General features: G+C 46.4%; 1 long non-coding RNA gene across 2 annotated transcripts; it reads left to right on the top strand.

Annotated features, from left to right (window-relative positions):
• Positions 1-54,388: 54,388 nt before the first annotated feature.
• On the top strand, positions 54,389-58,678 carry LOC121834167. Of its 2 annotated transcripts, none has more exons than XR_006077115.1 (3): positions 54,389-54,536; positions 55,206-55,477; positions 58,638-58,678. It is a non-coding gene; the product is annotated as an uncharacterized LOC121834167 (long non-coding RNA). The 2 variants fall into 2 exon arrangements; XR_006077114.1 differs by lacking the exon at positions 58,638-58,678 and adding an exon at positions 56,290-56,331.
• Positions 58,679-72,089: the final 13,411 nt, after the last annotated feature.

The following is a 72,089-nucleotide window of genomic DNA, read 5'->3' as shown; positions in this document are numbered from 1 at the left end:
CCACGGCAGCTTTGTTCCGTCCCCACTCCCTCTCGAGAGGACGGCTCGCCCCGAGGCTAATCCCATTCTCTAGACGCCCTTTCCACCCAACGCTGGCCCTTTCCCACCCCGTCTCCAGCTTCGGGAGAGAAGGTTCTTCCCTGCAGAACGTCCCGTTTGTACAGCGGCCTTTAAGCGCGAGACACATGCGCGAAAATCCATCCGATACGACGTCCGATCCGGCAGTCCGACTGCCTGATCCGAAAAAGTTGGTCGCTTCAGACGTCGGATCGGCGATCCGACATGCGTCCAACGCGCCAGATAGTTTTGCACAGTGGACGGATTGTCGGATGCGTCCAGCCAATGACAGCACAGCTAGCGCGAACGTCATGATGACGTACTGGGTCTGTCGGGACGAACAAGAAAACGGAACGGGCGACGGGAAGCCTAGGTTTAGAAAATTTATTTTTATAAAAAGGTTTTTTTTTTATTTTATAAACAATTGCAATTAAAATAAACTAATTCTAATCACTAAAGAAGTTAATAACTTATTTTTTTTGTACTGTATTAACTGAAATAACCAATCAGCGCTGTCCTTTATTAATCCCTGAGCCATCACCATCCAATCCGAAGCCAACTGGCCAGCCTGTCGCGCATGCGCGCACGAGTCGAACCTCAATACAGGGTTCGTCGAATTTTCGACTAAAAGTTCGAAAAAGTCGAACCTGGTCGAACTCGAACCTCGGCCGGTTCGCGACACCCCTAGTTATGGGGGTTATGGCGTACGCCAAAATCAATACCGTAGTCATTTCGGCGTACGCCATAGTCAATACCGGTCTTTTTCGCATACCCCAAACACACTACCCTTACGCCAAATTCAATACCTTGAATAACGTCGGTTCAGCAGGGGTTGAGCTCTGCATTCCGCTAAAACTGGCGGAAGTAACTTTCTGCGGCAAAGTACTCTGATTGTTTGTTGTTTGTAAGAGCAGCGGAACGCGCGCGGCAGGCGTTGTTAATTTTGATTAGCGTTGATACGGCTGACGGCGCACAAAGCTGAAGGGCACAAGCAAGGAAGCTTGGAGTGATTCTGTGTCGATGTGATTTGACGTCGCTTCTTTTTGTTTCTTCAATCATGGTGCAAATGCAGGTGCCCGACTCCCGAACGATTCGAAGGCAAGAGTGGTAGCCCGCCTATCCGCTGGTCTTTCAATCGCATCCACTGTCGTCATTTTGGGCACAGCGGAAGAAAATAAGACGTTCACTATTTTAAATGGCGTGCGATCGGCCTGTCTAGGTTCTGGCGATACCGTTTCAGGCTGTAGATGAGAAAATTTAGCCACTACAGTACGACTGCTAGCCTGGGGTCTGTGCCTCACAACACATCGAAACGGGTAGGGGTGGGGATCCCTGGCAGCGGGACCTTTCGCAGTACGAGCTGCGGTGCGCTAACACACCCGACCTCCGATACCCCCTTGGGTCACAGCGCTTGCTGAAAGAAGTTTGGATCGTTTTAGGCAGATTTTGCAGTGCGTAGGTGAGACGCACAACAGCTACGTACTACGTCCTAGATGCCCAAACTGAGGCTCGCTACTTGTGCGCGGCTCTCGTGATCTGGGGAACAGTATGCTCGCCATGAAAATGTTGCAGTGAGAAGTACGGAAAAGTAATATTATAAAAGTAGAGTATTTAAAACTGGCTTGCATTGTCACTGAACATATGAAAATAAAACTGATTAGGAATGCCTATCAGATCGAGTGGGAATGTGATATGATCTGCTCAAGTTACCTGTGAAGTTGCGTCGGCACAGGAATTCAAACTTGTTGGCCCCACCCCCGCTCCTAAATTCTTCAAATGTTACTGGCAGTTTTTTTATTATTATTATTATTATTATTATTATTATTATTGTAACTTCAAAAGTCCCAGCAGGGGCATTACAAAAGGAGCGGGGGGGGGGGGAGTACATGAAAAATACAAAAGATCAACATATGAACAGACAGGTGGCTGACACCTACAGGGCTGGTGAGTAATATAAACAGTGAGAACAAGTGTGTGTGAAATAAAACTGGTACATAAATACACTAGCTAAAAGAGTAATCGAAGCATTGCGGAACAAGACGGGGTCACCTATTGCCGGGCAGAACCAGGGTAATCACCGACTCACACCAAGCATACCGGAGCTTCCAGTCGGGCTCGGTGTCCTGAAAAGCGCTGCAGGTGCTCAAAAACAAAAGACCCCCAAAGGAGCCCATAGAATTTAAATGGGTACCTGCCCACTTCGTGGTAGAGGGCAACAAACTTGCTCACCAGCAGGCCTGCGCGCTGACTTACCGGGCCACAGCCATCAAAGAGGTACAGGACCAACCCATGGTGACCTAAAAGGAAATGCTAGTCACACTCTACTGCAAGGAAAGGTGAAGACTGCCAGCCCCGCATCCTAAGTTAACGCTGGAGGAACAGGTAGCGTATAGGCAAATTCAGTCAGGGTCCTTCCCTCACCTCCTTTTACTCAGTTGCATATGTTCCCCCCTCAATACAGTGGGAACTGCCCAGTGTGCCAAGAGATAGGAACCCTCCGTCACTACATAGGTGAGTGTAGATTCAATCAAGACCACCCACTACCCCCACCATTCCCCCTGTAGAGCGATGGGAGAACTTGCTGTCCAGCCCCGCCCTGAAAAATCAGCTTCAATTGGTCAACAGGGGCCAGGCACACAAGGCAGCATATAGGATCTCGTGAAGGGGGAAGCCCTTCCATTTGGCAGAGACCATCGTGCTGAAATGGTCAGAATAAAAGTTTATTCTCTCTCCCTCTCCGATTGGTTGAAATAGTTTGTGATCCGAGATATGGTGACATGGATGGTTTAGTCGTGACGATGCTCTTCTAGGAGGAAGTAGGAGTGGGTTATGAAGCATTGGATTATAATAGAAAAGTTTATGAAATGGGGTTAAGCATGATATCTTATGGCGCGACTTATACAGCTGGAATTTCAGTGCAGAGACTCTAGTTCTTCGGTAATGATCATTAAGAATCAACCTGGCCGTGCGATTTTGAACTGAATCAAGATGGTTAATGAGATCAATTTGATGAGCATTCCGAATTGCTGCTGCATACTCCAACTTAGGTCCAACGTAAGTCTCATATGCCATTTTCTGGAGATGAGATGGTGGCACCTTCAGATTTCTTTTGATGTACCCGAGAGTGTGCGAAGCCTCTGCTGAGTCTGTTTCAATGTGGTTATTCCAGGTTAAGTCACTAGGCAGTGTTGCACCAAGATATTTATAGATGGAGGCAGGCAGAGATGATTAGTCCAGAGCCAATGGAATACGAAAAATATGGTGTTACATGTTTTCAAGTAAAGCGAAGTACTTTACATTTTGGTATGTTTAATGACATAAGTCATTTGAAACACCAGGCATGAATCAGGTCAAGGTCACTCGGAAGATTCAAATGGTCATCAGACAAAGTAATATTGCGATATAGGACACAATCGTAAGCAAAGAGACAAAGCCTACAATTGATAAGTCGTTAATAAAAATAAGAAACAGTAGTGGACCTAGTGATGCCCCCTGTGGTACCCCACATATAACGTTAGTAAAATCTGACATATGGTTAGCCAGAGTGCGAGAAAAGAGAAAGTCACGAATCCAAGAAAGGACCAAAGGGTCGATACTCAGGATAGAAAGTTTTGAAATTAGATGACGATGGGGAACTCTGTCGAATAACTTCGAGAAGTCGAGGAATACAGAATTGGTTTGGCCCTACGAGTCAAGGTTAGTGATTAACTTGTGTTTGAGTTCAAAGAGTTGCGTCTCGCATGCAAAACCCCTACAGAATGCATGTTGATGATTGTAAAAAAATATGATTGGCTTCTAAATATGATATGGGATGATAGTTTGAGGCCAGCACACGATCACCGCTTTTTAAAGACCGGAATGACCTTCCCCAGCTTCCAGTCCAATGGTATACGCCGTTCCACCTTCAGTCCGAGCACACTCGACGCCACGAGCTATCCCAGCCGATACAGCGTCGGGAGAAAATCGTGTGACCTTTCAGTTGGCCAGAGCGACGCAGGGAGCTCAAGGTCACATGACACTCTCTCAACGCTGGATTGGCTGGGATAGCTCCTAGCATCCGCTGTGCTCGGACTGAAGGTGAAACGGAGTATAGGCAATACTTCTGTAATGACTAAGAAAATATGAATGTGAGGAATTCACTACATATTACTTTGGTGTTGCTAAGAATTTTGGGGCTAATATTGTCTGGACCACAAGATGATGAGAGTTTTAAACCTATAAGTCAAAGTATTCTGGAAGCAGAAATGTTAGTGTCAATGGGGGCCATGGGCTCAAAACCAGAGCAAGGCAAACTATATAGGTATATGATCAACGCTTTCGTTTGATAGTATGAAAGAGAAATATTTGTTCAAAGCTGTAGCGCAATGTGGCTCACACACGGCATCTACATTTTCATTCTTTAGTCGGATAGAGTCAGTATTATCTCTGGGTGAAAATACCTTCCAGAACTTCTGGGGGTTACTTTGCAGAATTCTTTGGCAGGCCTAAAAAAAATAACTTTTTTTTCGTCAACCTTACGCTCTGTACAAGATTTGAGACATGAAAAATATTTGTCCCAGACTTTGTTATTATTTACTTTTTTAGCTCTTCTTATACATGCGCTTCTTTTTGTTATTTATAATGATTGTAAAGTTTTATATTGTACCAGGGGTTATGCCCGTCGCTCTGTACAATAACATTCGGAACAAATTGCTCAGTTAAAATATTAAGTTTGTTTTTAAATAGTAACCAGTTTTCTTCCAGCGATCTTGAACGAAGGTTTTCGACATACGACTGATAGAACGATGACACGTTCCGATTTATGGTGTCGTAGTAATCACCTTTGTTATAGCTCACGAATTGTTTGAACAGTTGGGCTCAGCGTCGGCACAGGGATAGATAACTCGATGATCAAGATGCCGTGGTCATTTAAGCCAGCAACACAGTTGACAGTTTTTATTATTTCTGGTGTGCTTGTAAGGGTATGGTCAAGAATATTGTCGCCACGGGTGGGTTGTTCAACAACTGGGGTGAGGTCAAAATTGAAACATGAAAAAGTCTCACGCAGCATTCGAGCTGCTCGTGGTAAGATGAACCTAGTCAATGTTTGGAAAATTTAAGTCGTCAGAGATAGCAAAGTCTCCTTTTGGGTAAAGACTCTAAATGTCAAGCAGTATGGTGTGCAAAGTGTCGCAGTGCTCAAAACCATTGTTCGGTGCCCGACAATACGATGGGCAGGAGATCAAACTATAAGGGGTACTTTATTTGAACTTGTCCCCACGGTTCGGTGTTTACTACCACAGCATAACAAAGAAATGTAACCTAGTCATCAGTCGTGGGCACGTTAACAGCAAAAAGTAACAGTGTTACAGTTACAGTTACCTAGGGGGGAAAAGTAACACTGTTACAGTGACAGTCACCGGCTTCAAAAAGTAAAATGTTACAGTTACTGCAAAAAGAGTAACGCCGTTACTTTCTCGTCACAGTACAAAAATTGGACTTAAGAAATCAGAAACCAAAACAATATTATTTTGTTTGTTACACTATACAGTAACAAGAAAGGTAAACTGAGAAATTAGAAAAATTTAAACCCAAAGGGTGTTTCTTTTTTTTTGCGTGATTCGCCATTTCAGCATTTTGATGTGCATAATTTATTTGCAATAATTGATAAGCCAATGCTTTTGATGAGCGACATCGAAGATGACGCTCCAAAGGCCGCTTTTTATACGACCAAAGCGCTGGTAAGAGCGAAGCACTCGTATCCAGACCGTGCATGACAAGCAGTCTTGGGCAGTAACTAGCTACTATAGTAATGCGTTACTGGTAACTAGAGTTACTTTTTGGTAACGAGTTACTCTTTACTGCTGGTAACTTGTAACTGCAAGACTGTTTCTTTTGTATTGGGTAACTGTAACTGTAACTCCACACATTAAACAAACAAAAAATTGTCTGGTTTAGCACACGACTGAGAATCGAGTCAGCACGAAACCGGGAGATAAAGGAAGCAGCACCCACGGTGGTAGGGGCGGCGAACAATGTCCGTTTCACCGACTTTGTCTCACTCTTCTCATGTGGGGACCATCTGTAGGTGTCGGTGCTCGTGCAATATGTCTCTGAGTGTTCCGTCTGGGCTGTGTCTGCACCCCCCTCTCCCTTCGCCTTTGTAGGATATGCGCTGTCATTTTTACACCCAGCGGGTCACCGTCTCCTCTTCCCTATTAGTTTTCAAGGAAGCCGTCCCCACATTGTGCAGAAAGCCGGCGCTTGTTTCACTTATTTGTTCTCTTCAGAGCCGCTCGAGTAAACACGAAGGCAGGTTCAAATGAAATTGCCTTTTTCGTTGATAACCTCAAGAAACACCTCAATGGTTGGACGCTTTGTTTTGGAACCACAGATGGCTTTTTGGACAGAGACCCCGCAGTGGTCGTCGTACATTCTCGTTGAGCACCAGAAGGCCTCACTTTGTCTCCTTTCCTGTATATTCTTTCGAAACTGTTTGACCCGCTACGTTCAGGCCTGCTTCCGAGTATATCCTGTGAGGTAATTATGCGATCATCCGTGTCCTGAGTTGTTTCGGGGTCAGAAATAAACAAGAATATTAACTGAAGCGGGCCGATGACAATTTTGAAAAACGGTTTACTCTAAGTTATAGTCATGCAACTAGTGGATTTTGAGTTTGAAGCGAAAAGTTTTGGCCAAATATTTTTAATTTGAATATTGAAAAGTTTTCCCACGCCTTTCACTTTATTATATGCTTAGACGAAAACCCAGCTAAAATTGTGAAGGTTGTTCTACTTGTTCATTTATAAGGTAAGTTTAACTATCAAATATTTATGAACTGTGACCTCAGAAGGTCTGATGTCATGGGATGACAAGTAAACGACGGATCTGATATAAAATGAATCCTATAGAGACAGCCAATCATACCTAATTGAGTGAATTTACAAATCTTGCCATATAAAATATTCTTTCTTTAATCTCGAATTAAAAAATGAAAGCCGTTTACAACTCCCTGTAACGCCGAATTAGAACGCAGCTCTTGAGGAGGAGGAGGGAAGTACTGAGGGGAAGGTATACCCCTCCTCACCTCCTTATCCTCCTCCTCCCCTCATTCTTGAATTTCGTCCGGGGAAGGGGGGGGGGGGTTATGTGACCTCAGGGGGGTCATGTGACCTCGGGGAGGTGAGGGGTCATGTGACCTCGGGGGGGGGGGGGGGGGGTCACATGCAGCCCTAGTGGTTAGTCCATGCTAAGGTGTGAGGAAATCTAACATGCTGAGCTTGTATCGATTTAGCCAAAAAACCAATTACTTTCATCTAATTGGAGACGTTTGGCTAACAGCTAGGAGGGAGAGAGAGAAATTTTATTTACAATGATGCTTCGTCCGCATTATCTGCATCTCATTAGCGGTCAAAAAGATGCTGGTAGTGAGGGCGGCAGCATGGTCCCTGCAACGTTGAGAATGTGTGACACTAATTGGGGCCATGGTGTCAGTTGTGCTTCCCGAGGTGGGGTGGTCCAGCTCTTCCAACTGACAGATGTGGAAGGCATGAGGAGGAAGGGGGTGAGGTATTATGGAGATGATTGTGCACGGGTACAGATCGGTTAGGGTAGGCATGCACTAGTTATTAGGCACATATTGCAAAAGCGCCTCAAAGCAATATTTAGCCGGCATTTAAGCCATTGCACGGTGCAGGCACATAGCCAGGATTTTGTTTCGAGGGGCGCCCGCCCATGACTAAATTCTGTATGAGGGGGAGGGGGGAGAGGTGGTCCCAGCAAAATGAAAGATTTCGGGGGGAGCCTGGGCACCATGGGTCTCTCTCCTGGCTACGCGCCACGGTGTATACATGAGTAAATCGTAGTGTTGCAGGGGGAGGGGTGGGGGGGAGGGGGTATTATTGTGTTACGAGACTTGAAAAGTTTAAATTTGGTAACTAATCACTCCTTTTTATTATTCTGTATACACTGTGAAAACATTTCCTTGCCATTTGCATACTGTTTGGTATACACATCTAATACATTTGGTTAGAATATTTCTTAGTATGGTAGATCCCCAGCTAAAATTCCCATTAGATCCAATTGGAATTTTAACTGGTTTTAACCGGAATCGATTGGTTTTAGTGGGTTCCAATCAGCACATTGGCCAATGGGTCTCATCAATTGGAATTTAATAACTCGGAGGCATCCGGTTTAGAGAAGCTCGTTTTAGCGAACGCCGTTTTATCGACCCTGGTTTATCGAATCGGGAGAACCCAGTTTAGAGAAGATGGCGATGAGCTTCCCTTTAGCGAGTTCGGCTGCCATTTGGCAGGGATAAATTGGTTTTCTGGAAACCCAACTGGTACCAATTTTAAATTCGAATTGGAATCTAATGGGAATTCTCAACTGGAATGTCAAATGCAAATTAACCTTCAGCACCAGTATCTTCTTTGCCAAGTATATTTTGTCCCTTCATCAGGGAAAGCAACTGGTGCGATAGTTTCGTTTAACCGTGTCTTTCATCTATTCTGGGTTCGGGGCAGCCGAAGCGAAAACAACCGCATCTCCACGTGGTGAATGATGTTGATTGAGGCGAAGCTCTGGTGGTGCTTGTCTGCGTAGACGCTGAGCCGCAGCATGCCGAGCCTTTCGTTCGTTATCATCCATGTCACGCTGCGGTCAAATGCTCAAATGCTTATAACCACGTCCCATACCACACATTCTCTTTCTGACATGCATGGATGAAAACGAACGAAAGGCTCGGCCTGCTGCGGCTCAGCGTCTACGCAGACAAGCACCACCAGAGCTTCGCCCCATCAACATCATTCACCACGTGGAGATGCGGTTGTTTTTTGCCCTACACGAGCACGGGAGCATGTGCTCGTGTAGGGCACATGCTCTACACGATTCCAGGCGGTAGCCTGGAATCCTTCCAGGCTACCGCCTGGAAGGATTCATCAGTAGTTTGTCACATCACCTCTGCTGCTGCAGTGGGCATGAAGACAATTAAGCTTAGCAATGCGGACACTGAGCCAATTTTGCATTGATCAAGCCTTCTTTTGCCAGGGGACTTCTGTCTCAGAACCTTGGAAAGTTGTCAACCCTCAGCACCAACATTGGTGTCACATTCAACAGCGGTATGCAGCTCGGAAGTTGACCTCCAGAGAAATCAAGCTTGCTCGAGAAAAGCAAGAAAGCGACTTTGACAGTGGCACATGTATGTTCTTTTTAAGAAGGACTACCTCGTGTTGTGAGAGACCCCACTCATCAGAGTCAAGGCAACACTACGATTTACTGGCCCTCGCCAAATTGTGAGCCGGCTCTCTCCCGTGAACTGCGAGTTTGAACTCGTGGACAGCACTGGCCGCGATGTAGTGCACGTGGAGAAACTGAAGCCGGTCGTCAAATTTGTGCAGCCTCTACCTGGGGACTGAACTTTTGTAATGTGTAGCATGCAAACTTGTTTATACGGTTTCTTCTCATTTATCAAGTCGTATGTATATCATTATTGAATCATGTGTTTATTGCTCAATGCGGTATTTGTTTAGTGTTTGTCGCGTGGGAGAGTGATATATCAGGTTGACACTTAAAAACCTTGGCATGTGACGAGCTGCAAAAGAGACATTGCTCTGAAGCGGCTCGTGCGAGCGCTCATGATCGAAACAAAAGTAGTTTTGGCATGGCAGCTGATGACGTTGACATGTCTTTCCTGAGCACGGTGCCCATTTATCTTGATGACCGATCCAGATCATCACAATAACATTACCCAGGTAAATTTCCACGATTGGTTTTCCTGCTAGGACTGTCTCCTTGTAGAGCTGGAAAGTTGCCGCGGCAGCCGAAATTTTCAAGAACATCCTTTTCACTCTGTGTAGTCCTTTGATGGTGTTTATGGTGAGCACATCTGCTGTATCCACCGTCACACACAGCTAGTGGAATGCCTTGTGGCTGGGGCCTCTGCTGTGGTCTGCATGGGGGTGGGTTGGGGCACAGCGATTTTTCTTACCTTCCCCTCTGGGTTATGATTATTCGTTGTTTCCATACGTGTATATGCATTATCTTGTACTTACGACTATTGTTTGTTTATGTTTACACCTACTCAGCAGCGGGCTAGCAGGTGAACATGCGTAAGGGTACTAACCTTTCTGTCTAGCCTTGCAAGCCGCTGAGTGGGCAAACTTTCTGGTGCAAATTAAATTATTATTATTATAATTAACAGATTTTGTGGCGAGCGTGCTTGGAGGCACTTGGAGGCAAGTGCCTCCAAGCACGCTCGCCACAAAATCTGTTACAGCCCGCATCCAATTTACCGCCAGTTGTTCAACCGCGTTCAGTGTTGCGTGTGCCTTGGCTTTGAAGCATCCGGAGTTCTGCCTCCACTGCGGTGCACATTGCAAACGGAACAGGGCTAGCCTTCAAAAAGCGCAGTGCTGCATCTTCTTTCAGATCCAGGTTCACCGAGGGTTCTTTGTGCCTGCTCATCCCTGGGTCAAGAACTACCTCATGTGTCAGCAACACGTCATCTAGGGTCTTGCCCTGGTCAAGGTGGAAAGCAACTGTGTCTACCTCAAACTCCATTGGTCTCCCTTCGACTTTGAGTAAGACCAGATAATTCTTGACCAGTACATTATTCAGTGAAGAAAGGGAGAAAACACAGGCAAGCTGGTGAATGACAAACATAGTAAACCCGAGACTTAGGAAAATAAAAAAAAATGAAATGAACATTGAAGTATCGGACACAGGTTGAAGTTTATTCAACAAACACCGCCTTATATACACGTCCATACCTCCTTCACAATTCACCTTTTGGCGAATACGTGCTGCCACCTAGACACGCGAATGGGTTTGAGAATAAATGGCTCGAAAACAACGCGCACGCAAGGCCTCTCTAACCTGTTTGACACGTAAAACGTGAGCCACATCCTGTTTGCCCATTGAGCTGCTGTGACCTAGACACGGTTCCCCCAAACTTGCCTTTGTTCCCATTGTGGGTTATCTTCTGCCCCGAAGTCGACACGAAGAAACCATCTTCCCTCTCTGCTCGGCCAGCAGGAAAAGAAAGAAGGTACTAGAACCATTTACTCTCAAACCGATGTTTCTACAAAAGGTTCATTGCTCGGCCAGAAGAAAAAGAAAGAAGGTACTAGAACCATTTACTCTCAAACCAATGTTTCTACAAAAGATCCTACTACTAGGGGTAACATAACTTCCAACCATATCCAGCACACAAAACAAGAAACAAAAAAGAACATGAAACCCAGACACAAAAGAACAGGCCAAAACAAAGGACCTCGAAACCTCGAACTGCAAAGGCTGCGCAAGCACAAGATGGTATAGCCTCGACTGCCTTCACAGCGCTTGCAGTGAATGAGTACTCGTGCAACCGCCATGGTGTGATCCAAAGCAATTAGCTCAAACTTGTAGAATCTGGCTAACAACAGTCCATGCTAAGGGGAGATGAAGTGTAGAAAACTGCAGCTTTAGGCACAATTAAAAAAAGAAAAAAGAACCTGCCAGTAACATTAGAAGAATATAGGAACAGGGATGGGGGCAAGGAATTTGAATTATGTGGGGGATGGAGAGTATAGCACCCCTGCCCACCTGTTCCGACGCAACTTCGCATATAACCCGAGCCTATTTAAAGATCTTTATCACATTCCCACCCGATCTGATCAGCATTCCTAATCAGTTTTATTTTCATATGTTCAGCGATAACGCAAGCCAGTTTCAAATACTCTACTTTTATATTATTACTTTTCCGTACTTCTCACTGCAACATTTTCATGGCGAGCATACTGTTCCCCAGATCACGAGAGCCGCAAACACGTAGCGAGCCTCAGTTTGGGCATCTAGGACGTAGTACGTAGTTGTGAGTCTCGTACGCACTGCAAAATCTGCGTAAAACGATCCAAACTTCTTTCAGCAAGCGCTGTGACCCAAGGGGGTATCGGAGGTCGAGTGTGTTAGCGCACCGCAGCTCGTACGGCGAAAGGTCCCGCTGCCAGGGATCCCCACCCCTACCCGTTTCGATCTGTTGTGAGGCACAGACCCCAGGCTAGCAGTCGTACTGTAGTGGCTAAATTTTCTCATCTACAGCCTGAAACGGTATCGCCAGAACCTAGACAGGCCGATCGCACGCTATTTAAAATAGTGAACGTCTTATTTTCTTCCGCTGTGCCCAAAATGACGACAGTGGATGCGATTGAAAGACCAGCGGATAGGCGGGCTACCACTCTTGCCTTCGAATCGTTCGGGAGTCGGGCACCTGCATTTGCACCATGATTGAAGAAACAAAAAGAAGCGACGTCAAATCACATCGACACAGAATCACTCCAAGCTTCCTTGCTTGTGCCCTTCAGCTTTGTGCGCCGTCAGCCGTATCAACGCTAATCAAAATTAACAACGCCTGCCGCGCGCGAGTTGGTCGTGGCTCATACAAACAACAAACAATCAGAGTACTTTGCCGCAGAAAGTTACTTCCGCCAGTTTTAGCGGAATGCGGAGCTCAACCCCTGCTGAACCGACGTTATTCAAGGTATTGAATTCGGCGTAAGGGCAGTGTGTTTGGGGTATGCGAAAAAGACTACGGTATTGACTATGGCGTACGCCGAAATGACTACGGTATTGATTTTGGCGTACGCCATAACCACTACCGTAGTCGAAGCGGAGGGGTAGTGAGATCGGCGTCCTACACCGGGCGAGTCCCGCAATCCGGAGACAGCCATGGACAGCCATCCCCCAGTGTACGTGGCGCTGCTGGCACTGCTCCGGAACTTCGCTGTTTCTAGCGGCTTCGTTTGCTCGTTTGATAAAATTAGTGATAAAAATGTCAATGCAACCGAAATGTTCTGCACGTTAAGACTAGAAGACGGAATTACAGGCGGCCCTCGCTGCCGCTGAAGCTCAATCAACTCAACGGCTCTTTATTAAACAACGTGCGCGGCCTGCTCGAAAAACGAAACCGAAAGAAGATGAGTCGGGAGGGCGAAAGCTTTCTCCCGTCTGCCTGGAGAAGGAGAAAAACGCTTCGTTCCTCTCTTTCTCGTGTCCGCTTGGGGTCGCGTCACTAGAAGGGAGGAAGACGCTCCGTTGCTACTTTTTTCCTCCATTTTTTCTTAGAGTGTATAGACCTATTGCACTGACAAGCTGCATAGGAAAGTGCATGGAGCGAATAATCTTAGCACGGTTGGAATGGTTTCTAGAATCAAATTCAATATACCCAGATACAATGACCGGCTTTAGACAGGGCCGAGGTCCATTGACAATGTTATGAATCTAACTAGCCACGTTGAGGATCACAAACTACGTGGCAAACTGACCACAACCGTTTTTCTTGATGTAAGGGGAGCCTTCGATAACGTGAGTCATTCAGCAGTTTTGCAAGGTCTTCGATCAATTGGCGTAAAAGGACGTCTCTATAACTGGATTGCTAATTACCTACATAACAGAACGATTTTCATGCACACGAACGAAGGAGATACAAGCCAACGTTTTATAAAGAAGGGAGTACCGCAAGGTGGGGTCTTGAGTCCCGTTTTATTTAACATTTCCCTCATTGGTATTACTGAGGTTGTATCAATATCTATCCACATTACTTTATACGCCGATGATATATGCCTATGGACATCCGCAATTTCCCTTAAGTGTATACCGACTCGTCTGCTTTGTGCGCTCACAAGCGTGTCTGAGTTTCTAACAAAGAGTGGGCTTGATCTGTCACCTGAAAAATCTGCCGCTCTTGCCTTTACGCGGATGAAGACAGACCGATACCCGTTAAAAATTAACGGTACTGCAATTCCCTATGTATCCTCCCACAAATTTCTTGGGATTTTTATCGATCGTGGGCTGACTTGGAACGCCCAGTTGGCTCATATTCACGTCAAATTGTCATCATTTGTTAACCTTGGACGGTTTTAAGAGGCACGACCTGGGAAGCTACAACAAGTGCACTTCTCTGCCTCTATAGCAGCTTGTTTGTTGGCATTCTTCGTTACTGCCTTCCCGTACTACATGGCCTCAGTCCGACTAACATAAAAAAGCTCCAGTCACTTCAAGCACAGGCACTTAGAGTATGTATCGGCGTTCCAAAATGCACATCCATCAAAAAAAAAAATAGCAGAATCCCACAGTTTTTCCATAATATCTCTTCGCACCCAGGAGACGCTCCGGAATCATATGCGACATCTGGCACGGCATAAGACCCACCATCTAGCGAACATCTCCGAAAGATGCTTCTACAACCGCATTGCCCAAGTGATCGTTGATCACAAGCACGTTCTCCCAACATCTTTTCAATGTCATAAGTTACTCGACATTCCCCCATGGACACTACCTCAAATCAAAATCTACGGTACTATTCCGGGAATCGACAAGAAATCTGTGCTCCCCGCTGTCGTCCTGCGGCAACTGTCCTTATCATACATACATTATGAGCACCGCTCTACGTGTCACATATACACCGACGCGTCCACAACATTTAACCAGTCCTCCATTGGTATTGTAATCCCCGCATTTTCACTTAAAATTGGTCGTAAACTTTCTCATAGGATGCCCTCGACAGCTGCTGAGCTAGTAGCTATTCGCGAGGCGTTAAGATACATTCAGGAAATTCCCCCTCGTTCCTCGACAATAGTCACTGACTCTAGATCATCCCTTCAATCCCTCCAGTTCCAAGGCGTGAAAAGCCCAAATAGGCAACTCTTATTGGACATCCTCAAATTGCACTGGGACGCAATACGCAACGGTCATTCAGTATGCCTCCAGTGTCAGATGTCGCATATGCCTTGGAGGCATTCAGTATGCCTCCAAGTCATTGCGGCGTCCCAGTAAAGAATCAGCCGACGCTGTAGCAGCAGATGCCCGTAACTCCGTCAATGAAGTACAAGCCCGATATACAAGATCAGATATAAAAGCAACAGTGAACATACTGGGGAAGAGCATAAACAAACGTCTGTGGGACGATCCCACCGATCAAGGAACACGGCTACGCACTATTGACCCGCGCCTAATGTTTGATGTACCTCGAGGTCTCACCCGACGGCGTCTAGCTGTGATACATCGAATACGCCTAAACGTTGCATACACAAATAAGTACTTGTTTATCACAGGACGACTTAATTCGCCAAACTGCGCGAACTGCAAAACTCCGGAAGATTTGATACACATTATGCTGGATTGTCCCGACTATGAAACTGAACGGACACAACTAAGAACATATATTAAGTTATCTCCTCAAGAAGACCTTACCCTCGACAAGATACTGGGACCGTGGAGAAACGAAGCCACCGCCACACTTGCGAGAAAGTCCCTTTTGCGATTCCTGAACACGACTGCCCTCATCAAGAAACTTTAATGTAAAATAAGTTTATGCTGCTTTTTTTTTTTTGCTTTTTGTGTGTATGTGTGCTTTTAGCTTTCTTCACATCTTTTTACCTCTCATCCCCACCCTTACCAGAGCCAGTCAGGAGATACCTCCCGGCTAATTTCTCTGGCTTCCTTTTACCCCATCAATGAAAAACCTACTGGCATGAATGAAAACTGCACCACCAGCACTACCTATGACCAAAATCAGTATCATCAGCACCACCCGAGCTTCGCCCCAAACCCCAATCAACATCATTCACCACGTGGAGATGCGCTAATTTCTTTTATTTCGTGTGTGTTTCTTCGCCCCGCTGAACTTTGTTTCTCGGGTGCGGTTTCGCTGAAAGTCTTCTTTTTTTTTAATGTTTCTTACTAACTGTTTGTTAGCATTGTTTACTTGTTGGGTTTACTTCGTCATGGCGTAGCGCCCGGACGGTGCTGTAGGGAGCGTTTTCGCACGCCTTTGGTTGTGTCCCGTTTAGGGAATGCCCAGAGGAGTTGTTCTTTGTTCTTGCCATGTGCGGCTGAGTTTTTGCGTCTTGATTTTTTTGTTTTACCTTTACGTGTCGTTGACTTCTTTGTCTGATTCTCCACCAGGCGTTGACCATAGGCGTGGACCTACCGCCTTGCCACCGCTGGAACCTAAATCTTTTATATTTTTTTAACGCAATTTTCGTTAAAATCGGAGTTGGGCAATTTTATTCTTATTTATTTATTCTTATTTCCTACCCCTCTCCGTTACAATCTCTCCGTGTGTTCCGGACCGTTTCTGTGTCTTCACTTTTGTGTATTACGCAGGTGAAAGGTCTGGTGATCGATCTCATAGAGTTATTACAATAAATGCTAAAGGCTCAGCTGGCGCTAGTGTGCTGTTGCATTTTAAAGCAGACAGCAAGCAGTCAGAAATTGGCTTCCGGTAATGCATTTCTATGGGAAAAAGCGAGTGCATTTTCTCTCTGCGCTCGATTATGAGAGCAAATATTACGAATAATTTGTACGAGCTAGGCACGTGCACATTGTAACATTTCTCAGTCACGCAGACGAAATAATCGGTCAGTTACAGCATTTGTATTTGAAATTCGTGGCATGAAAAACGGTGTTAAAACCGCTTCGTACGTGTATTTATGTGCACTGTCGGACACTCTTAGCGCGAACATTTGGAAAACAAAGGGAGACGGCAAGAACTACGCAGTAACACTGGATAAGTAACTCCTTGTGCACGCAGACGATGAAAATAAATTTAAAGCCACATAATATAGTCAGATTTGCAATAAATAAGTCCTGCTTTATTCTTTCTGCGAAGATGCTTGCTCTGGGTTCAAATCATCACCCGCACGCTCCAAATCTTTGCAAATAGGGGGAGCCAGAGAGCAGGTGCCCGATAAAAACTGCCCGACATAGGAAATAATAAAAAGACACACCTTTCGTAACTCACATGTTTTATTTTTTTTTTTTTTTTTTTGCGTTGGAATGTTTTTTTATCTTATCGTAATAGTGCACGACGGAGTCACTTTCATGCAATGACAGGACGGGCATATTAGCAATCTATAAGCACCACCGAAATGCTAGCAAACCTTGTACACACACTACATTCCTTTCCATCGTTAGTTTGCTTAGAATCGTCGCTCGTTTTCACATACCTTCCTTGAAACAGAGGTTTGGGCCTGAAATAGAGCGAAGTTTAACATCGTTCAGTGGTAAAGAAAAATGCGGTAACTAAAACAATTACACTTTCACAATACCAATAAAGGTACATACTATCCGGTACAGCCGAAATGACAAAAGTCATTCATGTTATTTTCGGCCGAAGAGAGAAAATTCACGCCCGTTTTCCCATAGGAATACACAGGGAGGCTGGAAATGTCGACTGCATGCTGTTTGCTTCAAGTCCGGTAGACACTAGCGCCAGCTGAGCCTCTAGCGTTTCTATGATCGATCTGTGCGGTGAACGAACCCTAGCGTTTGGCTTCGAAAAGAATTGTATACAATAGATCAATGATGTGGTGACTTTGTATGTCTTGGTAATAGGACAGCTAATAGCTAGTCATGATAGTTTACAGTGAAAGTTTTATAAATGACTTGTTCCAAAACCGACGCGCCCCATCGCGGCGAAATAGCACGCAGTGCACTCTGGGAACTAGTTGGCCACTCAGTTTTGGTTTCGAGTGAGCAGCAGTTTCATCTCATGCTATCACGCCGCGACCGAACGCGCTGATTGCGTTTTCGATTATCTGACTTTTTACGAATGTACAATACACTCATTCTCGAGCGATATAAAACGAAGACCAGGGGCACTTTCCTTGGTTCCCGAAACACCCGATAATGTGCGTGCGTATGCAAACGTAGTATAACGTGCTTAGTCACTTCACCCCACGAGTGCATCTCTGAGCTCAATGTCAGTAATCTCGTCTACTACCAGTGAACTACAACTGAAATTTGGTCACTTGAGCCCTACACGTATTTTGTTTGCCAAACTTCCGCTTCTTGTTACTTCATTGGGCGAAAAGCAAGCCGCATCTTCACAGTATTACCAAAGTTGAGCCCAGCGTTGGCGCATGAACTTTTAATAAATTCGACCTCACTACTGCACAAAAGTTACTATGATGTCTTCCTCGTGTCATCACATATCTCACACTCAAATTTGATGCTGATAGAAGATTGACTTTTCGCAAACACTGAGATCGGCTTGCTACGACGGAGGCCCTAACAAGCGTCCCCCACTCCTCGGTAAGCCTTTTTCGACGAGCTTTTCCTGACGCCCAAGATCTGTGCCTGAACGGTGTGTCTGAAATTATCTCGGCATACTCAGTCAGAAAGAAAGCAAACACATAACAAATATTATAGCCATTAGCAACCGTCAAATGCGCTTTGAATAATTTCGTTCGTTTGGCGCACCACATAGGGGTTCATGCCCGTCCGGCGCACTTCCGGCGAACGGTGCGAGCGACATCCTTTTCACAAGTGCTCGACTTTTGCTTTCTTAAAGGGCAACTCCGCTTCACTTTTGATATTTAGGAAACTATGTAGCCCTCTTCAGTATCATATAGGAAGACCCCATGTCAAACATTACGATCTAATTCCGTTTATATATTTAATAAACTGGCCAGCAAACCCTCAAGCGAGCCAAGTCGCCGAAATCTAATGAGGAAATTAGCGCAAATACAAGGAAGGAAGAACGTTGGGACAGGAAAGAGCGCTACTTACAACTGGCTTTAATTGTGAAAAAAGAAAAAGAAAAAGAAAACAAACCCGGAGAGGGGAACAAAGTACTGACAAAAAAGAAGTGATACAGAGAGCGAAAATAATTAAGGTGAAAATACAAATTAAAATAATAAAATAATAAAATAGAATAAAATAAAATAAAGGCAGATCTGCAGAATCGCATCGGCAAATGCGCAGGCAGCAGCACTAGCAGCACACACACGAGACACCGGCAAACCCTTTGCGAGCATGAAGAGGCGAACTGTTGCCGGTGACCATCCCGCAGATCTATTGGTCACACATGAGTCACTTGCAGTAGCCTCACACACACACACACGCGGGACACCGGCAAATTCTTCCAGCATGAAGTGGCGACACTGTTGCCGGTACCCAAGCAGCAGGACGCAATTATCAGGGGCACGTGTCGAGGTATCTCAGCTCTTTCTCTGAAAGGAAGACTGACGGGCACTAACACATTTGCTTTCTTCTTTCTTGATCTTGTACGCTTCATAGATTTCTCTAGCTCTTTTGTCATTGAGATGTTTTAACACCTTCGTCTGATTAAACAAAGGGGTACAATGACTGTCACGAACATGCACCGTAAGATGTCCAGATGGAGAGGCTTTCAGTGAGAGGTCATGCTCTCTCAATCTAACATTGATGCGGCGACCCGACTGCCCCACATAGGCCTTTCCACAGGAAAAAGGTACTTCATAAACGACATGACTCTTACAGTCCACGTACTTATGTTGGTGTCTTGTTTGGCATTGAACATTTTCTTCTTTTTTGTTGTTTATTCTTGGGCAAAGTTTTTTGAGCTTGTCCGGTGCTGAAAGTGCTACCTGTACATCATACTTGGAGGCTACTCTCTTGAGATTGTGTGCCAAGCAATGGATATAGGGAACAATAGCAGGACGCGGTGTCTTTTCTGATTTTCGTTGTCTTTTCTGTGACGTGAGCAGACGTTCTGCAACATCAAATAAGATTGAGTCAGGAAAACCTGAACACCTCAGTCGGTGAAGTTGAGCGTCAAAGCTCTCCCCCGCTGAATGCGGGGGAGAGCTTTGACGCTATTATATTTGCGCTAATTTCCTCATTATGTTTAGCCAACTAGCCCACCAGATGATTTTAATCGCCGAAATCTGCCGACTCTAGCGTGCGGCGCGAGGCGCAATCATCAGCGCAGTCAATAGGGAGTTTTCGTAGATCGTTTTCGCCGTCCCGCAAGGCCCTCCGCAACCCGCTACGATAGCGGGAACTCCACAGTCAAGGCTATCGGCGCGCAGGCGCAGTAGCAACTTCTTCGCTGCGTAACGCTTAGCGGAGGGGGCAACGCGGTCTACGAAAACTCCCTAATGCCACGGAGTTGGAGCGGCCAACGTTGAACCACTACGACAGAGGCATGTCTACGTCATTCCCACGTTTTGTTTGTTTTTAGTTCTCAGAGCGAAAATGAATGATGACGTCATGAGTTTCTCTTCCCGGTGTTGGCTTACCGGGCGTTCACGTGATCACCGTAACACGGATGCGCTAGTTTGCGCTGCCCTGCGCGCTTATCGGTCTGTTTCTCCGCTCCCCTTCTCCTCTTTCGTCTTCTGCGTTGCTTCTGCCCTTCCTCCTCTCCCCCGGGCCATCACCGTCCACGCCATGCAAAGCGACCTGCCCGCGTCAAAAGAAAAAAGAAGACCTGCCCGCGTCGCGTGTTCTGTTTCTCGCTCCCTCCCGAACGTCACAAGACCACGTGGTTCGACGTGACGTGGCCATGACCAGGGTTGCCAGGTGTTTGAACTCCAACCCGCCAAACGTCTACGAGATATAGCCCAAAAATAGCCAAATGTCGATCCAGAAAAATAGCCCAAAAATAGCAAAAAAAAATCTTATCATTTAAAACGTTTATTTTGAGCAGAAAAGACACATAATACATTTTTATCCATCAAATGCCCCAGAAATGGCGTCCCTTGCACGTTCGGCGAACTTCCTGAAACGCTTGTACAAGAGCATGACAACATACCTTCCACTGTATTGGGACGACGTCACGGACGACGTCAGAAAGACAACCTAAAGAATGCGCAGAACAGGTGCTGTCACTTGTTGAGATGGAGGAATAACAGCACATGCTTCCATTCGGAGGTAAACAATTGCACAAGGCGCGCAAAAAGAAGACGAATTTGTTTGCTGTCGCAAACTTATCAGGGTTAAGGGTCTGAAGCGCCAAATGTTCACGTAAATTACTGTAAAAACACATTCGAACCTATAAACCCAAGTGCTTTCAGACATTTTGGTTCCAGCACAGGTCAGAAATTGCCCAATGCACAGCTCAGAAATAGCCCAATGCACAGGTAAGAAATTGCCCAATACTAGCCAAATCGCCAACTACCATTTTTTCCCGCCAACTGCAAATGAAACTAGCCCAATTTGGCTATTTATAGCCCAACCTGGCAACACTGGCCATGACTCTGACGACCCGAGACCAATGTTGCCTGACGCAACTGAAGTTTCGGTTTCGGTATCTGCTGATGTTTTAATTAGGATTATACAAATAATATTCCACATTTCGCAAATCCGAAGACGTAGAGTTATTTAGTAGTGCCTTGTGAATGTGAATCACATGGAAGCCTAAAATTTTCGGAATTGAGCGGAGTTGCCCTTTAAAACGGCTTGTATGTGCGAATATGCGCATACGCGATGTTGAGTGGACTTCCTGCAGTGTTGAGCACTGCAGGAAGTTGAACTTCAACTTCCTGCAGTGCTGCGGGGTTCGAGTAATAACGGTGACAGTGTGCAGCTCTGGAGGTCATGGGTGGCTCGCCGTCGACTAGTGCACTGTCACACATGGGCAACGTGTGGAAATGTCAGCACGAATCGCTAGAAAACGTGCATGTCTGTGAAAGAAAGACACCTCGATATCCTACAGCGCTTTGTCTTGTGCTCTTTTTGTCTCTTTGTGTCCTCGTCTTAGTCGCGCTGTTTTTCAACATGAACTCTCACCAACTCGCCCAGTTATCTATCCTTATCCTACTGACTTTTTATCCTGTTTTCAAAGGTTAGCAAATGCTTCAAAGGCGATTTCAGGCACCGCGTTGTTGCGCATGCACTTTTAGGCAGACATTATCAAGTTTTGCTAACTTTTTCCTCTTCGCGCAAGTTCATACAGTTTTCAGTTAAGGCCCGTTCACACTCTTGCAACCGAGTGCGACCGAGAGAGACCAAACCGGTTTTTAAGCCTTTTGCGATTTCTTAGGACCAGCTCCGCTCAGTGCATCCGGTCCCAAGAAGTCTTTCTCGGTCGTACTCGGTTGCAAGAGTGTGAACGCGCCTTTAGGCTTTCGTTGCCTAGAGAGTAAACCACTCTCCCCCTCCCCCTCATACAGCATTTTGTCATGCCCCCCCCCCCCCCCCCCTCCGAAACAAAATCCTGGCTACGTGCCTGGCCTTTACTACTGGCACTTCTATGTTTTCGAAAACAAACGGACGTTCCAAACTTCGTAAATGATATGAAGTGAAACTGTCACCTGCGCGTGATTTCACTTTTATGCAATGTTCGCGTCTTCCTTAAGAAGGAGCGCTCCTCGATTTTCATCTCCGATAGGAACTTTTCAAGAATCCAGATGGCGCGCGCGTCGAAGGCGTGAAAAGGCGCTCTCCCTCCGAGGCGAATGAGTGCGTAACGTATCTGGGTCTAGCAGCGAAATGAGAGCTCATGTCCCTTAAGACTCCTCGGGAAAGAACGTAAACCACATTTTTGTTCGTTACAGTTGCATTTCCTTCAGTGTAGTCGAAACGCAACCAAAACGCCGCTAGTGACAGCCTTCACAGTGCTTCCGTGCCCCGAGAAACTTGCGGACGGCGCTTCACGTCTCCTTCGGTAGGGTGACGTAAATGACACGTGATGACGTCGCATTCGATGCTCGCAGCGGATTCGCGGGTTTGTGAGGCTCGTGCCGAGTCGCCCACGGCAGCGGCGGCGGCGGGCCGCGGCCGGCAGTTGCCCCGAGGGGCTAGAGGGATGCGGAGTGGCGCGTGCGGTAGGTAAATGTTCGCGGGGAGTGACTTCTCCGGAGGATTCGGAGAACTCTGAACGCCGATATGTTGTCCGTCCGGCGGTGACGGCTGTTCGCGCACGACCGCTCTGTTGTGGTCGTTATTGGTTTAGAAGTCCTAGACTTTTCAGTCGCGATATGTCAGTCGGCTGGCCTTCCCTAAGAAAACCGAAATCAAGAGGTCAGAACTTTTTTTATGACGTCCCCATCCAGTTATGATTTCTGTCGCAAGTGATGTACATTTTCCCTTTATCAGAATGGTGCGATTGCCACGATCGATTGAGAATCACTTTGTGTACTTCAGGCTGGTGCGAACCACACACTGAATAAACGTATAGCTTCTATTGTAAACAGATTGCTTCCAGATTCGGATGTGTTCGAGGGACGAAGTACGTCGCTATCATTACCTAGTTTGAAATTTTCATGAAAGCTCGCAAATGTTACTTGGTGTCCTGCATTGAACATAATTATTGACTCTGCTTTTAACCAATCTGCTATTTATACGTTCTAGCGCAAGACTTGGTCGGCTCGGCAAACAGTCTTATCGACTCCAGTTTGTGACCGCCTCCAGTCCTTCAACTTGGGCGGACCCGTGCCTGAAGACTGCGCTAATCTGCAATCAAGGGACATGATGTTATCATTCTATGAGCAGGCCTTTGAAACATTAACTCGTCATCGTCTTCACTGTATTGGGGTTGTGGAGGAAGAACGAAGTCCCGCTACAGTATTCTGAGTGAGGAAAGGAACAACATGCGTTCTTTCAATTGAGAACGTTTCCACTTGCGTCTATTTTCCAAATTTAGACAAATTTCATAATTGCAATATTAAAATGCGACCACGCAATGTGAATAAAATCTCCTGGGTGCTTGTTTTGCACTTGACTGACCACCAGTTTTCGTTTCTACATTTCTTGTCGTGTCTCTATAGTCGTTCCTAAGTTTGGTTACTTCTCCTCCACTACTACCTCTTTTGTACTCGAAAAAGTAAATCTACAAAAATATGTTACGTGAAGGGTCCGATTTTCCTCTACCCACTAAAAGAAAGCATTAAAATGTGATGCTGCAAGCGTATTCTACATAAATAAAACGTAAAGAGGCCACCTAGCTTACTGATATTTGTGCGTCAAATATACATGCAGTTCTGTTATGTTATGCCGCGGCAGTTTTCTCTAGGACGACTCTGTCTTCAGATAAGAACGGCCGACCGTGTCCGGTGACAGTTTTTAATTTTGACCAGAAAAATGCATCTTGCTGCCTCAATGCCCAGAAAAACGGAACCGGTCTTTGTTTTAGGAAAAAAAAAAAAAAAAACAAAGTTACCTTCAAGAAAACAAGTCAGAAACACCTGCTCAATCTGAAGCGTTATCTGTGGATTTAGCAAAATTGGCATTTCAGGCAGCTCTCCCTGAAAATGTGTTGTGGCTGCTGGCCCGTATCGGAATGGTTGACCCAAATTATTTATCACTACGTATCGACGTCGTTATTTTGAAATAAAAAAATCGCACAGACGACGGCACATTGAGCAAAACTGCCAAAGATTTAACTTCTTTTTTTGTCCGCATTTATTCAAGCCCGTTTTCAAACTTTGCCAGCGTGTTGTCCTCTATTTTGCTATAAATATTGTCGTCCTGATCAGCAGGAAAAGTTGACGAGAAACGCTCAAATCGAGGCATTTTACTAAATATGCATACTTTTGCAAATCAATTAAAAAAAATGCTATCTTCGATATTTTAACTCTTCCAAAATAACGCCAATAGTATCTATGAGCATGATGTGCAAAAATATTATTGCATTGTTTCTGTGTCTTATACATACCCGTAGTTGACAAGTTCATAATTTTTACAGCCCGTAAGAGTGCTCCGGGGTGGTCAGATTGGCAGCGCAGGGGTGGGCGATAGTTTCTAAGTGATAATGTTTAGCAAGGTATTTTTTCTTCGTACGAGATTTAAAAAAAAAAAGTACGCATGAGCCGGAGCAATCGAGAGACGCTAGCCTGTCGCACGCTTCGCAGGGTACGTTTTCGGTAGTCGGCGTGTAGCGTCTCTGTGTACGCCAAGCAAAGGAATCAACAGAAGTGGTTCCGATAGCAGATGTTTATTTCAGCGTGTAAGAGAATGGGGGCTGCCGAGAACAATGATCTTCGGCACGTAATCACAAAAGAAATATTATTGTGCTACAATAAATAGGACGTGAACGGGAAGGAATACACGAAGTTTCGGGCGGACGCCCATCTTCGTGTAAGAAACAAAAAATCGGTGAGTATAGCCCCCTTTTCTTGTGACGTATACGACCCTTTCTTTGTTTCTCGCCGTGTTTCGTATCTATCACTTGAAGAAGGACGTTCGCCCGAAACGTCGTATTTTCCTTCCCGTTCACGTTTTAGGCAGTGTAGCTGCATCTTTCGTGTTTTTGATTAATTGGTCACCCGGAGGATTACGTCACAAGAAAGGGTGCGTTGATTGAAGGAAAAGGAGGGGAGGCGAAACCATTAGAGGGCACAACCTCTTCGGTTGCCATATATTATTAGAGAAGATATTCACATGCGACGTCATGCATAGTGACAACCAAAAAAAGGGACTTGTAGCTGCGCTCCAATCAGTGATGACACCAGCCACGATTCCGCCCGCGCATACTATGGCCTTGGGAACATTCACGAGTGGCTTGGGGAGGTTGCTCCTTTCTACGCACATTTTATGTGCGTCACTGACGGCGGAGCAAGCTACTTCAGGAATAGGCACCAACTTCATGAGCTCGCTAAGACCGAGTACCTGTCGGCCAAGTGGCTAGTTTCCGCTACTGGGCATACCAAGAACGCCTGCGATGGGATTGGAGGCCTCGTCAAGCACCATGATGCAACTGTTTACAACCTTCGAGGGCCGGCTACATCAGATATGAAATGTGCGTCAGATATGGTGGACGTCCTCAGCACCAAATTACCCAACGTGGCATTGATTAGCAAGGGCTGACTTTTAGGAGTTCAGTTGAAATGAAAACAACAGCCTGGGATTCCCTCCATCCCGTGCCTGGAATTCAATCCTGGCACTGCTGACAGTGTATAGATGCGTCAACTCACTGCGACACGAATTGCTCGTAGCACGAACGATAGCGTCTACAAGCAAGCCACTCGGACAATAAAGGCTTGATTCCACCCAGGCCTGCTGGCAGGCTAGTGCGAAGCGGCTACAATGCGTCTAAGACAAAAATGTGATGACAAGGGAGCATAAAAAGTCTCAAACAAACGAACTGTCCAGCTCGCTTGCACCTTTGCATTTAATTGCATTATAAACAAACGAAAAACTTTCTTCCTCTTTTTTTTTTTTTTTTTTGCGGTGTGCGGTTCACCACGGCCGAGGCTCTATTGCCGCGCGAAGGTGCCCCCGTTGTACGGCGCCCTATCCTCAATATCGTGTTAGAGCCCTATATCCTGTTACCTAAACGCCTGTTATCGGAGCCGCACCGATCGTTTCCCCTACGTGGCGTGCGCAGAGACGCTACACGCCCGCCATAGAAAGCGGGCCCTGCGAAGCGTGCGACAGGCTAGCGTCTCGCGATTGCTCCAGCTTCTGCGCATTTTTTTGACTCTTGTACTAATAGTAAGGACAAAAAAAGACTTATCAAGAATCATCACTTCAAAAGTACCCTCCACCTCTGTGCTGTCAATCTGACCACCCGGGAGAAGTTTTACGCTGTGTAAAAATAATGAAATTGTCAAATAGGCGTACGCACAGGCCTCATTCATGGCAACCGCGGTAGCCTCCATTTGGCCAGATTTTCTTGCTTTGTAACTTTAAAGACACAAATAATGCAACATATTTTTGCACATCCTGTTAGTACATATCACTGGCGCTAACTTGAAAGAGTTTGAAAAAATCGAAGATGGCCTTTCTTTTTAAATTGATTTTCAAAATTATGCACATTTACGGAAATGCCTTTATTTGAGCGTTTTTCGTGAACTTTTCCCGCTAACAAGGACAACAATACTTGTCACGAAGATTAGCCAAATAGAGGATAACACGCTGACAAAGTTTGAAAATCCTGGCTGGAATAAATGCGGAGAAAAAAAGATAAAACTTGAGCTGTACGGCTTATTGTGCAGTCGTCTGTGCGATTTTTTATTTCAAAATAACGACGTCGATACTTCGTGATAAATAATTTGGGTCAATCATTCCCATACTTACTTTGTCGGTAAATATTTCTGGACCAGTAGTCACAACACATTTTGGGGGAAAGTTGCTTGAAATGCCAATGTTGCGAAATCCGCAAACAACGCTTCCGATTGACCAGGTGTTTCTGACTTATTTTTCTTGGAGGCAACCCCGCCCCCCCCCCCCCCCCCCTAAAGAAAAAAAAAAGAAAACAACAACAACAACGACCGGTTCCGTTTTCCTGGGCATTGTGGCAGCAAGATGCATTTTTCTAGTCAGAATTAAAAATGGTCACCGGATATTGTCGACCGTTCTTATCTGAAACACCAGATGCACCTTCCGAATTGTGCAAAGTATATCAAAGCGCGTAGATTAAACAAAATAAATAATGTCTTCGTTGTTTGCTATAATTGTTCACGAGGCCTATTATTGCACTTTTTTTTTTTTTAATGTGTAGCAATGCGTTCGAAGAAAGTGTGATTTTGTTTTTGTTGGTGAATGTCATTTGTGCTGACATACATGATGATAAGCTACGATATTGAACTGCGGAAATGAAAAAATAATTCTTCTTATTGCACAAAAACTCCCTTCGCGAGATTATGAATTTCCCGAACAAATTACACATGGGGAATTAAATCCCCATGTATCGATTTAAGTTACCTGTGGACAAACGAGTTTTTTTTTTTTTTTTTTTTTTTATTGAGCACGACATACTTCTATCTAATTTTCCGGCATTTATACGTTCGGCATTAGTCATTTGATTACTTGGTGTTTTGAAGTTCACGCCTCTGTATTGTTCCAAACTAACATCCGCAAGGTAGCTCGTAAAGTAAAAAAAAAAATAGCAAAACACACCTAAAATGCCTTCCGAAGTCATTATCTTGTGTAAGTACAAGGACGTTTTGTAAATTTTGGGGGTAAACCTAGGGAGATACAGGTTATCAGTTTGACATAATGTCAGTGTTAGTGTTATCCGATTACCTCATCTTGCGAGACGTTTACTTTTAGAATCTCAATAATTGGCATACTTTTCTAGCAACACACGCAGGACACGCACACCTCAAAAGAGCAAAAGCAAATGTAAAAAAAAAAAAAAAAATAAAAAAAAAAAACGCGGCACGGGTTATCTGCACTGTGTCGCCCGTTGGCGAAGACAAAACGCCAACAGTCCAAATGGACTCAGATGTGCGTATTTCGATGCCGCTCTTACCTCCGCGGATTCCCGTTTTGTCCCGGAGGCATGCGGTTTAGAAAAGCTCCTTTTAGGGAACGCCGTTTTATCGATATCAGTTTATCCAATCGCAGTTTAGAGAAAATGACGGCAGCCGGGGTGCCGTTTCCGATACCCCCCTGGTTCATTAGCCTAGATTGCCGAACCCTTGGCGGTGAACTATTGGTAGTGCACGCTCAAGCTTGAGGTTATAATCAATTTTCCCCCAGTGACAGTGAGGGGCGACCGCGCCAAGCGCGGTCTGATTGGAAGCCTAGCTTGTAGTGGTCCAAAAATATCGATAGTACTATCGATAGTATCGATAGTCGCCAGAAATTTGACCATCGATAGTAAAAGAAACTATCGATAGTACTATCGATAGTCGTCTATCGAAAAACTATCGATAGTCGACTATCGAAAATCTATGGATAGTACTATCGATACTCGACGATCGGAAAATTGTTGTTAAGCGACTATCAGAAAACTATCGATAGTCGACTATCGTAAACCTATCGATAGTACTGTCGACAGTTTACTATCGATAGCTATGCGACATTAGTAGTGTGCGTCGCTCCCTCGTCTCTTTTTCTCGCTTTATTTTTTATTTTATTTTATTTTTTTTCAAATGGGACACCAACTAGCCCAAGCAATTACCGTCTCAACTTCGGTTCAGCTTTCAGTGATGACGAAGACGGGAGTTTGGCCGAAGAGAGGAGGAAGGGGAAGCGAGCGGCGGTGCGGCAACTGTGTTAGCTCTAGTAGTGCAAAACAATCGATAGTACTATCGATAGTCACCAGAAAACTGAGTATCGATAGTAAAAAAGGAATCGATAGTACTATCGAAAAACTCTCGATAGTTGACTGTCGAAAAACTATCGAGAGTACTATCGACAGTCGACTATCTAAAAACTGTCGATAGTACTACCGATAGTCTACTATCGATAGTTCTGCGACACTATCGATAGTTTTGGAAAAACTATCGATAGTATCGATAGTCAATTTATCGATAGTTTTGCATTACTACTAGCTTGCCGCCGCCTAGAAACAGCAGTTCTCATACGGAGGCCTCGATAAAACGTGCACCTCTCGCTAAACCGTGCTTCGATAAACCGTACCCCTTTCGCTAAGATGAGCCTCGATATAACGGCGTTCGATCCGCCGTAGCAAAGACGCTTTGTCGCTGTTAGTACAAAACCTACCGCTTTCGCGTAGCAGAATATTTTATTTCACTTTTTTTTTCTGTCAACTGGTTTACTTGATCGGTTCATTGAGTGTGAAGTCTTGCGAGTCTGTAAGTTGCCAAGCCCATTCATTTGCGGGTGCAAATGCCGCCGCCGCGATCGGCAGGTTACGCGAATTTGGTTTCGCCTGCCTCCCCTCCAACTTGGGGTGAACTCGTCCGTCCGGGGCCCGCTCTTCGACAGAGACGTCTGCGCTCAAGTTCAACCAGTTCAACTTCAAAGCCTGCTGCCTCCTTTTTCTCGGTTGGAGACGCGCGCGTCTGTCTCCTTTTCTTTCCCTTCACTTTCAGTGCCCGCAAAATCCGTCTGGACGAAGCTGGCGGCACCGGGCAGCGTTGGGCCGCGTGCACAAAGTAAAAACGAAAGGAAAGACCTCGCTCGCAGTTTGCACGGGTTCTGGCTCTTTCGTTTGTTTTGGGTTAGTTTTCGTTTGGTGTTAGTTTTCACGGTGGCACTCTGCAGCATTGTTGAATGCTAGATATCAAAACAAGTAAAACACGTACAAATAAGCGCTCCGCCACAATTTTCTTCTCCGGTGAAGACCATCTGCACGTTTCGTAAAAATGACTTTAGGAGCTACTTTTCGGTAGTCTAGTTTCGGTAGCCTGCACTTCAAACACGGACTGCATGTTTGAGGCAAAAATAAGTCTAGCTAGCTGTTTCTCACTCAGCCGATCCTGGGTCTTTATTCAGTTCCTTGTGTGCGCTTGTGGTGTATTGCTTTCAAAAAACGTGCTCTAGCGTTCGACCTTGGTATACAAAGAAGTGAGATTTAGAAGATTTCACTGAGGTCCGGACGAAGATGAAAGGCGCAATCTTCGGGAGCAGCCCAGTGAAATGGCTTTGCCGCGCTTTTTAGATGAGTGCATACAAGTGTGCAGCTTTAGCTTCTCGGGAGCGACGGTGCAGGCTCTCAAGGAGAACATTGACGGGTTGCCTCTCAAGAAGTTCAATTTTGCGGTAGTCTACGCAGGCGGAAACAACCTGCAAAATGGCGACAGGGGGCCAGCCTCGGTCAAAGAAGAAGAGCTTACAACACCCCAGCATGGTTGTAAGCTATGGAGAAAAATGTGCTGATTTTCGGAGAAGTGGGGTTTAGGGAAGCTCGTTTTAGCGAACACCGTTTTCGCGACAACAGCAGATCGGATCGCCGTTTAGAGAAAATGGCGACCGCCCGCATGCTAACCAACCTTTGGCGATCCACGCTCGAACTTTATATTAAACTTTTCCCGAGCGACAGCCAGGGGTGCCCGCACAAAGCGCGGTCTGTTTGGAAGCCTAGCTTGCCGCCGCCTACAAACAGCATTTCTCAAACGGAGGCCTCGATAAAATGTATCCATTTTCGCTAAACCGTGCTTCGATATACCGCACCCCTTTCGTTGAAACGAACCTGGATAAAACCGCGTTCGATAACCGTAATAAACCCGTCTTTTTTTTCTTTTTGACACCTTCAATAGTCGTTTGAAGCAAACATCAAAGTTTGTTGTGCAACACGAAAATCATGCAACTATCTCAAGGTCTTGTTATTTTAGTTTTATACTAGATCCCAAAGAAAAACATGACGTATCTACATCTTTTGGCTAAATTTTATATTTTCGTGTTCTTTCTACCGAGAAATGCTATCACATATTTTCCGATGATTCAATAAGTGTGCGCGTTTTTGCAAAGCACAGCTAGCATCTGGACTTTGCTTTTCGGGACCTGCTCCTATGGCTCAGGCAAAGAGTACATTTTGTGTTCTGTTACAAGCTCATACCGCAACTCCGAAAGAAGGCAGTTGAGCCCGAAGTACGGTTATTCAACAAGGCACTGCCACGTGCAATAGAGTGCACAAAGGAGCGGATCTTGGTCGTCTTGAATGTGGACGTAAGTTTGTATCTTTCTGAGTTGCCCTTTCCCATAAAATCGCTCGTCTCTTGCAAACGCAAGGTCCTTAGATGTTCTAAGAAGCTAATTAGAAGAGGACAACTATCATATGGCATACTAACTCTATCATATGACCTACCATAACACTATTGAGAGGAGTTTACGCGTAATTTTGTTCAGTCTAACGAAATTACTCCTACTTTTTGACGCATTACATTCTAGAGCATAGCGGCATTGATTTTCGCAAATGGGAAAGTACATTTGCACGAGCCAGGAGAAGCAGGAAAAATATTTTGATAATCTTAGTGACTTATTTGGGTCCTCAACATTCGTATTATTACAGCGCTGAAAAGAAAAGCCACGAACACAAGAACTTTCGTTCTGCCTCGGACAGCGCGCACCTCGATAGAAATTTAATGGGACCCGGAATAGGGGTAGTCACACATCGTTCTCCCTTTCTATTTTTCCTTTATTAGACCTAATACAGATGTTTTTTAACAACAGCAACAAACAAGTATGTTATGCCGGTCTACCTGCCGGCTACCATGAAAGTGTCCTCTCCTCACTCGCTTATCCCCCAATGTACTGCCTTTTATTTCGCCTATTGTAGGGACAAAGGCTGGCGCGTGCGCTAAAACCGGAAGCCGTGACTAATTTGCTTCCACGCGGTTTAAAGTTCCGTTGCAGCAATTTTAAGTTCGAATTTCGGGCACTTTGCACAACCATACTGACACAAGTGTCACGCAAGTATCTCATGCGCAACGCCATGAGCTACAAGTTTAATTGTCGCTGCGTAATTACGTGACCCCACGCAACAAGGTCACGTGATCATGCGACCACCATAGGCGCGCTATTCGCAGTTTGGTCACGTGGTGGGCGGGATCCAACTGACCATGTTCACATGACCCCCACGGTGGTCACGTGGTCATGTGACCACCAGAGGTGCGTTTTTTCCAGCGTGGTCACGTGGTGCACAGGATCCCACGGACAATGGCCCACCGATCACTTATTAGAGCACGACGAGCACGAATACGCAAGGTCTGTGGAGGGTTGCCACACGCTTTCCGCCCATAATGAACTTCAAGTATTCATTCAGAAAGTATTCGGTGAAAGTAGCAAAATCGTTGCATGGCCCCTCTAATGAAACAGCATTAACCATGATCATAATAAGCCGTTCAATCTTGCGGTACTCTGAGTTGAATAGGCCTGCTCTGTCCAAATACATCCACTACGTGTCTCTTCGTTTTCAGCACAAATTTCTCGACCCAGGGCCGGCCTTAGAGCAGCAAGCGCCCTGGGCAAACTGCAGGCGTGGCGCCCCCCCCCCCCCCCTTACACACACGTATACTATTCTCGCACCAAACATCATGTTGTAAGCAACCATGCCACAGTGACCCAGCGCGAATGGTCGCGATTTTGTCGTTGTCAGTCGAAAACCGCGTCCTAAAAACGAACGACGTCCTCGAGCATTGTGAGCTTTGTCGGCACCGTGTTCAAAGTTCAAGAATCATTTATTTCTTAGATTAACCAAACTTCAGCTGTGGGTCTCCCATAGCAAGCTAACGTCTAAGGGACAGAGAAAACAAAAGCACAAGTTAACCATGTCAAATGCCGTAGAAGGCAACCTTCCGAACCTTCAACAACGCAAATTGGGCTACGTCTTGCGACATATCCAGGCTAGACGCTATCTTGTTTTCAATGGACGAAATTGCCAATGACGATATCCTGTCATCCGCCATGGTTGATCTTAGGTATGTCTTAATAAGCTTTAATTTTAGAAACTCCTCTCAGCGGTGGCCATTGACATTGGCAAAGGGAGGAGGATTCTCAATGACACCCACGTATGAGGGAATTTGTCACATAGATGGTTGTCCAGAATGAACTGGAGGACGTCCTGGCGAGCACTGCATCCAGTGGGAAGCAGGCTGCATAGTTAGATCAGCTCCTCGCAGAGATCTGTACCGTCGATGTCTGCACTTTCTAGGTGTCCCAGACTCTGAGTGCATGCATGGTCAAGGCATTGGCAAAGTTTAAGACATTCCGCTTTGTCGGCAAGTCGGGTGAGGCCGTAAAGGAACCCCCAGAAGCTCACGTGCTGCTCCATCCGCGTGAAGCGTTCTTCAATCGACATCTCACGGTGTGAATCATCTCGTAGAAGAACTCTCGCTTGAATTTTGTCTCGACATCATCAACCTCGTCCTGGCACTCATAACAGAACTGGCGCTTTTTCCGCCGCAGTCGAGGGGCCGGTTTCGTCGCACTGTCAATACCCATGCTCTCGGGAAGACCGTTCGCAGTTGCCAGTTGCAGTACCCGACATCGCGATAATTGTCGATGCAATCGCTGCATGCTTTCATCAGCTGGGTGGTTGCTACGATGTCCTTCGTTTTGCATTGCATGTTCTCGCTTACAACATTAACTTGTAAAAAGAATGTCGTACCACACAACAATGTAAACGAGAAACTGAACTGCAAGAGTTTGAGCTTCATGTCGGACACCAGGTTTGCCTGCAGTGATGCGGCCATTCTTGCGCAACATTATAAATTTATATGTTTTTCGCGGTTTTCGGGATTTTTGTGGCGAGTTTCTGAATTTTGAAATGGCAACACTGATCGGCATTGGAAGTCCGTAGTCGTCGCTGGTCGCTTACACACAAAAAAAGAAAGAGCTGCGGATCCAAAGTTCTTTACACATATTATTTTCAGTTAGGTTGAAGCCTCTGTGCACAGAGACTCACCGGATGCTGAGGGGGCATTGGTTCGTTCAGCTTACTGCAAGAGACTCCACAGCAAGCATTGCCCAAAGCGCAGCTCGAATGTCGGGAGGAATCGGGTTCATTTTACCCCCGGTCAGACCTACTGAGCGAAGTCATTCTTCGGCTCAGAATAACTTGGCAAAGGGTGAAGCCTACGTTTTCTGCGAGCCAATCAGAGACTCTGAGCGAAGCACGTGATTACTAAGAGCAAAACTCCGTGACTCGCTCCGACCCACTGATTTGCTCGCCGATGGGTTTGGCGCCACCGTTTAGTAAGTTGCGCTAAGAGTGCGGCATGCTGGCTCCATCGCTTTTTGCCAGTCAGGTTTTGCTCCGCTCGTAATTTGAGAGCTGTGCGGAGGTGACCGCTTGCCCAGTCGTTCATGACTCATTCAATGACGCTTTGATTCTCACCGGGGGGAGAGGTTCTCTATAGTAAAACAACATTCACAGGTGGCTGCGGGTTGATGGACGCCAATTATAACAAGAACTTAGTCGTTGGTTTTGCGGCCGAAATGCCAAACGGCGATGCGGTCGTTTTTTGTTTTTGATTTTATCCCCTCGAGGTTTGAGCCCTGCATGATCTGGCGGCCCTTTCGGCGCCCCTCTATGAATGGCGCCCGGTGCAACTGCATAGGTCGCCCACTCCAAATGCCGGCCCTGCCTCGACCGAGAGAAAAAAGACGAAAAAAGGCCTGCTGGCGGCGGACAAGTATCACGTATCGGGCGGCCCCGGTACAGCGACCTTGGCTGGTATCCCCTGGTGGGCGCCGTGAACGTCGCTTTTGGGCTATGGATGACGAAGCGGCCTGGCGTTGATTGACGCCCACGGATTCACAGTTGCAAAAGTTATGGGGCTAAAGCCACACGACTGGAGTTTGCCGAAATTTCCGAAAATGAAAATGCAGGCCTCAGTGAAGTCTGCTGGCTGGTCGAGATTTTTAATTTTTAAGTATTGTTCAGGTTCTTTTTATATTTTTCCGGCACACGCAATCACAAATATTCGCCACTCGCTACCTTTTTTCTTTCCTCGCACAACTTCCTGCGCGTCTACTTTTCCTAGAGTAGAGGATCAATCTCTGTAATCTGCGGGGGAAGCTCGGCGAATGGCGAATCCGAATTATTGTTTCGCTCTAAAAACGATGTCTTTATGACGGACAGACAACAGTCGTGTCATGCCTCTGAGTGTCCTCTCGGCGACTATTTTTCAGTCTAGACACATCAATGGCTTCGCCATTCGCCGAGCATCCTCCGTAGCTTACAGAACTGGCTCTCGAATTGCTTTGGGGAAACACAGACACACGGGAACTTTTTTTACCGAGGTATACATTTTGGACTGGTGTCGCCCACTGTTTATTTGTTTTACCTTTATCTTTAAAATATTGAAAAGTGTCGACCAGTGCGTTTCCTCAACAGTTGTGCACCAGCTTTCTGTATATGTACATACGCATGTCAGTAAAGATTTATGTAAATATTTCGTAATTATACTGCGTATTTTATGGTATGTTGAACAAAAGGGCGGGTAAACCACTTTTCTCCTGTGTCGCCAGCAATATGACGGCAGGAGGCTCGCTTGAAACAAGCAAATAGCAAGGCTTCTACGTATCTCAAATACTCTACTCAAGATACTGTAATTAAGATACTTTTGTCGGTATTTTGGTATCTTGAAGATACATTCGATTGAGAGTAAATAGCACTCTATCTTAACTACATTGCTTAGTATCTTCTACTCAGTATTTCAAATACCTTTTCCGGCGTACGAAGAAGTTTGTCCCCAAAGGGGAAGTACTAAGACTAAATGTTCTTTCTTTCTCCTTTGCACGTGTCTAGGGGGACAAATGAGGTGTACACTAGGAGGTCATCGAACGATATGCGTTTCAGCTAAGTTAATATAATCAAGATGCCCCCATTTTTTTATTTAGTTGTAATAACTTCAGCTCGTCGCGCGCTTATAAAGTATCTTCAAAAGTAATTCAATTATTTTTCAAAGTATTTGCACTTTACTCAAAATAGTTTGGCGCAAAAGTAACTTGAATACTACTCTAAATACTGTCTCACTTGGGTATTTAGTATCTTGTCTTAAATACTTTTGTCGAGTATCTTGAACAACACTGCAAATCGTTGACACCTGCACCATTTGAAGTATAGATAAAATAATCGGTTCAGATCGCCTAGACGCTGCAAACGAAAACCGCCTTGGTGTCGAAGCGCGAGGCAGTTGATCGGATTTGGTCGGACACAGTGGGTCTAACGAATACTGGCAAGTGGGTTTCTAGCGGGTTCCGGGAGGGTTGATGAGGTGATGATTTCAGCAATCCACCAGCCGGAGTTCAATACCACACGAATCATGACATGATAGTCAGCTCTATGTACGCGAAATCATTAAAACATCCACCAAGCAAAACGTACAGTACATTTCATTCACATCCTTCAGTCTTATCAACGAGAAGAATTTAGCACTATGATTGCGTCTCGTCCTGCGATGGTCGTCAGCCGAAGCCACGGCCCGTTAGGTTCAATCGGGAGCCAGTCACGTAATGCATTACTTCGACGCGCGTATAAGAAAAGCACGCTAATGCACACGTGCCTATAACTGGTCTGTGATTGGACCTGGTGGGCCCTAACCAAGGTTGTAGATAGGGACTTTAACTTTCGGACAAATGCTATAAACTCCGTGAAACACTCGCCGGTGAAACTATCGCGAATTCGGATTTATCCGAAAAACTCCGAATTCGACGGCTGTCAGTTGTAAAATCTTGAGCGGTCTTGACCTTTTCCAGGGATCCGAGGACAAGTTTTGCAACCGTTTTTCTTTTTTTTTTTCTTTTTTGTTTTTGTAAGCGTCAAAAGAAGCGTCTTTCTCTGCACATATTCCTTTGTTATCCTCGTGGGTAACAGGAATACAATAATCAGTCAGACTTTCGAAGTATCCGCACGGAAAAGGCAGGACTCTGCCAAGGAATACAGATATTTTGAAGTAACTGACAGAGACACTGTATTGCCTTTGAGGCTTTATCATACAACTTGAAAGTTTAATGAAAGAAAGAAAAGAAAAAGAACAAAAAAGAACACCCGGTTTATAAATTAACTTCTGGAGGGAATTTGGTATCAAAAGGCTAGTTCGTTTCACCTTATGGGCGAGCTGAGCCAACGCTACAAGCGCGAGCATGCTGCTTGTAACAGCGCCTGTGGTGCACGTACGCACGTGCGAAGCCGGCACGCTCGGAGCCTTGGGCTCGCGCTTCTAGCTTTGACTTCGCTCGCACATGACGTGAAACGAAGTATATACACCGACACGCGGCTCCGACGCCGTCCCTCTGCGGTGGCGCTGCCTTGAGTACGGCGCACCACGCAGAGGCGGCTTCTCTTCAAAAACGAGACGCTGCGATTCCGCAGTGCCCACACCCGGTGTGGGCAAAGCAAAAACCGTGTTTGTAAACAGGGCGGTCTTCGCGCGCTCGTCTATAGACCTTTTCTGCAAGTGCGCCGCCATCTTGAATTGACATCACTTCCAATATGGGCGAAAACATTGTTTTGCCGTCGCCACGCCAATAGAAGGCATTTAGGATATAAGCGTAACCGTCACCCATTCTCGTTTTGCCTCCCCTTTATTTTTTTACTATTTGCAGGTTGAAACGTTGGATTATTTTTTCGTCGCCCATACCGGATACGCCTATTAGGTGGCTGGAGACGAGAGTACACAGAAAAAGTCTATAGCCAAAATTGCGGGCTCGCACCGAGAGATGCCAAAGCACGTATACTCTGCATAAACAAAAAAATAAAATAAATAAATAAAAAAAAAAAGGTCGGGCAGTGAAATCGCCGAGATGTCGCCACTCCGCACAAGCGAATGTGTACGAAGGCACCCTATTCACGGTGGCGAGACAAAAAAGAAAAAGAAAAAAACGCCTGCTCCCCGCAAAATCAACCCGCAAAAGCCTGCCGGGTAAACGCGGGCGCAGACACCTGCAGGTCTTCCACGCGCGCGGACGGGTCTCCCCCTCTTTTAAAAGAAAAACACGTTCCAGTTAAGGAAAAACAACACTGTATATTAGGTACTTTAAAAATAAACACATAATCGAATACATATATGACAAACTACCGGCATATACCTTCGTTACTTCATCACAACTAGCCACCAGCACTGCACAACAAAGTATTTTTATACAATTTTTCACGACACTGATTGTTTCTTATAGTATTTCATAGACAATTTGTAATGATTGGCGACCGGGCAGTTTTTCATGACTTGAGAACATATCTTCCAATAGTCCTGATCCCCACACGTTCTGCTCCTCGGAAGACTTCGTAGAAGGTTGAGCACTTTCGTGTAGTTCGTTCCACACTGCAGCAGAATCGTTCAATCTAAAAAATAAAAACAGAGAAAAACACCATGAACGGTTATAGGGTCTAGTCACGTGCTGAGTCATCGCCCACAAACATGACCACCAAACGATAAAGCAAAACTGATTCGGGAGAGTTGTGAAAATTGAAAGACAAAGCAAACTCGCCAATGGGATAACTGCTTTTGCCTTCGGTGGCCATACTTCTGTGTTGTGACTCGGCATCAAAAGGCAGTCTGACGTCATATAAATACTTGTAACCTCCTTGCCTACTAGCCCCGAGAACGAACGCAAGCGTCGCTCTTGTTCGAGGCGTTCGAGATCGTTTCATAGGTCACAAGGATAGGGTACAGAGAGTTTAATCGCAAAAGATTACAATAGCACGAATAGAAATATAAAAAAATGGCGCTAAACATAAAGCAAAAAGTTACGGTGAAGTTATCAGCGGCCAATCACCAACCGTCCGCAACGTGAGTACTAAAGGTGTCGCGAACCAGCCGACGTTCGAGTTCGACCAGGTTCGAGCTTCTCGAACCTTTCCCGCAAAGTCCGACAACGTGCGTACTTGGGCACACGTACGCCCAAGTATGCATGCGCCCACTCAAACACGCACGAATTAGGCACTCATACGCATGCGCGAACACAGATACGCGGATGCACGCGGAGGCACGGATGCAAATTCACGTACACACGCACAAGCACACCCGCGCACACGTACGCACGAATTACACACGCACGTGCACGCGCGCACTTGCACAGGCACGCGCACTTATGAGCAGGCAAACGCCCACGCGTGCAAACACGCACGGAGATGCACGTATAAAGGCTAGCCCACATGGCGCGTTTTTCAGTGCGTCTAGACGCGCGTCTCGGCTTGGCGCGCGCGCTAAGCAGGACGCGTGCGCCCAGTCAAACCACACGCAGCGCTACCGTGCAGCGCTTCGCGTCTGGTGTACTAGAACTGGGCAGTGTGTCGTCCGCGCCGAGAAGCAACGGAGGCAGGAGGTCGGCGCAGCGATGACAGCGAGCAAGGACGCCAGGGGGCGCTGCGGGTAACAGGCGTGCTCCTCCCCGCTCGGATTGCCGTGTGGTCGTACTGCATGTGATCGCCTGGTTCGCGTCGTCGCCCTGTTTTGCTGCAGTTCCTTTTTTTTTTTTTTTTTTTTTTTATGGTTGAGTGAAATGGATTGTGATCGGTGCCGTTCAGTGGGATGTAGACAACGCGTACAATGACGGAAAAACGGCGGGACAAGAGAGACGGGCCGTGTTTTGTGTCGAGGCAGTGATTTCCCTACACCCCTCTACGGGGGTGCACTCCCCCCTTGTCTTTCGAAAAGCACCCGTATAATTCGCAACGACTCTTATATTCTCAATGCCCCCCGAAACCCCCCCTTTCTAACCTCAATTCCTGGGGCCCGTGCCGGGTTGCAACAGTGGCTACCGGTCCTCCAAAAAAGCCCGTTCCCTTTTTCGTGCCCCTCTCGAGTTCGAACGGCGTAAGTCGTGATCCCGCAACAATAAAAGGAGTGACAGGGAGACTCTGCTTCATGTGATGCACGCAGTCATGACAGTCTTCCTCTACATTTTTTTTTCGGACTTTTTGCACTTTAAAGTATCTGCTAAATCGGTCTAATAGACACTGGTTTCGACACACCGAAGGGTCCTGTGCACGCTGACTGCTTTAGAAAGGCTTGGAGAAGTGACTGTGAAAATGTGACGTTAACGGTTATGGCCTCACATGAGCAAATTATTATTATTTTTTTTTCTTAACGGCTTTAAAAAGATGAGGGTTGGCCCAGCACTCCGTCTCTTCAATGAAAAGGTGCTAAGAGGCCTATTTTACCGCAAGAAAATTGAAGGGTCTAATGGCCCAGCGGATGATACTGAGTCATTTATCCTGAAGATGTCGAAGCTCATCAAGATCATGACCTCACGTCGGAGAATGCAGAGGTACAAAACGCCATAGGCGCCGACTACGGGGGAGCTCGGGAGCCTCCCTCTCCCGAGCTCTTGGGAAAAGCAAGTACCATCGCCTCCGGAATCCTTGGGTGCACCTCATTAATCTCATCTGTGCGCTGGCGCCCAGTGTATCATTAAAAATTTATCTGTCTGCCCTGGTACCCACATATCAATATAGCTGGTGCTCAGTGGATAAATAAGAATGTATCTACTGTGGTTACTACCAGAGCTGGTGAGTGGATACATTTTTCTAACTATTCGCACAGTCCTGTTTGTTGAGCCTACGAAGTAACAGCAACTACGATAAAGGCTAGTGATGGAAATTCCTTCGAAAGCCCGTGGAAGTAATTGCGAGAGTCGACAGTGGCACCCCCATGCAGCCTACGGAAGTAGACGATATAATCCGTTTTGTAAGCCCCATTTTGTTTTCCCAAACATTGAAACAATTCATTAGGGTAGTGCGCTTCAACCACGGAATTCATTTATCACAACTACAGTGACAGCGAAATTTTAGGGGAGGCACTCACTTGATCGAATGACGTTTTAGCGAACGCCCACGTTTCACCGAATGACACTTTAGCGAATAGTCGGACGCCGCGAAGCGGCGTTTTCGGGTGGGCCAAATGGGTTCACATTTTTGTAATCAGCCGCCGCAGACTGTCGCCGCGAAGCCGCGTAAAGCGCAGCGCCGCGGATGGGTTAACGCGCGCCCCCGTTATTCGCTAAAACGTCCATTCGCTCAAATGTCGCTGTTCGCTAAAATGTCATTCGCTCATGTGATATGGACCAAATTATAGAGTCACAATTAAAAGCAGACATTTGTTTAGGTATCATGCCATCAGCATGCTTATCCTACGTTATTCAGGGGATGACACACGTTTGCGACGTCTGTTTCAAGATACTTCCCGAACGTTTTTCTGGGGGTGGATTTCCCGCCTATTCAGAACGCAACATTGTTAGCGCGAAAGAGCGATCGCCGTTTTTTTTGTTTTTTTTTTTTGTGAGAAACCAAAGAAACTCAGCAAAGTTCTACTTGCTGGGGAAAAAGCTCATTCGGGTCTATAACACAGGTGATAAAAGTTCGCCCTCACTAATACTCTTTCGAAATAAATGCGAGAAAGCGCCAATGTCTTGTTCGCGCTAGCAGTGCCGCGATGTGTACTGTGGCGTCCTGTCCGAAGATGCACGTCTCGGGTAAAGCATTTGGCAACGAATTAGTGCGATAAATATTATGTGAAACAGCAGAAATAAAGAATACCGTAAAGAGTTAGCCAAACAATACGAAACAATCGAACCCGTGCGGAACGCCAAGCCAGCCAAGCGCTACCGCTGCCTGCGCTCCGCACTCCGGCAGCACGCCTACTACACGTTGCGCCCTCTCGCGGCCACCGATCCGGTCATCGCTGAAAGAGCCCCCCCTCCGCCGGCGCTCGCTACACTGCCCAGTCTTCTAGTACACCATATCTGCGTTTCCGAAGCGTCTGCCCAACGTAGCCAGACGCGCTTAAGAAACAAAAGCAAACATTAAATAGAAATCGCGCGGTAAATGATGGCTACATGCCGTAATATTTAATTTTAGTAATAGTAATCACTCATTTTTAATTACAACAATCGCAATGAAGCTCAATTTCACTAATTTTCATTCTTTTTAGTGCGTACGCCTCATCCACGTTTCGATACGCCATTGGCATCCCCATCGCCCGCGCCAAAACATTTACAGCTGGCCGCTGGCCGCTACAGTGGTTACGTTGTAGCGGTTGTTGCCGGTAGTATTAGTTTTGTACCTTTGTCTCTCGGTGTCCTTGAATTCTTTACATTTGGCCTGCCAGAGTGCAGGACGCTTTTGTACTTCGCTAGGTGTTCTCTGTTCCGCTGAAGCAGCGTCAGCCTCTCCCGCGGAGCAGAGAGGATTCCCTGGACTTGTGTAAAAGGTATGATAAACTGATATCCGCGGGGGGAAGGACGTAACTACCCATGTTCGCCCTGCTGCTAGCGTTGGCAGGGCCTAAAAGCCGTTTTTATTGAAGGCCGCGAGCGTGCAAATTTTGTAAACTCCGCGCGCGCGGGTATGTGTGTGTGCGTGCGCGCGTGCGCTTTGATGGCACAGGGCTGCTACCCGTATTTGTGTGTATCTTTCTGTTTTGAGTGTTTTTATTTATTTTCCTTTCCCGTATCCCTTTCCCTACTTGGCGGCGGGCTAGCAGGCCCACCTGCGTAAGGGTCTCGACCTTTTTGCCTAGCCTCGCACGCTGCCGAGTGGGTATCGCAATATGTGCAAATAAAAAGTATTATTATTATAATTATTATCGCCTTCGTCGCGAGGTCTGTGGCGAAAACTACAATCCTACAGTGGAGAAAATTCAAACGCTCCTTGCAACTAGTGAACACGGCGGTTCATTGGTTGTTGCCTTCTGGACGCAGCGCGAGACGCGACGCGTGGACGCAAAATATCTGGCTCTTCCAGATACGCCGGGATGCGCCAAAAAACGCTGCGTTTCGTCCCGGCGCCGGAAGTGACGTCAAAGCGCAGGCGCAGACGCGACGCAGACGCGGAGAAAAGCGCACCATGTGGGCTAGCCTTAACACGCACACAGATACGCGGGTATATATACTCACGCGTAGGCATGAAAACACGCATGTGCACGGGGGGCACGCACATAAGCATCCTCGCTCATGCAGGCGCACACGCAAGCAGACACGGACGCGCAATTACGTTCGCAAGCGCGAGCACGCACATAATAGAAAAACTAGACGAAACGTCACAAGGTGTATCGATGAAACGAACGCCGGCTATTTCCGATGGAACGATTTATCCTTGAAAAGGTGCAGCTTCGAAGAAACGAGCTGTCTAAAACGTCGTCTGACGAACTGACTGCATGGCACCGCGTATATTCGGAATGTATAGTACATAAAACAGCGGTCACTAAAAGAGGCACACAAAAAGCATAACTGTTTCCAGTGCTTCGTGAGAAATCGTCACCCCAGTTGCCGAAACAAATTTTGCATTCACAGAGATACACATACAACAGAGAGGGATTCTAACCACGGTCATCTCACCATAAAAATAAACTACGCATTGCCAAATGCTCAGCGTCCGCCCAAATGTAGCCTAGCGACAGAGACTAATGTATTTTCGTGGCGAGAAAAACATGCTTCGGATTTCTTTCGAACGCACTCTAAAGAAATGTATATTATATCTACGATCAAAATTGGCGCCCCTTTTAGAGGAAGAAATGTTGTACTTACCGTACCAGAAGGAGCGTCGTTCTACGATCGCTTTGATCACGCACCGTCTGCAACGACGGTAACAAGCGGATAGCCTTCGGCATCGATCTCGCCTGATTCCTTCGTGCGCCTCGCTTCTTCCACTCCGGCCTGTTGCATGGCTTCCCAAGCGGCATCTTCAACACCCCGAGTCAATTCGTTCTCGCAGCACTACGACACGATGACTCAACCTCACCATCCGTAGTTTCAGCAGAGGGTCGCTTACGTGCAAACTCTATTTGCGACTTCGAGACCTTTCGCTTGCCATATTTATACCTCTTTGGACCCATAGCTGCGAGGACGGCCTTTCTAGTTATGAAAACACGCACAGCTATCCACCCGACACCCCGCCCCGAGAAACAAAACCACTCTGTCTGGACGGGTCTTGCCGCCTCTGGACCACCACAAGCGCGTTACTGAAGAGCGCATGCGCGCGGAGTAATACAAAATCAGAGCAGCGTGCGTGGCGAAATGGTGGCGCCCTCACGCGGCGCTCGTCGAACTAGTCTTGACCGTCCAAACGAGGAAAACAAGCCACAACACCTTGGTTCAGTTTTTTCGATGTAGTTAAAGAACGGATGTACTTACAGCTATAATTTTATTATAATTGAATTCCGTGTTAAATTCCGCAGATATCCCACAAGACACATTTGTAGTTAAAAATTCACAGGTTTTTAAAAACGCGTTCTAACGTAAACATGTCAAAACAGCCAATTCCGACCGATTTCACGATTTAATATAAAATATAATAAATTTGTTTATGAAAAATATGCTCTGTGGGATAGTTGGACGAAGAATCAATCTTTTTATAGCAAAAAAGTGTGAAAACATCGGTGTAACGGTTATTAAATGAGAATTTTCGTAAAATGGCAGAAAATCGCGTGTATTCTCTATGGGGCTTGGAGGAGCGCTCCCTCTTAATTTCTAATTTCTTCTTAATATTTTCCTTTTCTAGTTGAGATATAAGTACCATCAAGCTCCGTCCCAGGTTCTATTGAACATACCGGGCAAGAACATGCTGTTGTACGTTTCAGTGTCATGCCAATATGTTGATCTGCGCCTGCTCAGTTTGCTGTACGCTATTCGCCTCGAGATCGACCTAGAGGTGGCGCTACGGTCGCGCTATCATCATCATCAAAGCGGGGATAGGAGAACGGCCGCCCCATAGGCTCTCCACGTCGGCGCGCGAGACGGCGTAGATTCTTCCGTTTATTTTGTCGCATACTATCGGTGGGAAAACAATTCTAGCGGAAAAAGATGCAGTACTGTTCGGTGCTTCAGTGAAGATCGAATCGTGTTACCAGCGTGCGGCCCAAATTTATATAATCGCTTCTGTGGGTGCGTCGTCTGCTCTAGGCAGACTTTGGAGAGCATGGATCACCACGACTGATGCCTGTCTCCGGCTGAACTGGAATATTTATGTTAAATATTTGTTTCTTTTAAAATGGATGTATCGGTTCATCAACGTGGAAATAAAAAAAAATAAAAATAAAGTCCGACCCAGTTAACATAATACTGGTACTGTGGGCTGTGAAATCGCAGCTTCTATGCTTTTTTTAACGTCAAGCTTTTGCAGTAATATAAATATTCAGAATGAAGATAAGCTAGCGTTGTATTAGAAATTACCATGCTATTGAGTTCCTCTGCCCTTTTACTGTGCCATAGTGTGGGTAAATTTTTTGGAGTCTGAACAAATCTACTGCGTTGCGATGAGGAGTGAGTGTCTCTTCTAGTTAAAATCTGCAAACTGCACGGTTGGAGTCTGAACAAATCTACTGCGTTGCGATGAGGAGTGAGTGTCTCTTCTAGTTAAAATCTGCAAACTGCACGGTTGGCAGGACAACTGAAACAAGTGAAACAAACTGTTCTAATATATCTGCCGTGACTGTAATAAACGAGTGTAACCGAGCAACGCAACAATGTTCCTGCTATTAAATGCTTTTCTCGGTAGTGTGGGTTCACCCCCTTCAATTTTCTTGGTGAGGGCCGCGGATGTCAAGAGGCTAATACTATACATTTCTGGCTAAATAATCTTGTATTCAAACACAGTAGACTCTGCAACCCCAACAAACGACGCGCACCACGACACAGACAGCATCGGCCGCAGTGATACTCTTTTACTGATGAGGGCTAGCGACCTTCACGAGATTTTCCGATCTCCCTCCGCCCTCACCTAACCTATATCGGGACTGGGCAGTTCATCGATTAACTTTTAGATTATTCAAGTAATGCTTTAATTTTTTTTTTCCATTCAATTGGAGTCTAGTACTGGAGAAAGTCAGCAAGCAGTAAAATATGCCGGCTTCAATATTTTTGACGTCTTTATTTCTTTTGTGACACTAGCTTGCACGGTAAACCACTTCAGCGTGCTTGTCATTTCGCCGAGGGTGATTATACTGTTTAAATAATAACTTAAGAAATACTTTATTTTAAAAGGCTTCCCGTGATCATATTTATGTAGGACTCACAGCGTGAAGTCTAGAATGGGAATGCAATATGCCATTTGTGACATAGTAAAACCAGTACAAAATATGTAGTTTTAACGTCTTTCACGCAATATGACCGGGAAAAAATCAACGTACGGATTAATTGATTAGTCTATTTTAAGGATAGCGATTAGTCGGGTTAATTTTCTAATCAAACCACAAACCCACTCAACATTCAATGCTTTATGAAAGCCACGGTTTGTGCGAGATAACAAAAAATACGTGGGACCAGCGATTGTATAAAAAACAACACACTAAGATTATGGAAGCTTAATAATAATAATAATAATCGCTTTGCTGAATTTCTACGCATGGCAAACGATACAACACAACCTTTAGTAAGAAGAAACGGCAACAAAAACATAAAGAATTTAATAAGGAATATCAAGCTCAGCCGGAAACGGGCTTGCGTCGTCGAGGTCCATGCTTCTGAGCGTGTGCCCGTAGCAGACGACGCACGGCGGTATCCCCGCTTTCGCGCGTTTCCAATTTCGGCCGCACAGTGGCGGCACGGTTCGATCTCGAGGCGAATAGCTCAACATCACAATTTGCATTTTCATTCCTACCATTAAGAACTCAAGAAACAAAATGAAAGTTTTGCACATGGTTCATGCAAGACATTTGTGCATGGCATTAGGAGATAGATATTTGAATACTCACAGCTCTCCTAGGTTTCTCATATGTTGGGTCAAGCACGCACGTAACATTTGTTTATTTTAATAATTGCAGGAACGCTGTTTTATGAAACTCTCGCAGCTCCTGTCAGGATGCCAGCCAGCCCCTTGGTTGGGGCACCTGACCCGCTGCCAAGTCACAAGAGTCATGGTGATGTAGACGGCCTGCTCTGCGTATGAACTCTTGTCAACCTGTCAATCGAAACCGAAACCATGCCACAATCTTCCCTGGCTAACTAGTTCCATGGGTGCGAAATGCGGACTGCTGCATGCTGGAATTTTATAAAAGTAGTGTATTTTTTTTTAGACGTTTATGTTCTACGTCGAATTTTTGAACGATTGTGTATTCGCCCTTAGCAACACCCCTAGCAACGGTTTGTTGTGAAACACCAGACTTGCGGCTTTCAATCCAATCCAGTGTCGTAGCTGTCTGGCTGTCTTTCGCCGTGCCCGCGGCAATCGACGCTTCGCACCATGCTTCGCATTTCGCGGTCGCAGTTATTTTGTATTGTTCCTGCGTAGTCGTGCGACGTTCTACTCGCACAGTTCATAGGCCTTCTAGTTCCACGTCGTAGACACCAGCTTTACGACACACCCCGACTCCGAGACAAGACTGGCCGAAGGGCGACACTTTCACATCACAAGGTAGGCACCGAAAAACTGGCTCCCCCAGCCATTGGGCCGAAATTCTTTGTCGTGACATCCTGACAGCGTGTGCTGTATGCCGTAAATAGCCGCTGTATTTCGTTTCATCTTGCACAAGGGCGACTTCCACTATTGTGCTCCCATAGGTTTTAAACACGGCGTCAGCTGTTTTGTGGCACAGCCTCCAGATTTTCCAACGATATCGCGCGAACGTCGATTGTCCCGTGGATCAGCGCTTTATCGCGGCGTGAAACAGCAGGTCAGTGGGTCTACTCACGTGTGGCAGAAGGCACATGCTAGCCTCGCTGACCTGCTGTTTCACGCCGTGATAAGGCGCTGATCTACCGGACAATCGACGTTAGCGTGGCTTCCGCAGCACTCAAACCACGCACTTGCCGCGAGAAGAATGTCTTGCGTTTCATTCGCACTCGGTTTCGTGCGAAGCCAAACGAAGCCACGAGCAGCCGCGCTTCGGAGAGCCGGCCTCTTCCGTTCGTGCGACCTTGGTAGCGCTGTCGTCGAGACTTTGGTCAATAGGAGAAGCGGGCAGAGCCAGGGCGTGTACGAGACGCAGATAGAAGGCTTGACACGCCAACCAGAAGCCGCAAATAATCGCCTAGCAGTGTTAGCGCGAAAAATTTTAACCTGTGCCAAAGAGTTTAATAGAGTAACTGTTTATGGCTGAAAATATAGTCTACGTGATGCTTCGATTATGATCGTGCAAAAAGGTGTAAGAATCGAATGTCCCGCTCGAACTCCGTTTTGCTCGGACAGAGTCTGACCGCTCGGACGTGGCTCAGACGCCTGGCATACAGATCATGTCGACCGTTCTCCTAGATATTGATTTTGTATGACCGTGATAGTACAATCACATGCATCATGTTTTCACTCGCCAAGGGTTAGTCCGACGCACTTATTAATTTTGTTTCTCGCGACCACTGCCAGGGTATTATTTGCGGCTTCTGGCTGGCCACATTCAAATCTGTGAAGACGCCCTGGGACACGCCCAGCCCGCTTTCGGCCAATGGCGCCTCTTCATTTGCTTCCTATACTTTCCAATGAATGGCCAAACTCTTTCTATGTATACACCTTTCCAAAAAACGCTCCTAGGCCACTGCCATGTTGCTGATGCTGATGCGGCTGGTGCGACTCTCGCGCCCTCTATCAGCTAGAAATTTTCTGCCACCCTCTGGGACTGTGAAGACCCGCTCGGCGTGGTTCTCTACCTATGTTTTTGCGGTTTTGCATTCAATGTTTTCTCGCCCCTCTTGAAAGTTTCCACTTAATTTTTTTTATGCGTGCTGCGTACCCTTTTTGTGTTATCTTCCACTGTGATAAATAAGGCTGGTAAGTACCTGCCATTCAAGCTTTTCTGCTCGACATTCACGGGAAAGGAAGGAGGTGAAGGACGTCGAACGACCCTCGACGCGATTTTGCAAACATTGTTCTTCCCCCTCCCAGAGATAATCCGCGTAGAATCCTCAGTCGTCTCCAAATATAGCTGTCCGGGTTGGGGTGAGAAACGGGTCAGTCGCGTTTGTTTCTTTGCTTTGGTGCGGTTATGAGAAAAGGTAGCTCTTCCCAAAACGGGCCCCGAGACGAAGTCATCTCTGATTCCGTCCGATCATCAAGATGTGACTGTCGTCGACTGTGACTGTGATATTTGAGATCTTTCTCAAATAAATTCTTTTCGGATAACGCTGCATCGTGTGGTACGTACGATATATTGTTTGAATGTTACCACTTCCTCAATTGTATGTCCGTGTCCTGTCCATCGGTAAACACGTTATTTGTGAGCATGAAAAATGCATGCCTTGCGGCCCTCTTCTGTTGCAATTTATTTTGACAGCAAAGCGCTTTGTCGTTTCACATGCGGTGAATCCTGCGGCGCCGTCAAAGCTTATCGTAAGAAATAAACACAAACAACTAGAACTATACATTCCAATCGAACTCGTTCTGTCGCGCGCGTACCCAACAAAAATAGTTTAGTTTTTTTTTTGTTTTTTTTTAAATGTGGGACAATTCTTTCTCAATGTCCTCGGGAAAATACATGTAGCATGAAACACAAAATATAGCGGGAAACGACGATAATTTATACGCCAGCAGTGTTTGAAACTGCGCCTACACAGGCTGCGCCTATTGACATCACAGTCCACTCCGTTAGGGTTAGGAGGGACGCTGGTGAGAGTCTAGCCTCAAACTCAGTGACTGGGCTCGAAAACAGTTTGTTGCCCCTGGGGTTGAGTGTTTTTTGGAAAGGTGTATAAGGATGGCTAGTTGGGCTAGTTGGTTTTGCATCATGATGTAAAACACCAAAACAACAGAGACGAAAAAGAAGGGAGAACTGGACAGGACGTGGCGTATTACACCATGGTTTCTACGTATAGCTCTGCCCGCTTGGTCTGGAGGTCGATGACACGAAAACTTTATCACGGGTGACGTCAGAACTGTGCAGTGTGCAACCACGTCCTTTCTTATCTGCTGGCCTGCTTTCTTCAAAGCGACGTGCTCCTGTCTGATCGTAACGGCTGTACATGCCGCTTCGGCAGCCCTGATTCCACAATCTTCGCTCATCACTCTGGACAGCTGCCGAGCTCACGTGCTCTGCGGCACGAGCAGTTCACGCAACTCGCTCGCGCGACTTGTCGAAGTGTTAAAAACAGTTGTGTGCAATTCCGCAACTCCGCCTCGGAGGTTGCGACGGGGAGGGCTGCACATTTGCCTCTACCGGACTCTGAGCCACGGGCATTTGCTTCTTGCGCATCCAACATTGTCATGTGGCAGGAACCCTAAACGTTTCTTCAACTGCTGCCATAGTTCTACGGAAATTTGTGCAGCTGAGTAAACCTACGCATAGACCAATTTTCTTGAAGCGTGGACCAACCACTGGTCTCTATTGTAGTAGGCTGGATTCAAATCGGAAGTCTGTCGGTGGCGCCACCGGCAGCCATTGCTTGGCACCAAGCAATACGTGCCTTGCACGGGACGTCATATGGCTCCATACCATTCCTGTGCCCGTACCCTCTGGAACATACATTTTGGCAGCATCGAATCTGTTCTTCTCCGCAAAGTTCTCCGAGAGGAAGAAATTCATTGGTCCTAAATGTGTGCTCCGGAAGGTACGGGCACTGGAGCATGGTCCGCAGCAATGGTGGCTGATGTGACGTCAATGCAAGTCGTGTATACACGCAAGTCTATGGGAGAAACACACAAAAGAAGGAAATTAAAGCTTCTACACAGTGTTCGAAGGCATGTATTTTACGATGTGCTGCAATAATGCTATTGTGTGTTTGGAGGTTGAATTGCGATTTCTCAAGCATTCGAATGCCCATTAAAATATTGTGCTATAGCACCCATGGCTGATCTGGCAAGCTTGCTCTCGTGGTGGAGTGAACAAATAAACTTGCTGTCAATAATGCCGTCGTGGGGGAGCCCAGAAGTTGCTGAACGTCAACAAAGTTCCATATTGGCAGCGTCTTTCCGGGAGTGAGCGAAATCATAGCAGAGCCTTCAAGCTTGTCACCTGCTAAACCCGACTCATTGAAACCGCCACCGACTCCGAGGTACCTCTAGGTAACTCTCTTCTCAGTGAGCTGCTCTACATTTTTTGCCCAGTAGAGTCACTCTCGACAACAAAACATTTCTATATAACAACCGCGAGGGTTGTCAGATTTAATGTTTGTGCACTAGCTATTTGACAGGCTTCCCGACAGCAGCCAAAAGATTCAGTGACGACAACAGTTTACGAGCGGGGGAACGTCACTTTTCTTTGTCTTTCCCATAGAGTTTTATGCATTAGCCAATGTCAAGTGATGGGCGCTGGTGGCACCACTCCTCCCTATTAAGACGAGCCTCGATCCGTGATCCAGCTTACTACAACAGAGATCAGTGGCACCAACTAGCCCAGGTACTGATGTCGCTGGCTTTCTGGCGCAATATAATAAATAACATGCTGAAAAGAGCAGGGCCATGACATGACGTGGTGAGGCTAGCCTCTGTGATGCAGCTTCTTCGGTAGGTGCATCCCCTCTGACCTCATCGCCCGTCTGTCTATGCTGAAAGAAGCAGTGGTGAATCTCCTTCGTGGGATTGCCAATGGGAGCAGCTTCATCTCCATCTTTGGCAAACTCCACCGGCGAACCAACTCCATTGTGACGTCGGTCAACACGCACGACTGAGTTGAAACTCTATCGGGATTTTTCCCTTAAAGTGTCCCCACTAAGAATCTCAAAACACCGCGGTGAGTATAACAGTAAAAATATTATTTTTAAGTTGGCAAAATGAATAGCATGAGACAAAATTAAAAAAATATATTCCTGAAATCTGGTTGCATGAATTAGTACCTAATGTACTGAAATAATGAATACTGTCACGGGTGGTGACCAAAAGAAAACAGAAAATGAACAAGAAGAAATAAACGTTTAATGTGGCGAACTTGTGCCAAAAATAAAAGGGTACAAAAGAAAACAGCAGAGCGTCGCGGGCGTCGATATCGGCGAAACCGAAGGATCGAGCGCAGAGGCGAGACTGACTCGACAAGGTCGCGAGCGGCGTCTTATCTAGAGTGAGTCACTATCTCGAAGATTCGGCGGAGAAGGTTCGAGCGTAGCGCGCTCGCGGCGAGAATGTACACGCACTTTCTAGAACAACATAAGCAGGGATAAACGACAGAAGTTAGGTCCGGAGCAAGAATAAACGAGAAAGTACTAGAAGTCCGTGACCCTGCGCGTGGCATTATCCCCCCCTTTAAAAGCGCATCGTCCCGATGCAGCACAAAACAAAAAAACAAAAAAACAAAAAAACACAAATCCTTAACAAAACGGTAGCAAAATCGCGAGCCACAGTTCACAGTTCTCAGTTCACTCGTCGACAAGAGTAGAAAGTTCTATCGTTCGTAATACGGCTTCAGCCGGACGACGTGCACCACCTCGGGTCGCGGCTGACGTCTTGCAGATGGGCGCGTTCCGAGGTGGTGCACGTCGTCCGGCTGAAGCCGTATTACGAACGATAGAACTTTCTACTCTTGTCGACGAGTGAACTGAGAACTGTGAACTGTGGCTCGCGATTTTGCTACCGTTTTGTTAAGGATTTGTGTTTTTTTGTTTTTTTTTGTTTTTTTGTTTTGTGCTGCATCGGGACGATGCGCTTTTAAAGGGGGGGATAATGCCGCGCGCAGGGTCACGGACTTCTAGTACTTTCTCGTTTATTCTTGCTCCGGACCTAACTTCTGTCGTTTATCCCTGCTTATGTTGTTCTAGAAAGTGCGTGTACATTCTCGCCGCGAGCGCGCTACGCTCGAACCTTCTCCGCCGAATCTTCGAGATAGTGACTCACTCTAGATAAGACGCCGCTCGCGACCTTGTCGAGTCAGTCTCGCCTCTGCGCTCGATCCTGCGGTTTCGCCGATATCGACGCCCGCGACGCTCTGCTGTTTTCTTTTGTACCCTTTTATTTTTGGCACCAGTTCACCACATTAAAAGGGTACAAAAGAAAACAGCAGAGCGTCGCGGGCGTCGATATCGGCGAAACCGCAGGATCGAGCGCAGAGGCGAGACTGACTCGACAAGGTCGCGAGCGGCGTCTTATCTAGAGTGAGTCACTATCTCGAAGATTTGGCGGAGAAGGTTCGAGCGTAGCGCGCTCGCGGCGAGAATGTACACGCACTTTCTAGAACAACATAAGCAGGGATAAACGACAGAAGTTAGGTCCGGAGCAAGAATAAACGAGAAAGTACTAGAAGTCCGTGACCCTGCGCGCGGCATTATCTCCGGGCTGGAAGTGAACGTCCCTACGACGAAGGTTGTAGCGGCCGGCGTCGACGCGTTGCTGGTCTTGAATCATGAGTCGGGCGAGCTGGCGGACTTCTTCGGCGCGTTGAGCAACCGCCTGGGCGTCGTCGCTCTCGTTGTCAGATGGCTCATGGGGCAGCATGGCGTCCAGCATGGTCGTTACCTTCCGACCATGCGTTCTTCTTGTTCATTTTCTGTTTTCTTTTGGTCACCACCCGTGACATTTTGGTGGAGGTGCGGGGTAACCGCATGCCCGTGCAGCGCTCCCCCCCCCCCCGAGTTCTCGCAGTGCAAGTCCGAACACAAGCCCCCAAGAACCCAACGAAGACCAGACCGAGATCCGACTATGTCGCCGGAACCTTGGCCTACCCCCGGAATCAGGACCCTTGCTACCCAGCACCTCCACCAAAATGTCACGGGTGGTGACCAAAAGAAAACAGAAAATGAACAAGAAGAAATAAACGTTTAATGTGGCGAACTTGTGCCAAAAATAAAAGGGTACAAAAGAAAACAGCAGAGCGTCGCGGGCGTCGATATCGGCGAAACCGCAGGATCGAGCGCAGAGGCGAGACTGACTCGACAAGGTCGCGAGCGGCGTCTTATCTAGAGTGAGTCACTATCTCGAAGATTCGGCGGAGAAGGTTCGAGCGTAGCGCGCTCGCGGCGAGAATGTACACGCACTTTCTAGAACAACATAAGCAGGGATAAACGACAGAAGTTAGGTCCGGAGCAAGAATAAACGAGAAAGTACTAGAAGTCCGTGACCCTGCGCGCGGCAATACAATCAACGTTAACTACAACCCTTTACGTTGCGAAGACAGTTGTGGCCGACAACGCTAAGAAGCGCAAGCTAGGTCGCTACGTCTCGGCACGACAGTTTGCGCTTCTCCTGGACTTTCTCGGTGAAAGTCGAGTTTTCTCGGGGACTGCTACAGAGAGCTTTGTTACCAAGGAGGAGCGAGATACACTATGGGGCGTAATAGTTTGAGAGTTAAATGCCCTTCGGCCATAAAGAATAACTTTCTGGAACTCACGTGCATGCCAGACGTGGGCTTGCGACCTGAGAGTCTCGTGTCCCTAACAGAAGACCGGTGCAAACCTGCCAACTCTTCCGAATTTTTTGTAAAATGTATGAATTGGGACTAATTCTACGATTTTACGAATCTTGCTTCAAATTTTACGAAAAAAAGATACTTTTTTCATTTCTATTTTTTTTAACATTTTTTTCGTAAAACCGTTGCTGGCGGTACCTCACACTGCCACAAGAGGGCGACAGGTGCCGTCCACGGCAGCGTTGTGGTTTTTCCTATCCGTCTATCCGGGGGCCACATATCCAAAATCAATCCAAAGCCCAAAGCCTTTGTTTGTGTGTTTGGCGGCGCATGTTGGTTTGGCGTGTTCAGACGTGGTTGGGCCTCTGTTTCGGCCAGTTTCGAGGCGAGAAGTGCAGCGTCTGTGTTTGTTACACGTGTAATCATAGCATTCCTCTGGTTGCGGTGGCTTCGCGGTGCAATGGCAAATTCCAAACCTAAAAAGAGGTACTTTCAGGTGTTCTTGAAGTCCTACACGTCGGAATTCCAGTGCTTTGTGCCGTCCAAAAAGGTGAGAAGTTTGGATTCTGTAGCACGTGCACATGTAACGTAAGCGTTTTGCACGGTGACCAGGCTGACATTAAGCCTTGCCACCTTGCGAAACAGCCCCCCCCCCCCCCCCCCGCAATTGCGTGAGTTTTACGAATTTTAATGTCCACAGGTTGGCAGGTATGCCGGTGGAGGCGCGAGTGATGGGCCGTCCCTAAACGCGGAGCAAGAAAAATTATTATTTTTTGTGGGGACGGATTTCTCTCGAGGGGGCGGGCGTGCGCCCCCGACAGTGGACGCGCCGCTGTGGGACTTCACGGCTGCAGCAGCAGCTTCGATAAGTACCGTGAATCTCTTGGATCATGAGCAGACACCATGTTGCTTTTTACCTTATTGAACACTAATGTACAAAACAATATGGTGCGAATGTATTGCCTCGTGGTGTTTTCCACGAAAGCTTGGATATCGGGGCTGCAGCACATTTCTAGACCCCCTCGGAGACAATAAATCCGTGACATTCGAAAAAAAAATAATATTGAGTTTAGGGTGCACACTATTAGACACAGGTATAACTAGAAGGGCTGTATAGCGTTGTGGCGTGTTACATAGTTGAATTATATTATGCAGGGGTCTGTGGCTGAAGGCGACATGGCAAAGGGAGGAGAGGAGGAACGTCCTGCGCAAGTGGCATGCCCCCTACCACCGAATGGTACGAACGGTCTGGAGTTGATACGGCACGGGATCTGCTGTCCATTCGGCAGGACCAGCTGGCTGTCCAGCGAGAACTGCTGGCCACACAGCAGGGTCTGCTGGCCACCCAGGAGCAGCAGCTGGCAGTTCAGCAGGAAATGCTGCTCGTGCAGAGAGAGGCAGTCGATGCACTCCGTCGACTTGCAAGCGTAGGTGTTAAGAGAACTGTAGTGTAGTGCACTCCCAATTATTGTTGTTAGGCTGATTTTGGTCAACCCTACTTTAGCCAGTTAAGTTAGAAGGCAGTGTTCTTAGACTCAAACTGAAACCAGATATGATTTGTATGTGTATTTGAAGTGTCCAACAGCGAAGGCTTTATTTTGTTTATTTCAATGAAACCTTCCAGTGCCATAATGCTAATGAAAATTGGCAAGCCTTGAGACAAAATTTTTTCAACTTATTGAAAATTACCATACTGTGCTCGACAATCCGAACTACTACGTCTAAACCGTGGTTCAATAATCCACTTCATCGTTTATCTCATAAAAAGAAAAGATGTTTCAGGAGCGCTAAAAAAGGAAATACTTGGCCTAAGCTTGCCACTTGCTCTTCCGAATAAAAAACTATGTTAAAGGGGTGTTAGCACACATTCTTTCTGATAACTCTAAGCAGACATTCTTTCTGCAAACTCTACCTAATATGTTAATAAACAACCCTCGCAAATTTTGGAGATTTGTACTCTGAAATTAATCTAGTGAATAGCTCTTGTAATAACATATTGAATAGTGAATGTGTGAATATTTAAATAGTGCGTTTTCTGATGCTTTCACTATTTCTACACCCATTACTGGAATTTCTCCTGTTATAGAGAATGATTTTCCAATGGATTCAATTGTTATAAACATTCAGGGTGTTTTCAGCGGTATAGAAACCCTCAAAATATCTCCATCATGTGGCATAGAGGAAATCATTACGAAGGCTCTCACTAACACTAAATTTTCATCCGGTCTTTACCTCAAAGATATTTGAGCAGTCCGTGGACACAGGGGTGTTGCCCTCTGACCGGAAAATTAGTAAGTAGGCCAATATCACTCACCTGCCTCTACAAGATCCTCGAGCATGTCATTTACAGGCACCTGATTAACTTCCTGGATTCCTGCAATTTCTTCACCAATGTGCAGCATGGCCTCTGGAAACGCCTTTCTATTGGGACCCAACTACTTATTATAACTAACGATTTGTTTAAAAATCTTGACACCGGCTTTCCTACTGACGCTGTTTTGCTTAATTTCGCCAAAGTTTTTGCTAAAGTCCCGGACAATCGCATTCTTCTTAAACTTTCTTTCCTAAAACTAGATCCTCATGTTCCTAAGTGGATTGAATCATTCCCTATTCATCGCTCTCAATTCGTTTTCACTAACAGCACATCCTCCTCTTTCTCTCCCGTTTCTTCCGGTGTTCCACAGGAAATTGTGCTTGGGCCTTTGCTCTTTTTAATCTACATTAATGATCTCCCTCTTCACATCTCATCCTCTGTTCATCTTTTCACTGATGACCTGTGCTGTTTATAGACTAATAAAAAACCCATATGACCATGTTGCACTCCAGAACGGCATTTAAGGGGAGACACTGCTCTTTGAAGCAAAATTTTACTAAGAAAACACATTTTTAAAAATGTGTTTTTTGAAGTTTGGCAAGCACTTATCATCTTGTCCTGAAGGATTTTCGACATATTGAATGAGGGCTACAAATATATTAAATAGGCCGTCAGGCTTTTTGTGGGTGCCTTTTAGGCATCCGGCAAAAAATGATTTTGAAACTGGAAGGTTCAAAAGTGTCATAAGTAATTTATAAATCATCCTAGAGCTTTCATTTATACCTTATTGGATTGCACATACCTCTCAGTTCACTGATCTATGTTTATTTTCTGAGCTCAGTTTTTTAATTTGCGTTAATCCTTTCCATAATCATTGCAAATTAAATTTTTAATATTAATAAATCTAATTAGGTTACCTCAAAACAAAGTACATATTTGTAGTCCGATTGTAATGCCAAATAAGCCATGTAAATTTCATTTTATTTGAATCGCAAGTTATATAAAAAAGCTCTTGAAGCAGTGTGTCACACATGGCAGATGTGTCTCAACATTAGCAAATGCACACACCTTTGCTTTACACATTCTTGCTTCCAGCCCTTAAACTCGTTAACATTCAATGGCACTACCATTCTGACTGCTACACAGTAAAAATATCTAGGCGTTCGTTTAACCACTAATATATCCAGGAATGTTCATGTCGACGAGACAATATCATCCTCAAACCGCTCACTCGGTTTTGTTTGTCGCAATTTCAACTCTGCCTTTTCTATCCTTAAACGTCTCCTTTACGCCATGCTTGTTCGCCCTAAACTAGAGTATGCTTCAGCTATCTGGCACCCACATCAGTCTTTTTTTAACTAACGCAAATCGAATCTGTCCAGAATCGTGCTGCTCGATTTATTTTTTCTAATTAGTCTCGCTTTTCTTGTGTCACTGCAATGAAATGTCAATTAGCTCTTCCTGATCTTTCCGTTCGTCGCAGAATTTCCCGTCTTTGCCTTTCCATAAAATGTACTATTCGGAACCATTACGACAGTCTCTCCTCAGCCAGCCCAGCTATATCTCTGCAAGACTCGATCATTCGTGCAAGATTACCCTTCCCAAGACCATTTCAACATTCCCTTCTACCAGAAGCTATTGTAGACTGGAATGGCCTTCCAGATGATATTGTCACCATCACCGATAACGCTAAAATCAGAACTGTACTAACCATGCACTCCCCTCTGTAATGCCCTTCGGGGCCTTGAGGGTAATTCTAAGTAACTAAAGAAACAAATAAATAATATTCCGCCACCAGCGTGTGTTCGTGTAATTATAGGAAACTGGCCTCGTTACTGAAGGACTTGTCACGCGGCAACTCTGCCGTCAGTGTAACTAAAATGCATCATTCGCAAGCGCAGGCAAGAACGCCACCAAGGCAGCTCCAAAGGGGAAAGAGAACAGAGTAAGGGTGGATTTACTCGCCCCACATACGCCTTTGATCAGACTTCTCGACTTCTTTCGTTAACACAGCCATTCTCTTTTCTTCTGTGCTTTAGGAGCACCTAAAATGCCAGTAACTCGTTGTCTACGAGTAATCTAATAAGGTGAATGGTGAAAACTGCTCTGCAACATGACTGCACAGAGCTTACCAAGGTGAAAAGTTGTTTGGCAAAAGTTTCCTATTGTATTGCTTGCAACGCGTCTGAAAACCTCTGGCGTGCTTTTAACTTTACTAATGTGTTGCGTAACAGTTTGCATTTTGTGCATAATGCGCTCCCCTTTTCCTGCAGGCTGTAGAGGGACAAGCAGCAGCAAGTGCGCACCAGTCGTCCGCACTGACTTCGCTAGTGCTTCAGCTCGTCGGTGTGCAGAATCTCCATCCGCCAGCCGAATAAAGTGGGTCTCTATGCTCCATTTCATTTTTGGCACGGGTTACACCACCGTTACTTGAACATCTCAGTTGAAAAACTGCCATAGGTGTCCGCTTTGCAGAATTGTTAAAAGCGAGCAGTCGCAGTCCCGCTGTTCTTGCTGCAGCGGCCATTTTGTAAACTGTGGCTAGACCAAACAACATCTGTGCCTCGATGGGCTTCTCAAGCGTGGCACTGCTCCCCATTGTAGCTCGCTGTGGCTCGCGTGTGGTGTCCGCATTTGAAGACCAACTTTCCTTAACTGGTATGTCGTAGTAATCTTAGATTACGCCACAAGCGAACTTGACATGCAGAAAGAAGGAATTTTTATCAATGTAGACTGCTTTGTAACATCTTCCAACTATTCATATTTGTTTATTCAAAGTGTTCAATAATGGCCGAAGTTTCTCACTTGGTGCACTTGTTAGTAACAGGAATACAAAGGATTTCCAGCAAGGAAGCCTAAGGAAGCTCGAGCACTTCTTAAAGGACACATGCAAAGGACTAATAAAGTTTTTTTAAACAGCCTGGTTGGGAAAAGGAAGTCATAAAACGAATTAACAAGGAAAATAAAATTTTTAAGAGCTATATTCACGGCGCTATACGAATTTGTAGTTGGCGCCGGCGGCCGCTGCGGAAAAGTGGCTGCTAGTTGTCACGTGACTGGTCGCTATTTGTCACGTGGTGCTTCCGCTCTATCGGAAGCTTCCTATGGTCTCTAAAAGTCAGTTATTCATCTTTATTTCAAGTGCAACAAAACACAAAGATTAATCGGTAACTTTTCGAACCCAAAGAAAGCTCCTGAAAAAGCGGAAGCAGACGTGATAGACCTGTGTGCCGGTCAGAAGACGGCGGCAGCGCTGCGGGGTAGACAAACTTGCGCGACGGTGGCGGTGTGGAGAAATAAGTTGACGGCGGCGCACCACGCTCAGCGTGCAGCGGCGGCGTGACTGTGAGTCGACTTTGAGACGGCGCACAGGTCTATCACATGACTTGCGGCGGCTCCCACGGGCGCAACTACAAAATCATTTTGTGCCGTCAATATAGCTCTAAAATTTTTTTTCTTCGTTCTAATTTTATTTTATAACATTCTTTTTCCATCTGGTCTGTTTACAAAAAAAAATGTTTTTTTACTTCGCATGTGTCCTCAAACTTTTAGTACTTTATCGTTAGAAGTTGGAACCGCGTTCCCGCAAGATAAATCGTGATTTGATAGAACTGAAACGTGATCCGATCCGAAACCTTGCCGGCCAGCAGCTTTCACGCGATCGGTAGATCTGTTTGGTGTACTTTAACCTTGCACCTGCTTGTCACTTCGAATACGATAACTTCGTTAATCGTTGTCTGCTGCTTCGATATTCAGTTGCACAATAGGATAAACTCGAAATTTGGTGCCCTGTTCCTCCGCGCAACTCCGCGTCCGTTGCTTACGCACGTCACGTGGTTCGCACATATAAGTACTATGTCGAGCACGTGTGGGTTGTGTGGTAAGCAGAGCTGGTTTGCATTTTGAGCAGCTGAAAGCCACTAAGAAAATAATCAGACTTGTACCCGTCACTGAAAAAGTAACCGATGACAGTTACAATCACTTTGCTGTATAAAGTACCCGACTACAATTACAATTACAGCCTCAAAGAAGTAATCGAAAAATTACTCTAAAGTAAGCAATTACTTCCCACGTTACTTTTCATTCAAACTTTTTTTATGATAGCATAATCCGTGGAATCTCGCGCTCAGTTGTTAAAGAAAAAAAAAAGAAAGCCTCGACTGTTTTTGCTTAAAGCGCGAAACACACGTACAACCAAACCGTCCGATCCGACGTCTGACCGCGCAATACGACGGTCGGAGGCAAGGGTTTTCAACGCTCTCCGATGCTGCGGAACCCCCTCGCCCCCCAAGGTCATTCCGGCAGTCCGCACGTCGGATCGGACGGTTTGGTTGTACGTGTGTTTCGCGCTTAAAGCTGAGTGAGTGATGGCACACACCTAATCCCTCACAAGAGGCTAGATAAAGTCATTTTTCATACCCATAAGTAGTCTCCGGTGTAGAAATAAAAATGTACCCACGAAAAAGAAGCATAGTAAAGTGGCCTACTAATCCTCACAGCCTCGTGCTTAATAATTTCGAAAAAAAAAAGCCCGTTGCCCGGAGCTGAATAACTCCAACTCCCTCCCCCCCCCCCAAAAAAAAAAAAAAAAAAAAAGAAATGAGGAAGATTGTAATGGGGGGTAATTTTGTAATCGATTACAGCAAAAAATTAGTTCAACTAAAAAGATCATTACCCCTTAAAGGAAGTAATCGAAGCGTCACAAAATTGCAGTAAAAATAATCAATTACAAGTAATCTTGTAACACGTTACGTACGAGTCTGGAAAGTATAGAGGCTCACAAAGTTTCAAGTTTTCACACCTTTTACACTGTTATCCCATCTACCTAGGTCCCTAACCACTCATGTTCATCTGTGCTGCTAAGCGCTATTGAAATTGCTCCCGTGCGTGTCTAAGACACAAGCTGAAGTGCAATGAAAACTGATCTGAGCTGCTCCTAGCCTGCTCCAGAACATAGTTTTAGCTGCTCCCAACCTGCTCCTAAACAGCTGTTTCAGTTGCTCCCGTGGCTGTTCCCAAGGACATTTCGTGAGTTCCACCCCTGCACTAACTACGTCACCGGACCTTGTCAAGTCCATTCAATACTGCGACGGGCTTCGTGATTATAGGTTACAACATGTCGACTTGCCACTCCGTTCTCGTCAAACATTCTATTTCCAAGATCATTCGCGATTATAATGAGGCTGATTATAGATGAATAGATCATGGGTTGACAATCTTTTTTGACCATTACATTTAAATTGTCCTCTTCCATCAGTAGAGTAAACCGGCATTATTTAAAGCTAAAATGAACAGTCTTATAAATATGTTTGTTCCGACAGCCTGAGTATGCACTGATTCAAATAACCCATGGTTCACCAAAATGCAGCTCTTTTTGCATAACAAGAAAAGGCTATTTGCAAAGGCTAAACGTGTTAACACCTCAAGCTTTGGGTGCCTATAACTTTGCCCTTAAAAACTACAATAAAAAGTTGAAATTGGCTAAGTTTTGTTTTTATGACTCGCTGTTTATTTTGAATGGTAACCCAAGGAAGTTTTGGAACATGGTGTCACCAAAAAGCAATAACTCTGCCATCAAACCAAGCCGCGACAATGGCGATCCCATACAAGAAAGCGACTGCTCTGCAAATTACGACCCCAGCCAAAATATTACGTCCGTGGGACGCCGCATTCTCAACTAATGCCGATAATAAAAATGCGACCCGCCGCAAGCCGCTGCTCCTTAGCGGGCGGCAAGCGGTTTGTCGATCGCCAAAGCAACATTGGGCCGTGACGTCAGTATCCTTCTCTTTTTTTCCTCTGGTCCAGGAGTTGCGCGTAGTGCGCTTCTTTGAGCCACTACCACAGCTACTTCGGCTTGCGATTGGCGTGTTTAGCCGTTGCTTTTATCTGTAGCCCGTGTAGCTTCGGTATAGATTTTTGTTTATTTGCTTGTGAGGACTTCAAGACTCGTTTTAGCGAGCAACTCGGTGCGCCCAAGACTGCCCAGCTGTTCCTCGAAAGATGCCGAGCGCAACTTGTAGCGCTGTGGGCTGCTCAAACAACCCGCTGTGCAACCCGGAGGTGCTTCTTCACAAGTTTCGAACGGACCGGAAATTGAAGAAAGTGTGGGTGAACGCTGTTCGATGAGTGGACTTTGGACTTCGGCTTTTATGCGCCCGAGGAAAAAAGAACGAAAAAACAGAGGTGTACAGCCCAGCACTCGTGTGTTCGGACGCCGCAGCTCGCGCCGTAGAGCCTCAAAGCTTCGTGTCTGGGACTGACCCGCAGCGCGAAAGTGAGAGGGCCCCCAGTACTGTACGTCACTGGCAGCACAGCGTAGAGCAACGCCGCTCCATCCACAGAGCCCCGATGACAATTTAGGTCTAGCGACGAGTACGGAAGACCACACACACGGCGACAGCCGCAGAGTACGGCACCGAACGAGTTCACTTGTTTTCCAGTCGCTAGCTTTTGGGTATACAAGCGACGAGTACGTCATAGCGCACGCATGGCGGCGGCCGCCGAGTACGGAATCGTACGAGTTCACGGGTTTTCCAGTCGCTAGCTTTTGGGTATATGCACTAGCCCTTGCTACATATGCTGGATAACTACCACGTATACAGAATTAAAACAAAATCAGCTTACCTCCTATCTTTAGACGGCTAGCGCAACAGAGGTAGGTGCCGCTCGGCGTGCGTGCTCGTTGAACGAGAACGATCCTGACGTCACGTTCACATAGCGGTTGATTTCGAGCGTTGCCGGAGCCTCGAGCGGCTAGTTTCGGGTTTGTTGGCCGCGCCCCAAACAAAACTTTGAGGGGTCCATATCTGTAGAACTACGCACAATAACGAGAAAAAAATTGCACCTTGCAGTTCAGGGACGCTGACTGGACTATAAACAGTCATAATCCCAAAACCGAAAGTATGGACCGGAGTTGCCCTTTAACGTTTGCTCGGCTGAAGTGGAAAAGGGTGGGAGGAGCTTCCACTTCGTTCTTGACCTGTCACCGACTCTAGGTGCATCTTTTTAGCCACACCTGCACTGGTGAAGAAAATTGTAGGGCAATGTATTTACGGTTCTATCTCGATACACATGCCAGAAGTACACCACCTTGCACTTTCTTACACATGCCAGAAGTACACCACATTGCACTTTTTCACACCGGTGCAGGTAGTGCAACTAAAAAAATGCACCCACTCAAAAAAAAAAAAAAATTTGTATCGGCCCACCAAAGCTCTGCCAAAACCTCTTTGAACACAGTGTTTTATCAGCCAAATTTTATGAAAATGTGTACCAAAAGAAACCCTGACAGAGACATTTACGAGAGCAAACAAGTGGACTACATTGACTGCTTAGGCTTATAAAGAGAAACAAAAAAAGTAAAAAAGGAAGAAAAAAATATCTGCATTACGATTTAAGAGCATGTCATTGCAACGAACTGGTGAGCATAGAATGTGTGAAGTTCTGCGTGCACATGATGTATGTGGATGCAAAAACATGCCTTCACCCCAACCCAATAAGTGATTTCCCACATCAGAAGCCGCCTCGGTGGCTCTGAGGCGAGAGCACCGGCCTACAGGTCCTCAGGTGGCGGGTTCGAATCCCGACCGAGGTGCCCGCAATATGACGGAGGCTTATTGCAGAGAAGGCACTGTGTAACCGAGCTCCGCAGGTGGTCCAAATTAATCCTCAGTCCTCCGCTGGGGCGTGCCAGATGCCCGTCATAGGTGCCAGATGCCCGTCATAGGTTTGGCACGTAAAACCCCCAAATTTGACTTTCCCACATCAGAGCTAAAATTTGTGCAGCCACCCACATTACATGGATGTAGAACTGTACACCTTCTGTGCTTCCCAGTCTTTGATGAGATATGATTAAGCTTGCACAGCGCGACTCCAGTGAGCTGAATGATTACGGCAAGCATGCCAACACCGCAGAGCATGACAAGCTCGATGAGAGAGGGCGTCCACCTTCCTGACTTTCCGACGCTGCATTGCTAGTGTTCTTTCTTTGAGGCTCCTAGTGCCAGTGTCGCTGTTGGTGTCGCTACTGTCATCATTGTACCCGCAGTCAGACTCTTCCTACACAAAGGGGTCTGGGGCAGACTCCGGAACGGAGCTGTGTAAGCAAACATTGTGCAGAATAGCACATCCTGTTGCTAAATTACGTGCTCTTTCTGGGTCGTAGTGCAGAGCGTGGTACTTCTGCAGGCACCGGAACTGGTTTTTCAGTTTACCAATGCATTGCTCAACAACAGCGTGTTGAGCGGTGTTGGCCGAGGCCAGACTCGACAAGACGCACCGCTCAACACGCTGTTGTTGAGCGCTGCCTCTTGCTGGGGTTGCCAGAAATAGGGGTGAGTAGCCAGGGCTCCAGAGGTAGCATCTGTCACCTGCAGACAAAAATGGAACCGTATTTGCCATGAATGTTCTCGCATAACATTTCCAGGAGTTGTCTGAAAGTGCACTTGTACTAAAATGGGGCTACTGGTATGGTTTTATGACTTTCGAGAGGACCTGCTGATTGAAAGTCAAACTGGCAGGAAAAAATGTTATGTCGGTAATTTAATTGGCTTGCTCAACCATGTAAATAATGTCTTGCAAACCTGCATCGCCCATTGTTGTTTACCTCAATCTTGGGTAGAGGCTACAAGGAACAGCCACCAGATCTTTTGTTTCGTAAGTATATCTGACCTAGCAATGTCAGTTGTGCTGCTCTGACCATTGGCCACTGAGATTGGTCGTTTAAAGTTATCTAGAAGCACCATTTTTTCCTGCTACACAAAGAAATTTGAGCTATCAAATATTTTCATCCCTGAACCAGTGCTGGTAGCTTGTAATCGGAGACTTGGGTGGGCAGATTACGTACTACGAGATGAACACTTGATGGGTCCAGTGACAGCGTTACAAATATTACAGTTATACCCAGGTTCTACATTTAAAATAAAAGATACGTCGAATAAGAGTACATTCATTAGTGGGAAGAATGGTACAGATCTTGGGGCTTTAACGGAGACAGAATAATCTCATTGGCTCGGGCCAGACTCTCTCGGGCCACAATTATTTGGCTCCTGGGTTAGCATGCTATGAATTTTGGTGTAAGTAGGAAATAGCCTAATGCAGGACGCCAACCAACTGCTCTTCGCTGCAAAACCAAACTGTCGGCGCATGTCAACCTGCCTGGTCTGTGAGCATCATGGGAGAGGTACGATTACAAGAACCAGAGGCACCTTGTCTCCGGCTTAGCGAGAGACCTAACGGCCATCGACTCATCTGTCTCCCGGACCTGGTTTCCTCTGTGAATCTTTACGTTTGGCCCTGCGCTTCGAGCAAGAAGAAAAGTATGCCAGTCATTCCAGAGTATCATGCCTGGTCTGTGAGCATCATGGGAGAGGTACGATTACAAGAACCAGAGGCACCTTGTCTCCGGCTTAGCGAGAGACCTAACGGCCATCGACTCATCTGTCTCCCGGACCTGGTTTCCTCTGTGAATCTTTACGTTTGGCCCTGCGCTTCGGGGTTAAAGGCCGACGACCAGACTCGAGATTCTGCAAGGCAGAATTTCCTCCTCACCATGGGAGAGGAGGAAGCGAGGGAATAGTGGAAAGCGCAAACTGGTCGTCGGTTTTTAAGGAGCAGACGTATGCAATCCTGGATGTAACAAACAGCCTGTCGTGGAAAAACCAAGGTTCGGCACGTAGGGGCAAAAAAGCCTGCACACGAAATATAGGCAGCATGCCCGGCTGCCTCCTTGATACCGAAGCAAGCCCTTAAACAATCAGCAAAAGCAGAGCTCTGTGTCATAAGTGTGCCGGGACTCCTCCAACTAGACCCTGAACCCGGAAAACGCGACACTTGGTCTCCAAAAACTGAGAAAAAACAGGGTGACCAGATTCTGACAAAGACTGTATTTCGACTGACTAAAACAGGTTATCTACAATCAAACAGCAAAACGTGTGAAGGGGGAAATGGTGAAAACTAAGAGCTGAAGTGGAGAGGAGCAACGTCCTTTCCACAACGGGTTGTTTCGTGCGTGCCCGTTTTCTCTTCGCTGGGGCCGCGCCACTATGGGAAGGGACTGGGGAATGTCTCCTATATTTCTAAAACTTGTCGCGCAACCCGTTGCAAAATGGCCGAGTGGCTTCCCCGACGGAATGTATCCTGAATGGTCGCATGATCTGACCTAGAGACCCGTTAAAATAATTTTTGATAGGGGCTGTAGTTTCACGAAAAGGATTGGGACAGACCTCACAGGTCTCTCAAAAAGTTATGATGGGTCTCTTACACCCCTCAGGAATTGTTAAAGGGTACTCAGGCCCCTTAGAGAACTTTGAGGTCATCTAAACTATACTCGCCGTCCACGATCAAGCCCTTGCAGCATGCTAGATGAGCGCTTAGTTTCGAGGCCTTCAAAAACAAATCTCCCTTCCACCCCTCCGAGGGAAAGCAAGGTTCAACCTGTCGTGCTTCCTCTAGCAGCTGTCGATGCTCACACATCGTGGACATGGCAGGGTTAGAGATACTGTGCTTACGTTCATACTTCTTAGGCCATGCCCGTTGGCGCTGCTTCGGTTTAAAATGGTCAGTTTGGTCTACAGGGGAGATGCGAGGCACGGCACCACGAACGAGCTCCCATTTTCCTCTCGCTATTGTCGTTGCCTATTTTTTGTTTGTACACTGTCGGAACGTGCGCACTGTTAATGTGGAGACTGCAGATGGTAATTTGCCGAGAAAGACTGGCGTGTGAGCAGTATCGCGAGGTCCCAAGGTGGTTTTTTCTGGATGTCTGCTGGTGGCTTAAATAAGTGATGTTTTTCTTTCTTGCTTTTGTAACAGTGTTGTTAGAGAATTTAGTATATTTTACCCCTCCATTCAATCGAAATTGTCACCGATGGTAAGGATGCAGATTTGTGGTAATGAACTGTCCTCTCATGTTAATATCTTTTCAGATATATCAGTGTTTAGAAGGGAGCTAATTTTTTATCTTTTCAATTCCTGATTGCATGTTAGTCTTTTCTTTTTTACAAATGGGGTACATTGTGTTAAGTCATGTACTACCATTTTATGTGCCACCACACATGACCTAGTGGTCGTTCTGGGGCATGATTCAAATAAAGCATTATTATTATTATTGTAAGGTATGCCAAAATGGTGCAACATCCAGAAAATTTACGTACAGTAGGCTGTGTCTTCATTTACATTTTAGCAGCACTTGTCATCTTAAGGTAGGATATTCTGGCATATGAAATGTGATTGTGTTAATGATACAAGCTCACGAGCATATTTTGTCTGGTGCATCCCGCAGAACTTGGCTTGATTCGAGCGGCAGCGTGTTCGCTGAACGGCATCTGCTGTCTCTGCAGCCTAGATCAGGAATGAGGTAAGACTGCAACGGAAGCGGCTGCGTAGATGTCTGCAAGGTGAGTGATGCATGCAGCCATTTCTTTGTTTGATATTGCGTTTCAAGAGAAGATGAAGCTGCGGCATTGTCTAAAGGTCCTGGTTTCTGCTTCCGCCTGGTCAACATTGCTGCCCCATGAATCGTGTCTCATCGACTCTTATACTTTTTGCGAGCTGACGTTTGGGCTTGTTGCTTTGGATAGAATGCTATGGTGGGCTTGGCCTGGAGCCAGCTGAATGTCTTTGTCCATGAAGCCATAAACGAGGACATAATAATAATTTATTGCATATGAACAAAGCGAGGTTGAAGTCAGACCTGCCTAAGCCACATTGGGCTTGACTGGCAGCGTCTTGGATGCTTGACATGGATGCTGCTTTCCCATTTCGGGGTCGTGCTGTTTCGCCTTTTGCTCTAAGGGCTTGTTTGTACGTCTGCTTACCTGGTGTGCCCCGTGTGATAATTGCTTAGCGGAGGGAAATCTTTAACGCGGTGAGAATCTGTTTTATTTGTTTCGGCCTCCTCACGCTTCGTTGTTGTGCGGTTGTGTTGCAACCTTCCTTGCATCGTCGGATCCTTTGGTCTCTTCTGGAGACACGCATTTGCATTCTTCTTGGCTAGAAAGGTGTCACCCTGTGTCATTTTGCCTGATATGGCAGTTTGCGCAGTATGTCTCTCCTGAGTGCTTCTCTTCCGGGTGTGCTTTGCTGCACTCCTTGCGTCTTTCAGGTAAAGTTCATCTTGGTCTATATTTTTCATGATTTCTTGAATCGAAAACTGGGCTTGGACTTCTTGTAAAACTCCTTACGGCATCGTTTGGCGCAAGTCGGCAGACCTCCACTGTGTGCTCTGCTTTGCCAATCTTGGTTTGGGTTATGTGAAGTAATAGTTTCGCAACTTTAGATGGGATGCTCACTATTGCAGTGTTTTGGCTCTGGTTGATCTGCAGGCACCTGTTGGCTTGTTGCCCCATTGTGCTGGTGCCCTGAAGCTGGGCTAGAGCAGTGAGGACGCTTGGAGCCGGCCTACGTTGAGTCCGTTGCATGGTCGCAAAATTCGCTTAAACTCTTTCAGGGGAAAGGGTGTGGGCGTGGGAGCAGGTCTGCGGGTCGTAGCTCTTCTCAGCTGCCTCGGCGACGAAAGCGAAGGTGGCAGCGTGACTTGCTTTTGAGTTAGGTTTAGCTGTTGCCGAGCTCGTCGACGCTGTGCCTTCAAGACTACGTTGATCCAGAGTTGCCTTGTTTTCTTCGTTCCCGACGATGGGTAATCCTGGTTATCTGCTGCACTTGCATCTTTTCGGTAGATGAAATTATTTTTATTTATATCCAAGCTGATTTCCGAGGCATACGTGACAGCCGTGCAGCCCGCATCGGTTCCACCGGGCGGGGCCTGATTCATCGCCGTATTATTAGCTAGGCCTACAACGCTAACAGAAGGCTTAGCCTTCCCGCTCGGGAAAGTCTTCCTAATTTCACCACAATTGCACTCACCGGCGAAAAACTGGTGTCTTCATGTGCCTTTTGCTTAATAGAATATGGTGGTAATCACTAATTTGTGCAGAATATGATTTTTCTGAACTTTTGGGTGTGCAACACAGAGCTCATCAGAAACACACTTTGCCTCTACGGCGGCCGTCGGTGTCCCCCCCCCCTGTAACGGGATGAATTGATTCATTCGTTCTTGAACGATGCGAGCGAAATCGTGAACCTTTTGGGCAATGTCGGGAGCACGGAGTGATTGAGGACCAGTCGTAATTGGAGAAATGATTGTACAAACTAACGTAATCTCCAGCGGAAAGATTGTGTCTATTCACTTCAGGATGTCTCCGTGAATAACATCTCATGCCATGTCAGATAGGTATACTGATCTCCAGTGGGGCATGATGTCCGTCCGGGGGGGGGGGGGGGAGGGAGGGAGGGAGGGAGGGAGGGAGGGAGGGAGGGAGGGAGGGAGGGAGGGAGGGAGGAGGAGGAGGAGGAGGAGGAGGAGGAGGAGGAGGAGGGGGAGGGGAGGAAAGGGAGGGAGGGAGGGAGGGGGGGGAGAGAGAGAGGAGAGGAGCAAGGAAACCAAGCTTGACATACCCTCTGTTATATCTGTACAGTCTAGATTTGCGAAACATAGATCAAGCATGTTGCCCTGGGTGTTTGAGATACAGTTGTATTGTTTTAAATTTGTAAATGATGAAAAATTCAGCACGAAATTAGATTTTTGAATAATATAGTAACTTCTAGAGGACACTGAGGCTGCTTTCCAGCATATGTTACAGACATTAAAATCTCCAAGAACTATAAATTTGAATTTATTCAGGGCCTTGGTTGTACACTCAATGCCCAGTAGACATTGGCGAAAACCATCTGGAGACGTGTCAGAGGGCAAGTAATAAGCGCCCAGGAGGATATGCTCGCCATTCGCACATGGCAGCTCTATCCACACTGACTCAAACAATGTCTCAAGATCCGGACGCCTAACACGTTGTAAGGACGCATCAATTTCTCTCAGCACTCCACCCAACGTCTTTTTCCTAGTAGAGAATACACGATCACGTCTAAGTACTGCAAACTTAGGTGGGAAGACATTGGATAAATAAATGTTAGAACAAGGCCAGGTCTCGTTTAGCGCAATAATAGACACATCAGTTAGGGTTACATTAGAAAAAAAGTTAGCTTTTGTGGGAAGACCTTGGACATTCTGATAGTAAATGTCTAGGTTACGTATCTGTTCCGGCATTATGGAAGAGAGGCGCTTCGAATACCGCTTGCTATGTGTGGCTCTCATTCAGCTGACCTGTCAACTCGTTGAAAAGGCTTCCCTCTGGCCAGAGAAGGGGATCAAAAAGTTTCTCTATTTCTTCATTTGCAGCCATCACTCGTAAGGACGAGTAGCTTTCATGCCGTGTCTTCAGTCGGGTGCACGCAAGCTCGCGAAGAGGGCCCTGCTTCCTAATGTGGGTTTAAAGGCTCGGAGGATCGCAAGATGGGCCGAAATGCGTCATGTGCACAGCGTGTTGGCGACGTGGTGGAGAGGGTGGCAGTGCCACAGGTGTACAGCTGGCTGACACACTTGCCCTCAACAACGGCCGTCTTGCCCTGGGGACCTTTGGCCCCTCCTTGCGGAACCCAGCCCCATTGAAGTTTGATGGAGCTTGATGGCATGGATGCCCTGAAGGTTGGACAGGGTCACCAAAGGAAGGGCATGGTGGCGGCTCATCGCCGCAGTTTAGGAAAAAGGCAGCTGTTTCCTGCCGGCCGGTTCCATTGGTTCCGAGTGTTACGCACAGCTCCGAGCTCAGTCCGCTAAGACAGTATGGCACTTGCGTGCAGCTGGGAGGTATACCTATACCCTTGGCAGAGCTGCGCGTTCTCGTCATGAAAGAGCAGCGACCTCGTGTGTGAGGAACGAGATCCCCTCGAGGGAGTTGAGGAGGAGGGCTTGTAAGGATTTCATGTCTGCATGAGGACCGCCTGGGGAAGAGGAAGGTTTCTCCGAACGAGTGGAAGCAGTGGGGGAGGGCGGTGCGGAGTGGTGGCTGAACGACGCTTCCGTCAAATCCGGCCTGGCTTCTGCTGTTAGGACTAGCAGCCCCGCTGATGTTTTGCAACTCTTGCAGATTAAGGAGCTTACCCCAGATTGCAGAAAGGTGGTCTTATTTTCCGTCCAGCAGGTATACTTGGTGTGGGCACATAGCTGGCACCCTGAACAGTGTAGAAACAGCAGTATTCCATAGAAGCAGCGGGAGCAGATTCAGCATGCGTCCTTTGCTGTGCGCAATAATAATAATAATAATAATAATCTTTTTATTCACACAACGCTTTCGGTATGTCAAATGACGGGTCCGTCTAAGCCGACAATTATTAATAATAATAATAATAAAAATAATAATAATAATAATAATAATAATAATAATAATAATAATAATAACAGCATCTGTCCTTGCTGGGAGCAATAATACTACTACTATTACTGATAATAAGATTACTACTACTGTTAGCGCGTCAGGAAATACAGCGCTTTGTAACTCGGGTTTTTTATAAGAGACGAGAAACGTGAATACATCGTTAGGGTACAGGTTACAGACGTCCGACCCTAGTCGGCGTGATGGCGTCGCGCTCGACAACAGTTGTTGCTTTGCCGGAAGAAGGCTGGCGGCTCTGGCCAGTGTTGCCGCTTCCGGCCGCAACACTTCCCCCACACTTGGTGGAATGGTGGAACTACAAGTCCAGCCGCTCGGGCGGTCGGTGTTGTTGCACTGGACGCTGCTCCTTGCTTGGCTCCACGGTGGCCCTTGAAGTCTCTGGAGCCACTGAGGATTGGCCCCATTCTAACGTTAAATCCTCATTGCGCTCACTGG

Source organism: Ixodes scapularis, unplaced genomic scaffold, assembly GCF_016920785.2.
Source record: "Ixodes scapularis isolate PalLabHiFi unplaced genomic scaffold, ASM1692078v2 ptg000597l_1___fragment_1__unscaffolded, whole genome shotgun sequence".
NCBI classification, from domain to species: domain Eukaryota; kingdom Metazoa; phylum Arthropoda; class Arachnida; order Ixodida; family Ixodidae; genus Ixodes; species Ixodes scapularis.
This window is presented reverse-complemented; position numbering and strand designations above follow the sequence as displayed.